This window comes from Mustela erminea, chromosome 7 (assembly GCF_009829155.1).
Source record: "Mustela erminea isolate mMusErm1 chromosome 7, mMusErm1.Pri, whole genome shotgun sequence".
Lineage (NCBI taxonomy): Eukaryota > Metazoa > Chordata > Mammalia > Carnivora > Mustelidae > Mustela > Mustela erminea.
Genome location: NC_045620.1, coordinates 5,218,193 through 5,286,677, shown reverse-complemented (window position 1 = coordinate 5,286,677; position 68,485 = coordinate 5,218,193). Strand labels below are relative to the sequence as shown.

At 54.1% G+C, this 68,485-nt stretch overlaps 3 protein-coding genes across 8 annotated transcripts in view; all 3 read left to right on the top strand.

Annotated features, from left to right (window-relative positions):
• SPO11 (SPO11 initiator of meiotic double stranded breaks) overlaps positions 1–3,434 on the top strand; it is a 12,216-nt gene extending 8,782 nt beyond the window's left edge. For both annotated transcript variants that reach the window (XM_032350259.1, XM_032350258.1), the window contains exons 11-13: positions 120–196; positions 2,657–2,768; positions 3,267–3,434. In XM_032350259.1, coding sequence (XP_032206150.1) covers positions 120–196; positions 2,657–2,768; positions 3,267–3,386 — 309 coding nt within the window. In that variant the 3' untranslated portion in view covers positions 3,387–3,434. The remainder of the gene's footprint in view (positions 1–119; positions 197–2,656; positions 2,769–3,266) is intronic.
• Positions 3,435–10,326: 6,892 nt separating this feature from the next.
• RAE1 (ribonucleic acid export 1) lies at positions 10,327–31,066 on the top strand. 4 transcript variants are annotated; one of them, XM_032350263.1, is made up of 12 exons: positions 10,327–10,525; positions 13,086–13,182; positions 13,741–13,845; positions 16,090–16,182; positions 20,765–20,851; positions 21,766–21,852; positions 21,978–22,049; positions 23,659–23,766; positions 26,847–26,953; positions 27,036–27,111; positions 27,654–27,848; positions 30,611–31,066. In XM_032350263.1, the coding sequence occupies exons 2-12, from the start codon at positions 13,093–13,095 to the stop codon at positions 30,695–30,697; spliced, it is 1,107 nt and encodes a 368-aa protein (XP_032206154.1). In that variant the 5' UTR covers positions 10,327–10,525; positions 13,086–13,092; the 3' UTR covers positions 30,698–31,066. The 4 variants fall into 4 exon arrangements, with proteins under 4 accessions (XP_032206154.1, XP_032206152.1, XP_032206153.1 ...); XM_032350261.1 differs by lacking the exon at positions 10,327–10,525 and adding an exon at positions 10,594–11,099; XM_032350262.1 differs by lacking the exon at positions 10,327–10,525 and adding an exon at positions 10,594–11,144.
• A 12,284-nt stretch (positions 31,067–43,350) lies between these two features.
• On the top strand, positions 43,351–66,646 carry RBM38 (RNA binding motif protein 38). Of its 2 annotated transcripts, none has more exons than XM_032350265.1 (4): positions 43,351–43,771; positions 44,567–44,690; positions 45,184–45,238; positions 66,467–66,646. In XM_032350265.1, the coding sequence occupies exons 1-4, from the start codon at positions 43,535–43,537 to the stop codon at positions 66,564–66,566; spliced, it is 516 nt and encodes a 171-aa protein (XP_032206156.1). In that variant the 5' UTR covers positions 43,351–43,534; the 3' UTR covers positions 66,567–66,646. The 2 variants fall into 2 exon arrangements, with proteins under 2 accessions (XP_032206156.1, XP_032206155.1); XM_032350264.1 differs by lacking the exon at positions 66,467–66,646 and adding an exon at positions 57,564–58,440 and having other exon boundaries at positions 43,353–43,771.
• Positions 66,647–68,485: the final 1,839 nt, after the last annotated feature.

Genomic DNA, 68,485 nt, shown 5'->3' with positions numbered 1-68,485 from the left:
GGAGTATGTAGTCTTTCATATTTATCCTTCTTAATAAGTGAAACATGGGGCTGCAGAAATAGGTCTGCCGGTTTTCTGCAGACTAGCCTCACCTAATGTGCATTTGCTCTTTATTTTAGGCGATGTCTTTTGAGGCCCATAATCTCACAGTTCCAGCTATTAGGTGGCTTGGTCTCCTCCCTTCTGATATTAAACGGTGAGATTAATTTTAGTCTTAGTAAAACTAAGATATTTAAAATGATGACTCATCATAATATGTAACAATGAGCTGAAAAAGTGACTGCACAGGAAAGCTATTAATGTTTTTTGTTTATATTGTCACAATGACACAGGATTATAGAATTATGAATTAAATGCATTGATGTTTGTTTCAATTACAAAAATCCTTGAACGAATTTGGTTAACTGAACTTTCAGCTAGAAAATATTTTTTGTTTTACCTTATGGTTAAAAGATTTTGTAATATTTAATTTTATTTTTAATTTTTTTAAAGATTTTGTAATATTTTTATAGTCATAAAGTATAAGACATTGGCTCTAGTGAAATGGTAATTGTTGACAACATCATTTGCTATATGAATCAAATTTACTGTAGATCTAAAATTTTAATTTCATTTAAAAAATCTCATTTTAAGATTACTTAACATTTGGGAACCTAAATTTTGGCAAGTTTAGCATATATGTTCATAATAGAAAAAAATATCATTATGTAACAAGATAAAAATCACCTACTGATGAACACCTTTACCCATGCAAATTATTATTACTCTCTGCCTGTAGCCTTAACTTGTTCACAAAAATGGAATCATGCTTTGTTACTTTGTAGTCTGCTTCTCTCACACAACACAATGAAATCACTTTTCCGTATCCATGACCTCATTCTAGTGTCTTCTGTTACTGAGTTCCAATTCTGGATGTACCAGTGTTTATTCAGCCAGTGCCTAGTAGTCAGACATTTGGGTGGTTTCCAGACCTCTGATAAATAGTGCTTTGATGGGCCCCTCCTGTAACTAAATCTGTGCCTGCATCTTTAATTAGTCCCTTAGTCCCAAAGGCTGAATTCCCAGAATTGTTGGGTCAAAGGGTAGGCACATTTTTAAGATTTTGACTGCCCTCCAGATAGGTTAATTATTTTTTTTCTCCTGGAGAGTGAGAGCCCACCTGTCCCTCAGCACAGGATATGATCCCTTTTATTCATCTCTGCTAATGTGATACTTTAAAATATTTCATTGTTTTAATTGGCCAGTGTGAATGAACTTAAACGTGTTTATTGGATTTCTTTAAGCAATGAGCAAACCTTGCTACCTGGTCCTTGTTGCCTAAATTTGGAACGTGAACAGGTTTTGGGTGATTGCCACTTCTTACAAAATGAGGGCATAAAGAAAACATTTAGTTTTTGGTTTTTGAATATTTGCACTCTTTTGAATGGAAGTTTGTTCCGTTTGGTGTATGTGTCCTGGTCAAGATCCCTTGGGGGTGATCTGTTTGTATGAAAAGCTTTCCTAACACAAAGTCAGGACAAATGATCTGATAATTATTAAGGTGGAGGGCTTGGAGAAACCTCTAGCTGCATCTCATGAATTCTACCAGTGCCCTCGAAGCCACTCCAAGTAAATGGACAATGAAATTTTTACAGAGTGTGATGGCTCCACAAACATAGCTTCATGGGAAATCCTCTAGGCCTTACCCCCAATTTTAATCAAATTGTCACACTGTCTGGTAGCTGCCACTGGTAAATTATCATAATTGTGGGGACACATTGAAAAAGACTATTTGAAACTAGAGTTCTCCTGGGAAATCCAGGATTTGTGACTTCAAAAAGTAGTCTGTACCATAAATCCTGGACCTCTGCTTTCTATTTGTAAAACACACACCAAGAAAAAATTACAATCCACCTTTTTTTAAAAAATGTAAAACTAGATAGGGGTGTGTGTATTTGTGTGTGTACACACATGCACTTAAGTGAAATAAATTAGTAATAGACTAAATTCCTTGACCCAGAAAGTTCTCATGAATTAAAAAAAATGAAGAGCTCCATGGAGCCTGAGATCCCACTGTGACTCTCACTGCTGGCCACGCATTTTCTCTAGGCCACTGCTTCGAGGCCGTGGCGCTCTGAGAGCGCGGGGTGTCCACACACTTGATGGTAGTGCCATTGGCTTTGTGTTTATCACCAGTGTCTGTGGTGTTCTTGTCATTGTCCTGTGCATCTGGAAGGAAAACAACAATTTACAATGGACGTCCACTATGAATTTGAACCCTTGCTGGTCTAGGACATGTCAGATCCCCCACATTCTGGCTTTTTTTTTTTTTTAAAGATTTTATTTATTTATTTGGCAGACAGAGATCAGAAGTAGGCAGAGAAGCAGGCAGAGAGAGAGAGAGGAGGAAGGAGGCTCCCTGCTAAGCAGAGAGCCCGATGTGGGGCTCGATCCCAGGACCCTGGGATCATGACCTGAACTGAAGGCAGAGGCTTTTACCCACTGAGCCATCCAGGTGCCCTCAAATTCTGGCTTTTAAAGGAAGGACCTGTAATAATTTGCTTATCTGTTATGTCTGAGTTTCTTGAAATGGTATAATAAATTAAAATACATATATGACCTTTAAGTTATAAGAGCACTGTTTTTGCTGATTTTTTTTTATTTTTATTTTTTCTAGGTTAAATATACCTAGAGATACTTTAATTCCGCTGACAAAACAGGACCAGATGAAACTTGAAAGTGTCCTGAAAAGACCTTATGTTACTTGCCAACCATTTTGGAGAAAAGAAGTATGTTTCTTTCTAAAATTCAAGTGTCGTATGTTTTATTGCCTTTAACTTTCATAGTGGTTATTCACATAATATTTTGCAAGTATCCTCTCTGAAATTTTATATAACCAACAACTAATGTGAGTGGTGTTTGGCAGTAAATGGTTGTTGAAAGACTGAAATGCCAACACTAACAGATAAGATCAGATAGACGGAGCTGACCTATTTTTATCCTCATCATAGTTCTATACCCATCGTCTATGGCTCTATCATAGTTTACGCGGGGAGGAAAGAAAAGAGAGAAATCACATAAAGATACCAGAGCATTCCTAGTTATCAAGACATCCATACTGGGTATTCTTCTGACATTTTTTTCTAGAACACCTCTGGAATGTTCTGGCCAAGCTAAAACCTATTGCCCATGGCTTTGGGAATGGGGCAAGTCTAGATTTCCTAGTTTGAGTCGACAGAACTGCGGCGCAGGACTTGGTCACAGCTGTGCTTTACTTCTATTGACAGATGGAGATAATGGCAGACTCTAAACTGAAGGCAGAAATTCAAGCTTTGACCTTCCTATCATCAGATTATCTTTCCAGAGTGTACCTACCCAACAAATTAAAATTTGGAGGATGGATATAAAAATATATCAGAAAATGAAAGAAGATGGAATTGGGAGGGAGACAAACTATAAAAGACTCAATCTCAAAAAACAGACTGAGGGTTGCTGGGGGGAGGGGGGACGGGAGAGGGTGGTGGGGATATGGACATTGGGGAGGGTATGTGCTATGATGAGTGCTGTGAAATGTGCAAACCTGGCAATTCACGGATCTGTACCCCTGGGGATAAAAATACATTATATGTTTACTAAAATAAATAAATAAATAAATAATTTTTTTTTAAATTACCAAAAAAATATATCACAATATATCTTGTGATTGTAAGAGGTTTTTCATTCGTTTTATTTTTGGTAGTAGATACCATCTTGGAAAGAATATATATTCTTAATCCTGTAGAGGTAAAATAATTTTCCACTAGTTATATTTTTTGTCAAAACAATTTTATTTGGAAGACTTTATCCTTCTCTGTAGAACCTGAGTTCTATCCTATACTCTAAAGTAACTTATAAAAGAGTACATATTATTTTGACTTCTAAATTTTATTTGAAAAAATACTGTACAAATACCATCACGGTCTACAGAAATATTTAATTCCTGCAATATAACTAATGTTAAGGCATGAAGCATCTTTTTAGTACCAAAACTAATAATAACCTAAATTTGAGAAGTTGAAAATGAATTAGAGTATCTAACATTTCTTTTTTTGCCTTCATGGTGTAGGAGTCACCTCCCATTCGTCCACTCATGAAAGTAGTAAAATTTATCATGAATAAATATTTGGGTGGATGCAGTCTGAAGCACTAAATTTTGTTTCTGAGTATGCTTTTTATTTTTAATAATTTATCTGAAAATTTCCCCAGGGTTTTATCCATTCTCACCCCAAATCAAGTCCCTTGACTTCCCCTCTAGTCCATGTTTATAAAACATGTTCAAGATTTACAGAAGCCTCAACTTTTAATAAGGTCCTTCTGTAAGAGTAAGGAATTGATCAACTCCCCTCAAAACCCTATCTGAATGTTTCCAGAGTTAAAAATAAAGTTTAATGACTTTATTCTATACTTTCAGCAAACGTTTAACTGCATTGAGGTTACCTGTAATTGTAAGCAAGAATATGTATTTAGAGGAGAACAGAATTGTTGGTGAGTTATTTTAGTAAGATAGATGCTAGTAATAGTGGGTCCCATTTCTAAGAACTTACCTATGCCAGTCACGGCTTACCACTATCTTAACTTTCACAAGGGCCCTGGCAGGTCTGTAACTACGTCTGTAGTTTACAGGTGAGAACACAGACGTTGTTGCATGTCCAAGGCCACGTTGCAGGAACGGGGCAGGGTGTGGACAGTAACGGAGCGGGACCAGCTACTGAATATGTGGGGCCAGGGCAAAATGTAAGTGTAGGGTCCTCCTTCAAAAGTTATTAAGAATCTCAAGACATGAGCAGAGAATTAAAGCACACACTGGGGGCTCTTCTTAGCATGGGGCCTGGCATGACTGCATCCATAAAGCTGGCCCTACTCCAGAGGTTCTGGGAAACATTAAATAAGGTCATATAATAAGAAAATAAAATACTTGTAGAACACATATTACATGCTATGTATTTTTCTGGGTGCTTTTGATTATCAACTAGTTTCATCTTCACAGAAACTCTGTGAGCTAGGTACCTTTCTTATCATCCCCACGTCACAGATACGACAACAAAGGTACAGAGCTGCTCAGAAACTTGACCCAAGGTCACATAAGTACTAGGCAGTGGAGCTGGGACTCACCCCCAGAGCCTGGCTCCACGCCTCGTGCTTTAGCCAGGACACTGGTACTTGAGAAGTGTGTTACATGTGGCCAAGGCGGCACACTGCTCCAGAACGGTCTACAGATCTTACTGCTGGCTAGCAGTCAAATCAGGTCCTCCTGATGCCAAGCCTGCAACGTCAACAGTGCTGTTACTTCCCCTGGTCACGTCAAAACCAAGTATTTCATTTTGAGAATATTCTGTGAGACTCTCAAATTGACGTGTGAGATTATTCCAAATTGTAAAGACATTTTTATAAATCAAAAGTGTTTCTTTTTTTTTTCTTTTTTAAAAAGATTTTTATTGGTTTATTTGACAGAGATCACAAGTGGGCAGAGAGGCAGGCAGAGAGAGAGGAAGCAGGCTCCCTGCTGAGCAGAGAGCCCAATGCTGGGCTCGATCCCAGGACCCTGGGATCATGACCTGAGCCAAAGACAGAGGCTTAACCCACTAAGCCACCCAGGTGCCCCCCACAAGTGTTTCTTTAAATTTATACCTTCCTTAACATCTAATATCACTGAACTTTGACAAGTGAAGGAAAATATCACTAACCCAGAAATACATGGCCAAGCTGCAAGGTGTCTGGATGAGGACATCCTGTCAAAATGGAAAGCAATGAAAAATCTACAGTAGTCACTAAGTTTTGAAAATAAATCAAAAATTTTTTGAAAGAAAATTTGAAAGGGGCTTGCAGATACATTCAATTTAGATAATTACATTCATTTCAAGTTTATGATGGAAACTTAAAATGATTTTCATTTATTTGGGAAAAGGAAATCGGAGAGCAAAATGTACTGTATTTTGGCTTTGCTGCCTATCTTTGATGCAGATGAAAACCTAACATTAGTAGCTATTGGGAACCATATATAATTCTAATTCTCAAGAGTTCTTTCTAAAAAGGATTACTGTAAAATAGATGGCCGTTTAACATGGTAACTGACAACAGATATCCCCTCGGCCATCATCTACTGTGTTTATTTTTCATATTTCATAATTTCAATTAAGCAAGAACATTGGTATTGGAATTTGGAATTTTATAATGAAAGTGAATAAAAACTAGTACAACAAAAAGATGGTCAGAGAATCTTATTTTTTCCTTAAGAGCTCTTGTAGTATCCCTAGGTTTCTGTCATCACTGATGGTGCTGAGTGACTTGAGACGTCATGATTTCATGGGGAAAAAAAAAAACATTGCAGTTTCTACACAAAAAAGGCAAAAACATCCCAGGCTTGCCATCTATGACTTCTTTAACTGGAGCATCTTGGTTGAACTGTTTGACAGAGGTACCTGTTTATTGATACTCAAAAGAATGGATGGATGCTAAGATAGACTCTGTCAAAGCTAAACCACACGCACATGTGCACAAAAAAATATTGGCAGCAGAGTGTTTTTGTAGCAAAGTGTTGAGAAACATTACTTCTGTTTGGACTTGGGTTTACCCTTATAACCCAAGGAAACGAATCTTGTAAACGCGAGCCAAAGGCGCCCTCTGCTGGCAAAAGCTCTATTGGTCTCCCAAATCTTCCCACTATTGGGAGGGATTTCTCTCTCTCTCTCTCCCTCTCTCTTAAGATTTATTTATTTATTTATTTATTTATTTATTTATTTATATGCATATTTATTTGTAGGGCAGGGGTAGGGGCAGAAGGAGAGAGGGAGCCCTGAAGCAGACTCCCTGCTGAGCGTGGAGCTGGACGTGGGGCTTGATCCCAGAGCCCCAGGTCACGACCTGAGCAGAAATCAAGAGTCGGACACTTAACTGATTGAGCCACCAAGGTCCCTGGGTGGATATTTCTTTAAAATATTTTCAAGTCATTGCTTTTAGGAATGGGATAGAAGAGTCTGAGACATAGAAAAAGTAGTTGGGTAAAACCATGAGGATTCCTGCGTGGAGCTGAGTATTACTTCTGGACAAAAATCCATTCCTTATCATCAGCTTTGGATTCGCCCAAGCCCTCGTAAAGCTGCACTTCGTGTATGCTTCTTGGCAACCAAGCTCTTTACAAAACCTTAACATAGTAGGACTTTTTAATTAAAACTTCAAAATTAAAAATCACTTTAAATGAAAGATGTATACTAAGCTTACAAGCGTATTTAGTTTCTATTCACCTAGAAATGGAATATAAATATTGCAGAAGTGTTTGCCAATGCGAATGACAGATATATCCGAATTTTAGTTATTTTTTATTTTATATTTTTTAAGATTTTATTTGAGAGAGAGAGCACAAGCAAGAGACCAGAAGCAGAAGGAGAGGGAGAAGCAGGCTCCCCCCTAAGCAGGGAGCTAGATGCAGGGATCAATCCCAGGATCCTGACCCAGGCTAAAGGCAGTGGCTCGACAGACTGAGCCACCCAGGCACCCCTAATTATTTTTTATTTTTGCTAATTTTTTGCCTATACTTTTATGGCTTGATAATTCTACCCATGCATACAGATGATTTTTTTTTTAAGATTTTATTATTTATTTGACAGACAGAGATCACAAGTAGGCAGAGAGGCAGGCAGAGAGAGAGAGAGAGAGAGAGAGAGAGAGGGAAGCATGCCTCCTGCGGAGCAGAGAGCCCGATGCGGGGCTCGATCCCAGGACCCTGAGATCATGACCCGAGCGGAAGGCAGCAGCCCAAACCACTGAGCCACCCAGGCGCCCCGATACAGATGATTTTGATTCTGTCTTCTTGTTTCTAGAGGGAAGAAGTGGGGGTACTTGCTGCAGCCTGCCATCTGTGGGTGTGGAGTCAGATTGCGGGGGGTGGCTACATGCATCGAGTTCCCCTCTACTCACTGACTCTGTGAGTGGGACAAGTTACGACCTGGCCTCGGTTTTGTCCACTGTAAGATGGAAATAACAATAATAATGCCCCCATAGTGTCGTTGTGAGGATTAGATGAGATAATCCATGGAAGTGTTTGACTAACTCTGTTCAGGAAAAGTCAAGGAGTGTTAGTTTTTGTTATATATGGCTGCCCATGCTGCTGCTCTCCTTCCCCTGATGGCAAATGCAAAAGGAGCTTGTCCATTACATGTCCCTCGACGGCAGAAAGATTATTCTAAAGTATGCTGGATAACCAGTATTATATGAGAATCTGTATCATAATAGAGGTTTCTGGAATATTCCTCAGGCATGGAAAATATAACTCAACAAATACTGATCTAACAGCATATATGTGTAAGAGACACTGTGCTTGGTGCTGCAAAGGGTATGCATAGGAGTAAGACATAATGTCTAGGAAGCTAGACAAGGCAAATACTTGCACTGTTTTATGAGACAGAATATGATAAGCACTGAGGGGGCTTTGAGAGGTTAAAGAAGAGATCATATGAGATCGTCCATCTGGGAAAGAATGAGGAAAGGTGTCCGTGAGGAGGGAGTACTTGTCGGAGAGGATTCCAAGATTATGCTGGTGGAGATAGGTACCAGATGGACTTCTCTGGCTCTGCGATTTAACAATTAACAGCTAAATCTGCGATTTAACTGACAGGTATGTTATCTGCAATTTAACTGACAGGTATGTTATCTCTCTCCACTGTGTTTTCCTTCCTATAAAATGGAGATGACAGGGGTGCCTGAGTGGCTCAGTGGGTTAAGCCTCTGCCTTCAGCTCAGGTCATGATCTGGGGGTCCTGGGATCGATTCCCGCATCGGGCTCTCTGCTGGGTGGGGCGCCTGCTTACTCTCTCTCTCTCTCTCTCTCTGCCTGCCTCTCTGCCTATTTGTGATCTCTCTCTGTCAAATAAAGAATTGGCCAGCTTCATAAAATAATTTTTTAAAAAATGGAGATGACAGTACCTACTTGATAGGGCTGCCCTGGCTATGACAGGAGGTGGAACATCTAGTGCTCAAGAGAGCTAATATGGGGTGCCTGGGTGGCTCAGTGGGTTAAAGCCTCTGCCTTCAGCTCAGGTCATGATCCTGGCGTCCTGGGATCGAGCCCCCTGGTGGAGCTCTCTGCTCAGCGCCCTCTCTGCCTGCCTCTGTGCCTACTTGTGATCTCTGTCAAATAAATAAATAAATAAAATCTTAAAAAAAAAAAAAAAAAAAAAAAGAGAGAGAGAGAGCCATTATTACTATCACGACCTGGACTAGAGGTTCTCAGTCTCGTCTACATCTTAGGAGCACTTGGGGGAGCTTATCAAAAACGACTCATTCCCTCTGTTCCTCCGCAAGACCGACCAGATCAGAAATCTTCCCTGATCCCAGGCAACAGGGCTTTAAGGAAGTTCCCCCAAATGGTTCCAAATACCTCTAGATTCTTGGGTGTTCAGCTGCCCGGCATGGCAAAGCAAGCTCAGTTGGGAATCTGCTAGAAATGTGGATTCTCGGCCCTTCCCCCGACCTTCTGAATCTGCATTTTTTTTAATTTTTAAATTTTATTTATTTGACAGAGATCACAAGTAGGCAGAGAGGGACGCGGGGGGGGTGGGCAGGATCTCAATCCGAGGACCCTGGGATCATGACCTGAGCCACCCACGTGCCCCTGAATCAGCATTTTACACCAAGGTCCTGCGGGTCTGAAAGCTCCCTGCGGATGCCAAGACTCCCGGTTCGCAGACCACAGCGACTAGCCAAGAAGATTCAGCGGACCCCTGCCTCTTTTTTTCCTTCAGAAATCCAGCCACCAGCTGAAATATTTGGAGCGGGCACGTGTGTCTGTGTCTGAACAGCCCCTTCCCAGTCTTACGGACTTGGACTTCGCGAAGTCTTTCGCGTATGTGGCTTCACTTGAACCTAACTAAGAAGTCCCCTCGAAGTCAGGCACCATGAAGCCAATTTCACGAGGGAAACCGGGGCCCAGGGAGCCCCGGATGGCTTAGGACGCCTCAATCTGCAAACACGAGGTCGGGGTGGGGGCCGGGACCCAGGCTGGCCGACTTCTCCGCCGACCGAGCCAGCGTTCCGTCGGCTTCTCCGAGGATGGCTCCGGACTTAGGTTGGCGGGAATCAGAAATACGCTAGACTTTTCATTCTCAAGAGAAAATACTAACGACCCTCCCTCGGCTAGCTGAGAATGTATCAAAACGGTTGCTTGGCAACAAGGAGGCGGCCCCACCAACTTTCGACCAATCGGCAAATTGCTGGCTCGGGGACTCCTTCTCGGCGTCACTGGTGCTTCTGCGCATGTGCTGTCGCCTCGTGGGCGGAGGAAGCCGCGTTCTTACCTGCCTTCCGGGCGACACAGGAAGTGGCTCCGAGGCGCCTGCGCGGTGCTTCCGCGGTAATTGGGGGAGTTTCCTCCACCGGCGTGAGGGTATTTCGGCCCTTCGGGTTTCTGTGCCCAGCACCTCGCCTTCTCCTCCTCGGTTCTCGAGCGGTTTCGCAGGCTCCCGAGTCCTCCCCGCTGCCCGTCACCGGCTCTCCACCGCGGCGTGACTCCCAGGTAGGCCCCGCGCCGCCTTCCTCGCTCCCCGCAGCCATGGCGCTTCCAACGCCGCCCGCCCCCCCTCGGGGGAGTGGGCCGCGCGGCGAGGCACCTGGGCGCGAGCCGGCCGGTTAGCGAGCTTCCTTACTGGCCCCTGGGAGGGGCTCTGGGGTCACCCCGGCTCTAACCCCCTCGTCCTTCTCTTGGGGAAACTGAGGCACCGGGAGGGTCACAGTTGATGGCAGCGTCTGTCGTCTGCGCTCTTCCCCGTTAACACGTCTGTCTTATCAGACGCACGCTCCCACCTCCTCGGAGAAGCCTCCCTTGACCGGTCTTGCAGAAAGGCGTCCGTCCCCTTCGGTCTCCCGCGCTAATCTTCGTTGCACTTTCCTCTGAAACCGTTCTGTTGCTTTGTTTCTGCCCTCCTCCGCCAAGTACTGCCCCCCGCCGCCCCCGTCCGGTGTCTGTTAAATACCAGTCGCCTTGGCCCAGGCGCCTGCCGAGGGCCGGGCGTATCTTAGGAGTCCAGACCGCCCTCTGTTCCTGGAGCTGACGTTTTCCCGGGGAAGAGGTTGATGGCACACAATTCCAGGTCGTGACCGGCGCTACGAAGAAAACAGGGTGGTGGTATGGCAGGGTGGGTATGTTAAATCAGGAAGGCAGGGGAGCCTCTGAGCAGGTGACCTTTTGGAAAAGGTAGGTCTAACAGCTTTATTCACATACAGCTTACCTGCTGTCACCCACTTAAAACTGGGCCTTTTGATGTGTTTGGGAAGTTGAATACAGTTACGTGAACATCACCCCCAGAGTTTGAGAACATCTCCATCCCCGCCCCCATCCCCCCAGCGTTCTCAGGAGACAACTTTTTTTTGTTGTTGTTGTTGTTAAAGATTTTACTCATTTGACAGACAGAGATCACAAGCAGGCAGAGAGGCAGGCAGAGAGAGAGGGGGAAGCAGGCTCCCCGCTGAGCAGAGAGCCCTATGCGGGGCTTGATCCCAGGACTCTCGGACCATGACCTGAGCCGAAGGCAGAGGCTTAACCACTGAGCCACCCAGGCGCCCCAGGAGACAACTTCTGAATTGGGATCTGAAGATTCCAACAGAGTCAGCTGGAGGTTTGGGGGAGGGCGAATCATCCAAAGTCATAGGAACAGATAATAGGAATCTTGCAGGGCAGGGCTGAGTTTGCTGTGGTCACAGGCGGAAAGGGTGCCCCCAGAGCAGTAGGGCTGGAATGCAGCAAGCGGGGCAGGCGAGGAGATTGCTTGGAGATGTCCTCTGAACTTCTTGAGGGTTCCCCATGCCCTGTATAGTGTGTGGTCCACATAGGCTGACTAACACTTGAATGACCCTTGCTCTTTCCCTAAATTCATCCCCAAAAGGGACAGAAGAAAGAATTTTCGGGCACCGGGTGTGCGACTGATCTCACTTGGTTTTCATGATTCCTTGAACCGGATGTCAGAGACTCTTTTTGTGGATGAGAAAATCAAGGCTAAATAACCTTCCCAAAGCCACATAGCTAGTTCCTAGACTCTGACTGCCCAAGCCCTGTTATTCCTCTGTTCACTCATGCAGTTAACCAGTGCTTCAAGTGCAAGTTCACATTTGAGGCACAAGTAGCTGGCACATACCACTTCCTCCCACAGAGTTGCTTTCCAAGATACTAACATGCTCAGAGCTGTTGCTTTGGCCAGGATATCAGCACTTATTTTGTTCCTGAAGTTGGAAATCCCAAGTGCATTTCCAAAATCCCTAGCAATTTCCCCATTCTGTGTTGCCCAGAACGTAATACCAGACCTTTTGGTACCCAGTCACACCATAGTGGATTACTTCTTAAAACTCCTCCTACAGAGAAATCGCTGAATCTTTGCCAGGACCGATTGCTTTTCTTAGTAACATCGTGCAGAGATATTGGCCTAAGCCAGAGTATAGAAATTATTAAGAAGAACGTGAACTCTCACTGAGCGGAGACCTGGAGGAGTGGGGCCTTCTGTGGTTTATTGTTACATTCCTGGTGCAAAGCTCAGTGTCTCAAATTATGTAAGAAAGGGGTGAATTTATCTTCTAGCTGGTGATTGAAAAGTACTTTGCTGTAATGTATTGGTTTACTAATGGTGACAAATGTAAAAAGAAAATAAGGAAACGGTATGGGGGTGTATGGGAACTCTATCTGTACAATTTTCTATATGTCAAAAACTCTTCTAAAAGAGTACATATTTAAAAAGCACTTTCTGCTTTTCTTTTAAAGATTTTATTAGTTTTTCGAAATAGAGGGAGATGGCATAAGTACGCAGCTGCAGGGAGAGGGAGAAGCAAGCTCCCCAGTGAGCAGAGAGCTTCATGTGGGATTCGCTCCCAGGGTCCTGACCTGAGCTGAAGGCGAATGTTTAACCGACTGAGCCACCCAGGTGCTCTGGTGATCATTATTTAGATCACTTTGGAAGAGAAAAACCTGACATCAAGTCATTTAGAGTCTTTTTTTTCCCTTCTGTGACCTAATTGGCTTTATATTAGCTCTCAGTGATATTGATTATGGAAGAAAAGACCTATCCTTAACATTTTCTATTATTTTTTAGGGCCAAAATGAGTCTGTTTGGGACAACCTCGGGTTTTGGAACTAGTGGGACCAGCATGTTTGGCAGCACAAGCACAGATAACCACAACCCTATGAAGGTACTGCATGAAGCTTCATGGGACTTGTATGAAATTACAGGCCAGGGTTTCCCACAATGAGAGAGATCCAGATAGCTTGGGAGCCTTCTTTGGGGCAAAAGCTCTGAATCTTTGTGTAGCCCACTTTCTCAAACTTGGAGCACAGAAACAGTGTCTCTTGTGCTAGTGTCCTGTCCCCCCGACTTTCTTCACCACTTAAGTTAGCAGGGTGCTTATTAAAATTGTGGATTCCCAGGGCCCGGCCCACAACTGTTGAATGAGAATTTCCTCTGGGGTGGGGTCAGGCCATGACTGATTGAGCACTTTAGGGCCAGAGTGAACCAGTGGGCCAGCACGTGGAAATCATCCTGGCCATTCATTGAGAGTGCGGCTTCCGGTCCCAGCAGTGCTAGCCCTTCCACTAGCTTCTTTATTACTCCTATTTTGGATCAAAGCAAGAGAGGTCTAACTCATTTAGTTCTTAGCACAAGGAAAATCCGCCATGAGTGTTCAGTGAGAAGGAAAACAATTTTGAATGAAATCGATGCATACCTTGTAACGTTGACTTTTCCCCCCCAGGATATTGAAGTAACATCCTCTCCTGATGACAGCATTGGTTGTCTGTCTTTTAGCCCACCAACCTTGCCTGGGAACTTCCTTATCGCAGGATCATGGGCTAACGATGTAAGTCTTCCTTACACGCATGTTCTAGAAGACTTATTTCTTTGTATGGGTGAAGTTAGCTTTCCATTTGGCTCCATTCTTTCCCAAGTGAATGAAGCAAAGGTAAAGCTTATTCACGGCCATTCTAAAGAAATCAGTTAGAGGGAGTGGCCCTTCTGAGCAGGTGACGTTGCCTGTCACACTGACGTCTGTTATGAAAGCGTGGTCATATGGTCATAGGCCTCACTCAGAACTCCTGCCCTAGTTCAGTGACTTGGCATGGATTTCCAAGTCACATGTAGTGGCATTGAGAATGACTTTTTTCCATGGTGCTATACATAAACTTCGAGGTATCCTGCAAATGTTCTTTGCAACTTTGGATATGGCACAAATCCTGCAAAGAGGTTACACTTAACCTACTGTGTACAAAAAAGGACAAGAAATCACAGTGCACAGAAGGAAAGATAAAAACTCTGGTAGGGGAAAAAAAAAAAATCCCTGGTGGGAAAGTCAGCAGACATGAAGAGGCACTTCGCAGGAGTGCAGGTGGCCTGTTAGCGTGAACTTGAACCATTCAGCCACACTCATAAGCAGGTAAACTCAGACTTCTGTGATGGACTCTACCAAGTTAACAAAATGAAAAGTTAAAAAAAATAACACTTGGTCCCAGCAAAGAAAAGCTGAGACCTTCCATGTACCGCTGGTAGGTGTGGAAGCACAGCTCTTCTGAAGGTCAGTTGGCAGTATCGATCAGAAATCCTTAAGTTTATACCCTGCGTCTGAGTGCTTCTCCTCTGAGGCAGTATTGTACCGCTCTGGGGTGAAGTATTGTACTTCACGTGCATAACTGAATTAATCTCTTGACAGCGAAAGCACTGTGATCCTGTTGTCCTGTCTTCTGATGCGGAATGGGGAGCTTAGGGTTGTAGAGTAGCTGGCCCAGCTCCTGCATCTGAGGGACTGGCCGTCAGGCTGCGGACCTGGCAGTGTGGGCCCAGATCTGTATTCCTAGCCACTGTCTGCTACTGCTTCATTGTATTGCATTGTCTTTCTATTTTATTTAAAAGATTTTATTTATTTGTCAGCGCACACAAGCAAGGGCAGCGGCAGGCAGAGGGAGAAGCAGGCTTCCTGCCCCCACTGAGCAAGAGTCCAATGCGGGACTTGATTCCAAGACTCTGGGGTCATGACCCGAGCTGAAGGCTGATGCTTTACTGACTGAGCCACCTGGGTGTCACCTCATTTTAAAAAGTCTTCATGCTAGTGGAAGTTTTGAAAGTTATAATATCAAATAATGTATTTTATGGTATGTTTGTGTGCTGGACTAGCATTTTTAAAATTTGGGGAGATTTTTCTGCAACAGAGGGGCAGTGAGGGATTGAGGAAAGAACAGCAGGAGAGGAAGGTAGTCATGGTTGAGCAGGTTTGGCTTCTACATGTAGTTCTGGAAAGACTCCACGTGATTTATTGCTGAAAAACATGAATTGTTTATTGGCAATTCATAATGCAAGGGAGGAAAGTTTCAGTTAAAAGAGTGAAGGTACTCTGTAATCTAGGTTTTTGATGAAAATATGTGTGCATGGAAACACTGAAAGCGCAACAAACTATTAACTATAGTCTGGTGGGATTAAGGTGATTTTTTAATTTTCTTGTCATATTTACAAAATCTCTTAAGTAAAATGCGTTATGTTTATAATCAGGAAAAACTGTAAAAAACCAGTGTATTCAGAGAAGAAAGGTAAGTTTCCCCTTTGGTCTTGATTCTCTGAATGGTAATGGATGACATTCTCCTTTAGAAGACAAATATATCTCATAAATGTGATAAATTTATCTGCAGTTTTAGGTGTAAGCAAAAGAATTTGTATATTTTGATGGCTTGGAAATACAGGAAAATAGCCACTTGAGTAGACTGTTCAGTTGCTTCATTATTATTATTTTTTTAAGTTTATTTACTTTAGAGAGGGAGCATGAGCAGGAGGGGCAGAGGGAAGGAGTCTCAAGCAGACTCCGAGATGACGGCGGAGCCCAGCGCAGGGCTGGGTCCCACGATCCTGAGATCATGACCGGAGCCGAAACCATGAGGCGGACGGTTGATTGACTGTGCCACCCAGGCGGCCCTCAGTAGCTTTATTCTTCAAGTTAGATAATTAGGTTGATACGAGAAGTTTGTGTATATTTAAGTCGCACCCATTAGTTATTAGGTGTTCTGTGCATGTAAGAGGTCACGAGGTGCTGTGTTTGCATTAATTTTTCATGTCACTCTAGGTTCGCTGCTGGGAAGTTCAAGATAGTGGACAGACTATTCCAAAAGCCCAGCAGATGCACACAGGGCCTGTCTTAGATGTCTGCTGGAGCGATGTAAGTGTCATCCCATTTTTCATATTTTCTACAACATAAAATCGCATGTTATCTGGGAGTATGTACATATTTCTACTTTAATATAACCTGAACCACGAATTTTGTGTATTTATACACATTGTTGGAATTCTAAGTTTCTGATTTTCAGTATAATAATGTATTGATATTCGTGATACAGTCAGTTCATGTTAGCATTGGTTTTTTTGAAAGTTCTTCTTGCATAAAAAGTTCATTGTTTTATTGACACATATCTTAAGTGAATAATTGAATAATTTCTGGAAGCCATTCCTACCTTTCTGCCGTGAATTTATGTCATTTTAAAATGAAAAGTTTAGTATCCCCAAAAATAAATCCCAGAGGAAAAAAGAATCATTTTCTGTTAATAGGCATTTGAAGTCTTTTGGGTTTTTGGGATTCTCTTTTTCCTCCCAAATCCTGAGCATCAGTAATGTAAACAAATATGTTCAAGTTTATCTGGCTCTGAGCTTTTGTCGTTGATTGGGGAGACTGTAATGAAGGGACCGTTCACAAGGGGGCAGCAGCAGGGAAGGTAAGTGGGGAGCCCCAGCAGGAGGCTGTAAAGGGGCCCATCGCCTTCCTAAAGGAGGAGCCGGCACGGGGACAACCCAGCCTTCCTCCTTCTGCCACTGCGGCCCAGCGGCTGAGCCCAGCAGAGGCAAGAAAACGGGCAGACAGATGGACGCTCGTGCTGAGGAAGCTAAGCCTCCAGGCCCCTGTCAGGCCTTCTGTGTCATTTTAGTCAGGTTCATTAGATAAGAATTGCAGACAATAAAATTGAACCTTTTTAGTGCATAATTCTGTCATTTTGAAGAAACGCAGAGAGTTGTCCCAATACAGAACACCAGCCGCGGATTCCTTCCTGCCATTCTGTCACATGCTCCTCATTCTAGCCGCTGGAAACCACCGATGTGTTTTCTGTCCCTGTGGTTATGCCTGTCCCAGAGTGTCACGTGAACAGTACTGCATCCCCTTGGCGTCTGGCTTCTTGCGCTCTGCACAGCACGCCTGGGACCCACGCAGGTCATTCTGTCAGTCAGTAGTTTGTCCTTCATGCTGAGCGGTGGCCCGTGGTGTGGCTGTGTCACCGTTTGTTCGCCCAGCCACCAGGAGAAGGACATTGGGACTGATTCCCATTTTGGTCATTACGAATAACGCTGTTATAAACCGTTGTGTGCTGGGTTTTCTGTGAACAAAAGTTTTCATTTCTCTTGGGTGAATATCTCCTAGAGAGATTGCTGTGTCCTATGTCGATTTTATGTATAACTTTGTGAGAAATTGCCAGACTCCTCTTAGTTTATGTTGTTATTTTCAGATGACACCATTCATTTATGTGATCTTATTTAATTTATAATTAAGAAATTATTTTCCTGTTTATGTTTTGAGGTGGTTTAGGAGCCAGAATTGGTTCCTGTTTTTTTGTTTTGTTTTGTTTAGAATTTATTTGACAGACAGAGCTCACAAGTTGATAGAGAGGCAGACAGAGGGGGGAAGCAGGCTCCCTGCCGAGCAGAGAGCCCGAAGCGGGGCTTGATCCCAGGACCCTGAGATCACGACCCGAGCTGAAGGCAGACACTTAACCCACTGAGCCACCCAGGCGCCCCTAGAATTGGCTCCTGTTTTCATCATGAGCTGTGATAGGCTTCTCCGAGCATTTTTGTCATCTGAAAAATGTTTGCTTGACCTATCGGATTGGGTTATTATGAGACTAATAATAGATCTGTGAAAACAGTTTGAAAAGTGATGCATTTATTGCAGATACAACTTGAGCTCCTGGGTTGAAGCCTCTGCCTTTGGCTCAGGTCATGATCCCAGGGTCCTGGGATCAAGCCCACATCGGGCTCTCTGCTCAGTGGGGAGCCTGCTTCCTCCTCTCTCTGCCTGCCTCTCTGCCTACTTGGGATCTCTGTCTGTCAAATAAATAAATAAAAATCTTAAAAAAAGAAGAAGAAGAAGGCCGTGTACCTGTAACTCTTCGGGCTTTGTGTCATCCAGCCCAGGCCCACGTTCGGATTGGGGCTCCAGCTTCCTGGCATTTTGACTTTGTCAGGTTACTTAATCTCCCTGTATTTGTTTCCTCCTTTGTAAATGAAGGTAATAATAATTACAGCAGATGGTATTTAATTATGGAAGTAATTATCAGGCTCTTCTAGGGCACTAAAGCCCTGGGGATATAGTGAAAAGGGAAGTTGGCAAGGTGGGCATATACCACATTCATGGAACTCCTGGTCTGTCAGGACAGACAGACAGAACTGCAGATGGTAGAACTCTGTGGCAGCGAGACTGCATCTACATAAAGTGACTGGCACAGGCTTAGTTGACAGACTTGTCGGAGGGAGCGTGGTGAATCGCTGAGTCTAGGCCCAGACCCAGACCTTCCTGGCTCCAGAGCCCAGGTGCTGGACCGCCTCCCTCAGAGGCTTCCAGGAAAGGGAGTGAGCCGGCGTGGGAGGTGGGAAGAGCGGTCGGGAGAGGAAGCTACACCTGTGACAATAGCACAGAAGCACAGAAGAGCCAGATACCTTTGAGGCATAAAACCCAAACTTGGTGGAGATGATTTCTTGGGCGCTGTATGGACATGGCTTGCTGTGTAGCCATAGCAAAGGGGCGGGGAGCAGCTGGCTGGAGAGCGCTTGCAAGTACCGTTTCTCTGCCCTGGCCCTTTGACAGATGAGCCTCGGTGTCTGCACCGCCGCGGATCAGGCACGCTGCTGCTCCGTAGTGCCCACTGCGGCTGGTAGGATGGGCATTTTATAATGACATCGAGAGCCAGTGTGTCGCTCAGTCTCAGGGTAGACCACGACGTACATGGGTATCCTAAGCATTTATGGAGTCAACCCTTACAACTCCCCTGATCAAAAAGCAGATTTTGGGTGCCTGGATGGCTCAGTGGGTTAAGCCGCTGCCTTCGGCTCAGGTCATGATCTCAGGGTCCTGGGATGGAGTCCCACATCGGGCTCTCTGCTCAGCAGGGAGCCTGCTTTCCCCCCTCTCTCTCTGCCTGCCTCTCTGTCTACTTGTGATCTCTCTCTGTCAAATAAACAAATAAAATCTTAAAAAAAAAAAAACAGATTTTAGCTTTTCTTTTAGTTGGAGAACTGGTGAGTTTTATGGGAAGACATTTTTGCTAAGGAAGGATGGCAGTAAATCTTTAAACTTTGAAAGCAGAGATGAGATAATTTAGGTCACTGGTCAGCAGACTATGGCCCATGGGTCAGATATGGCCCATTGTGTATTTTTGTAAATCAAATTTTATTGGCACACAGCCACGCTCCTTCATGTAAGTAACATGTGTGGCTGCTTTCAAGCTGTTATGATAGTTATGGAGTTGCAGCAGAGACCTGTAAAGACTAAATACTCAATAGATGTGCCCTTTCTGAAGAAATTTGCTAACTACTGCCCTAGACTTCCATTTAGTTTTTTCTCTTTCTAAAAATGTATGACCAGTTTATGAGTTTTATATTTAAATATTTTTAAGACCACTACACAATGATTGCTAATTTGTTAAGCTGTTCTATAGTTTCCGTAGGACCAGTGACTATTGAAAATTAGTGTAGTTTTATGGTGTGCACTTCAGAAAGCTATTAGAGACCTAGCCAGACAAGCGCATGCTGATAGCAGATGCACGTGCGTGTGCAGAGAGCGCAACACACTAACTGTGGCAGAGTGTTCACCACCGATGATTCTGGGTGCAAGGTTTATAGCTGGTCGTTGTTTCATTCTTGCAACTTATGGTCAAACAAAGGCTTGAAATTGGGGTGCCTGGGTGACTCGGTTAAGCTTCTGCCTTTGGCTTGGGTCAGGGTCCAGGGTCCTGGCATCAAGCATCAGGTTGGGCTTTCTTCTCGGCGGAGGGCCGGCCTCTCCCTTTTCCTCCGCCTACTGCTTTGCCTGCTGGTGTGCTTGTTCCTCCTCTGTTGAGTAAGGAAAAATCTTTAAAAAAAAAAAAAAAAAGGCTTGGGATGCCTGGGTGGCTCAGTTGGTTGGGCAGCTGCCTTCAGCTTGGGTCGTGATCCCGGCGTCCTGGGATCGAGTCCCATATTGGACTCCTTGCTCAGCAGGGAGCCTGCTTCTCCCTCTGCCTCTGCCTGCCACTCTGTCTGCCTGTCTCTCTCTGACAAATAAGTAAATAAAATCTTTAAAAAGGGGGGGGGGGCTTGGAATTAACCAGAACAAGAAAAAATTGTGTAGGTGGCCCCCGGTACTATATGGGATGCAGGATTTGCAAAAACTAGTCTTGGAAGGAAGTCAGTGGCCCTTGAGAACGGAGTGGGTCAGGGACAGGAGTCTTCATTTTCCCTCTGTAACTTCCCATGCTGTTTGATTTTTTTCTTTATCCTGTTAATTTGGTATCTCTTAGAAAAATTAATCAGTAATAAAGAAATAGGGCAAAAAATGTGTTTGTATATGACAGTGGAGTTTATAATACACCGGCCCCCAAATAACTAGAAAAATAAAAATTGCAAAACAAAGCCTGCCTCAAGATGATCAACCTAACAGACAAATAGAAATTGTATATATATTTTTTTTCTTGAATGACAGATTTTCTTGATTTTTCTTTTAGGATGGGAGCAAAGTATTTACAGCATCATGTGATAAAACTGCCAAAATGTGGGACCTCAACAGCAATCAGGCAATACAGATTGCACAGGTAATAAACACTGAATCCAGAAAGGCTGGTGCCTGGGGTGGTGATGAATTTTAAATTCTAATTCTCTAGTATAGAAAACTGCAGTTGACTCTACCAAATCAGTTAGACTTAAGCTTTCCAGAAACCTCTTTAGCATCAGAGTAACACGAAGGTAATAACCATTCTTACTCCTGCTGGCATTTCACAGGCGGTCTGTCATGGATCTTCCGTATGTGTGTAGGTGAGGGGGGCGTCCTAAGGAGTTAGTGCCGTCAACACCTGTAAAAGACAGATGTTCCAGATGGGCCTCAACATTCCTGTGTTTGACGTTCTGACAGCCATGTGTGGCTTGCCTTTTACCAGCTGCATTTGGACACTGGTCCACTGGACGAGTATTGAACGCCTGCTCCGTGCCAGGCACTGCCAGTAGGGGTGCACGCCCCCGGAGCTTTTAGTCTACCAGGAGCAGCGGGCACGAAGGGCAGAAGTAATGAAACTCAGAGAAGCAAGACCCAGAGGGTCCGACCTGGTTGGGAAGGGCCTCTTGACCCAAAACCATTTTCAGAAAGACCTTGCTTACTCTGGGCTCCCAGTAAGTGTGACTGGCTGCCAGAAGCACCTCTTTGATCTCTTCATTCGTGCCGCCTGAGTCAATAGATAAAACTGTACTAGTTATTTCTGAGTATTTCCCTGGGGAGGGACTTACTTTGACTCTCATTATAGGTAAAATGAACGTTTGTCAGGATGGAACGTAGCTATACGTTCTTAGGTGAAATTGAGTGTCAGCGGTCTTTAGGAAGGGCTTGGATGTCCTTTGGTGTTTGGTAGGACCTCAGTATTTCAGTGTGTGCCTTCTCTTTGAGTTTCTAGAACTAAAGGTGCTTAGCACGTAGTTACATTTATCTTAACCTGTTTTGATTTTGTCTTCTTGCAAGCACGATGCCCCCGTGAAGACCGTACACTGGATCAAAGCGCCCAACTACAGCTGCGTGATGACCGGGAGTTGGGATAAGACTCTGAAGGTTTGATACACCAGTGAGGGGGGCTGCATGGCCTGGCCGGGAGCGACGTGAATTCTTCCACCGTTGGGATGATAGCTCTGAAATGGTCACTTACGGGGTGTTTTTTTTTATTTCCTAAATTTTAGTTTTGGGATACACGATCATCAAATCCTATGATGGTTCTGCAGCTCCCTGAAAGATGTTACTGTGCCGATGTGGTAAGGAATTTCTAACTTCATATCTGTCCTCTTAAGAGAAATACAGATTTCTTACCTTGTGACATCTTGCAGTTAGCGGGTGATCTAAAAATCCCTCTAACTTGAATAATGAACACACAGAGGATGTAGTTCCAATTTCCTCAGTTAACTTAAATCGGGACATTTTTGTGCTGCATTTGTCCCCAAATACTAAATCAAGTTTTTTTTGTCATGTGTTATTTGAAGATGTTTGGGAGCCGCGTACCATGTGTATATAACAGTTACTTTACATAGGAAAGTGGGTACCGACTGTGTGGTGTGGTGTTGGATCTTTGGGGACTGAGTGGAAGAGAAACTGAAGAACTTTTACTCTCCGTTTGATTATAAGTCTTTTTTTTTTTTTTTTGAAGATTTTATTTATTTAAGAGTCAGAGATCACAAGTAGGCAGAGAGGCAGGCAGAAAGAGAGGAGGAAGCAGGCTTCCTGCTGAGCAGAGAGCCCGATGCGGGGCTGGATCCCAGGACCCTAGAGTCATGACCTGAGCTGAAGGCAGAGGCTTAACCCACTGAGCCACCCAGGCGCCCCATAAGTCTTTTTTTTTTTTTTTTTTTTAAGATTTTATCCATTCATTTGACAGGGAGAGAGATAGTGAGAGAGGGCACACAAGCAAGGGGAGCAGCAGTCGGAGAGGGAGAAGCAGGCTCCCCACTGAGCAGGGAGCCCATTGCGGGGCTCGATTCCAGGACCCTGGGATCACGACCGTAGCCGAAGGCAGACGCCTAGCCCTCTGAGCCACCTGGGTGCCCCAGTTTGGTTTTAAGTCTTAGTTTTGTGCTAACAGCCAGTAATTCCACTTTTAGGAATTTATCATGAGAAAAATATAGACGCAGATGGTCTTGGTTCTGTATGATGTAATGAAAGCTTGGATGTGGCCTGATGAGCCCACAAGACCAGTGCGGGTAAATGAGCTCATTTGAGGGGATGTTGGACAGCAGCTACTGGTATTCTTGGACAACACACCTCGCATGAGGGTATAAAGTACACAGGAGCAGACGTGCGCACATACGCATGCGTGACGTTCACACGAGCCCCAGAGGGGAACGCAGCATGTTAATGGCAGTCAGCCTTTGGGAGGGTGGTGTAGGTGCTCTTCTTTTCTTCTCTATTCCTCTGTAATTTTTTTTTTTTAAAGATTTTATTTTTATTTATTTGACAGAGATCACAAGTAGGCAGAGAGTCAAGCAGAGAGGGGGGTGGAGAAGCAGGATTCCTGCTGAGCAGAGAGCCCGATGCGGGGCTCGATCCCAGGACCCTGGGATCATGACCTGAGCTGAAGGCAGAGGCTTTAACCCACTGAGCCACCCAGGCGCCCCATATTCCTCCATGTTTTTTAAAAATAATCCTGTGTTTTATAGTTTTAAAAAATTATGCTTTTAAAAATGCATGTTCTACTTTGAAATAATTATTGCCCTAGGTTTTCATGAAGAGTATTGTGGTATCATTGGATTTTTAAACTTAAGAAAATTCAGACTTATTTTTTTGAGTCTAAAAACAAGGATCTGATATTTTGGTATTAAAATAACACTTTCCTTCATTTTAAGCATGTCTTTGCTTTCCTCTGTTCCCTAGATCTACCCTATGGCTGTGGTGGCCACTGCAGAGAGAGGACTGATTGTCTACCAGTTAGAGAACCAACCATCTGAGTTCAGGAGGATAGAGTCTCCACTGAAGCATCAGGCAAGTCACCTGTCCGGTTAGGAAGCACGTGCTTACTGGGTGTCGTACGCAGTTCAGGGCCCGTGTGGGCAGTACTGATGTGCTTTCAGACACCGAGAAGTATTTTCAAAGGGGTCAGTTTAAGGATACAAGTGCACGTATTTTGTGAGCGGATACTGGCCAGCCTTGGAGGAGCCTGACTTCTCTGTCATCTTGCTGCTGTATACAGCTGTGGGCTCCGCGACGGGCTCTGTTGGGTCCTAGCGCCCAGCCTCAGCTCTGCCTCTGCGGGGCCCACACGCCACCAGGCTTCTCCCGGCAGTCTCCCGGCTGCCACAGACTTTTCGATTTTCTTCAGTCTCTTCTCACTCCTGGGCTCTCCCTCCTCTGGCCTTTGTCTCAGCAGATCAGCTCAGCTCCTCCTCAGAGAACATCGTGGTGGGGAACTGCTTATCTTCTTCCTGGGGAATCTAGGAGTCTGCCTGCACCTGTGTCTTTCCCTGCCTTACTCCTGCCAGTTAGGTGAGGTCTGTGCTCTGTGAAGGCCCGTGTTGTGCTGGGCCTCTGTGGTTGACCTCCCCCCCCACCCCCCGGTGTCTGGACACTTGCCGCACCCCCCCAGCCCTACTAGCACGGGCTCGTGCTCCGGTCTCATTCTCGAAAACAAACTCTTGCCCTACACCCTCCGATGCCACCTGGACCCTTTTCCTTTGCAGTGAAGCATCTCACGTGAGCTTTCTTGGTTTCCTTACCTCCCACTCATTTCTCACCCGATTCTGATGAGGCTTCTGCCCCATGACTCCACTGACATTGTTTTTGCCTTGGCCACCGATGGCTTCCTTATCCATAATTCCAGTGGACGCTGAGCAGCCCTCGTCGTAGCTTAGCAGAGCAGCCTTCATGACTGTTCTTATCTCTTCTTAAACACCCTGTTCCTGGCCTCTGTGCTGCCCACCTCTTACCCCCTGCCTCTCCGGTGGCTGCTTTGTCTTCCTTGCCCGTTCTCGCTGCAGTTGGGGTTCCCCAGGCCTCTGCCCTCGCCTGCCGCCTTCTCTGCTGAAGCAGAATCTCATCCCTGTCCTCGCCATCATGTAGGCCTACCTTGTGGGCGGGGGACCCAGATCCCCAAAAGACCTCGCCTCTGGGATCCCTAGAGGGACACCCACAGTCTGACAGCTCCTTTGCATGTCTCCCAGCATCTCAGCCCAGCAGTATCTCACACCAAACCTGGGACTACTTCCTGCAGGTCTTGAGATGTTACCTCTTGTCAGGCTTCTCCCTGGTTGCTTTCCCCGAGACTCTGTGTGTGTGTGTGTTTGTGCGTGTGTGTGTGTGTGTGTGTGTGTGTGTGTGTGTATGTCTTAACAGAGCTGCGCATACATGTTTCATATATCCTGTCTCGTGTTGCCCGCTGGAATGTAAATCCAGGGGAGGCGGGGATTTCTCTTTGTTTCCTCCTCATCCCCAGCACCTGGGACCAGATCTGATGCATGGACGTTTTCTGCAAATGTTTGCTGAGTGAACAAACAGCCTTAACCTGCTCCTGCCTGCCGCCCTCAGCAGCCTCTTCTCCATGTGCTCCGCATCTCAGGAGACAGGACCCCCCGGCTCTGGTCTGAGCCGGAAATCTGGAGGTCGTCCTTGTCTGAGCCGGAAATCTGGAGGTTGTCCTTGATCTGCTGCCCTCCTTTTCTCCCGTCTCACTGGTCTCCAGGTTCCCTTCCGCTCTGCAGGCGTTCTGGAATCTGTTCGTTTCTCTCCTTCCCTCCTGCTCATCTAATCCGAGTCCCTGGTGTGACTAAGAGCTTAGATCTTGGCCCTCCTTTGGTCCACTCCTCATGCGTGGGTCCGGGAGCTCTTACAATGGCAAATCTGACCTTCCCACAGCTGTGCTTAAAAACCCAGCACGGACTCCCCATTTCCCTTTGGGTAAATCCCAGATTCCTTGACAAAACTGAGTGACTGCCTTCACTTCCTGCTGTCTGCGCCAGGCATCCTGGCCTTTCATTTGCCGAGGCAGGGCCTCAGCATTTGCATAGGGCCACTGTGTGACTGTGTTCTTGGAAACCGTGCCCCCAGGGCAGTGCAGTTCCCTGGTCTCTGTGCTGAGCATGGGAGGCACAGTCATGGTTCCTGGTGACTTACAGGCTTTTGCCTCTTTTCATTAATGTTTTTTCCACTCAAAAAAGTAACGGGCTTGTTGTTCAAAAAAAGGCAAATGGCATAGAAATAGAGCTAGCATATATTTTTCCATTTCCTTAGGAAATTTGTGAGCTTTAGCAAGCGTCGCAATAACAGAAACTGCTCTCTATCTCCATCTTCTGTGGCTTCGTCCCCAGGCTCTGACCTTGCCCCCATGCTTCCTGAACTCCTCACGGAAGATAAGACCTCAGTTTGGGTAGGGTGGGTGGTCCTCTGGAGGAGGCCAGGTCATCACACTGGAAGGTGGGAGTGAGCACCCAGGCCCTGGCCTCTGCCCCGGCAGCTGGGTCACGGGCTCTTTTATGGGACCCTCTGTAGAGTTCAGTAGAACCCTCGTTTGGGTCCCGAGACTCAGTGTTAGGTCAGGTGCAGCGTGTTGCTTCTGCATACTGTGGTCCCAGTTTAGAAGGTCCTGGCCACGTCCACTGTCCCATGTGACCTTTGTTTCCCTGTGATCACCAGGCAGATGCTGTTTCCTTTCTCCGTGAGGGGAAGCAGAGGCCCAGAAACATCGGGCGAGTTGCTGCAGGGTGTCCATCTGGTTAGTGGTGGGCTGTGAATTGGGCCAGCGCCGGAATAGGACCTGGCAGGGTTCCGGGGGGCATGTGCACTGCTGGGCGGACAGCAGGGCCCTTGCAGGGACAAAGGCCAAGCAGGGGCAGACACAGCGCGTGCTCTGGATTTTGTTCGTAAAGTCTCGGGGCTGAGTACAGGTAGTTTCTCAAAAGGTAGAAAATATTGCTTGGTAGGGAACTAGAAATAACATGTTGCATTTGTATGTGTTTCTGGTTCTTCTGAAACCCAAAAATGAGGTGGTTATGTACCTTCACTTGGTTATGAAGTCTTGTATCTTACTTTGTGATAACATACTGTGTTGGTTTTTTTCTTTTAAATCATAGCATCGATGTGTGGCTATTTTTAAAGACAAACAGAACAAGCCGACTGGTTTCGCCCTGGGAAGCATCGAGGGGAGGGTTGCTATTCACTACATCAACCCCCCAAATCCGTAAGTGGGCTCGGTTCACTTGGCGAATTTCCACTTGAGACTTTTTCAGAGTGGAAAACTCATTTGAGCCTTTGCTTTTCAGTGCCAAAGATAACTTTACCTTCAAATGTCACCGCTCAAACGGAACCAATACCTCAGCTCCTCAGGACATCTATGCGGTATGTTTTTAGAAACTTCAACTTTGAGATTTAGAAACTAGACTTGGAGGTGGTTGGCTGAGTCATTACGGGCCAGGAAAGCTCCCTCTGTCATCGTGCATGTTCGCGGGCAGAGACCGGTGGCTTATACTGTAGATGCTGGTTTTCTGTTTTTGTGACACATTGGCCGTCTTTGCTGTCTGTGTGCTGCTGCTGAGTGCAAGCGGACGGCTCCCTCAGGAGGGCCTTCCCTCTCCTCCTGAGCGCTGCCCGGCCGCTCAGACGCTCAGCCGAAACTGAAAAAGAAACGGCGCTTTCCTGAGGTCCACTGCTTGGCGTCCTGGCTGGCTGCGTACTTGTTAACTTCTGCTGCCTTGTGTTCGTAACAAGGGACGCGATTCGGTTCTGGGCTGCCAGGGGATTCCGGGAGCACGGCTGGTTCCTCCGCGCTCCGCGGGCAGTCGGCCCGTTCAGTTTCCGGAGCGGAGCAGGAGGCGCGTCGGTGCGAACCTGGTTTCTCCTCCCTCCTCCGCCGCTCATCGTGCGCGTGTGAATCCTTGCAGGTAAATGGGATCGCGTTCCATCCTGTCCACGGCACGCTTGCCACGGTGGGGTCGGATGGCAGATTCAGCTTTTGGGACAAAGACGCCAGGACGAAACTAAAAACTTCCGAACAGCTGGACCAGCCGATAGCGGCTTGCTGCTTCAATCACAACGGAAACATATTCGCCTACGCCTCCAGCTACGACTGGTCAAAGGTGAGCGTCCGCGGGCCTGCCGGGCGCACTGAGGCAGCGGCGCCGGCTCTGCAGTCGGAAGGCCTGGGCTTGAGGTGTGACTCTTCTCTGGACCTGGCAAGGTCTCCGTCCCATCCCTGCACAGGAACATAGCCGGTCTTCCTCACAAGGTGTGGGGACTCGGTCATACCTGTGGAGCCTTTTCCCTGGGAACTGCCCCCGGGAAGGGTCTGGTCATTGCGAGGCGAGAAGCAGAGAGACTCCAGGGGGCTCCGAGTCCATCGGGGAGGCCCAGGGCAGCGGTCAGAGAGTGAGGGGGTGCGGTGGGGCCAGGTGTTGAGGCTTTCGCTGGAGAAATTGCTTCTTTTTTTATTATCTGGGAGAGGGGTTGGGGCCGACAGGGTCGTGGCTGCATTTTGGGGGCCTCCCGGCGTGGTGGTAAGGGGAGCAGACTCGGGACTGGGGCTCCAGGCCGCTGGCCGACAGCCCCCGCGTTAGCTTCTCAGCAGCTGCGTCTCCTGGATCGTTTGTTCATTTTTCTCGGGCTACCACCAGCCCCCTCTCTGCAGCAGCCTTCCAGACTTTTCCCTGCTCTGCCCTTGCTGCCCAGGTTCCTGACTGGTGAGGTCGCCGGCCTCAGCCAGAAAGGCTTTGCCCTCCTCAGTGTCTCCCTTCCATCCGCACACGAGCCCATCTGCCCTGCCATCTCCTTCCGCCCGCCCCCCGCCCCAGACTCCCCGGCGCCCCTCCCTTCTCTCCTCCTGCGAGCACCTTCTCTGCCTGCCCACCAGACGGACGCTGGACGCTGTCTGTAAGACACACTGACGCCTGCAGCCATGCCAGGGCTGTAGCTGAGAACCCTTGTTGTCCCTGACCGACAACCACGGCAGCGGGCTTGGCACCTGCCAGCTTCCGTTCGTTTGGCTGCCTCCTGGGGGCCGCCCTTCCCCGTCAGCTCTGAGCTGGCTGGTGCGTCTTGGGGTTCTCCCAGCGCAAACCAGTGACCCTTCATTATCTGACTTGGTTCCTGAGCTCGCCCTCCACTTCCCTCCCAGCATCCCGCCTCGGCTGTGTGAACGCGCGGCCTGCCCGGAGCGCCTTCCCTTAGGAGGTGGAAGGCCGGTGACTCCGCCGCGCGTGCTCTGGCCTCCGGGCTTGCTGCCTCTCCTGGGTCTGCCTTTGAGTCTGTCACTGTCCGCTCGCTGGGGGTCTCGGCGTCACCTTTGGTTCTTTCTCAGAAGCACAGGGCAGCCGGCCCTGTCTGGTGGCTTTAGCGGCAGTACCCCGGCCTGCTCTGCCTTCCCACCTGAGCCCCTTCCCGCCAGATGCGGGCCGGGCAGCGGAGCAGTGTCTCTGGAAGCCGCTTTGCCGAGGTGCCCCGGGGGAGCAGTGCTCGTGCCTGGTGGGTGTGTTCGGTGTCTGTCTGTACCCAGCAGACCATTGCCACAGCCCAGATAACCTCCTTGTTTAAGATCACAGTTTTAGCTCCCACAGAAGTTTCCATGCGTGTTGCCGCCATCCTGCCCCCAAAACACACACGACCCTCAACCTGCTTCCTGTCATTGTAGACAAGCTTGCGTCTTCTAGAACTCTCTGTCAGAGGAGTCCTGCACTACGTGCTCTCTGTGGCGTGGCTGCTTTCACCCTGTGTAAGGATTGTGGCGTCCGCCCCGGCGTTGAGTGGCTCTGCTGCCGGGCGGTCCGTGGGGCCGGTGTGCCACGTGTGTGTCCGCCCGCCTGTGGCAGCCACATGTGCAGTTTTTGCAAAGGACGCCTGGTCCGGTCCTGCCGAGCTGGGGCTGGAGCAGGCTGTGGCCGGGACCTTGGCTCTCCACACAGGGCCTGCCCTAGTCCACGTGCCCAGGCCCCGGCTGCCTGGAGCTGCACCGCCCACCCCCTTCCCTGCCTCCCGTCCGGTGCCGCTCAGGGCGCTGCGTGGTGTGGGCGCTGGTGAATGGAGTGGGCTGGGAGAGGGGAGAAGGCGCGTTGCTGTGCGCGCCGCTCAGGACGAAGCCGTCCGACCGGTTCATGTCCGCTTACACTAGAGTTACTCGGAGTTACTTACATCGTGATGTTTTTCACTTGAAAAGAGTTGCTTTGTGAATTTCACACTGTTCCTGGTTTAAGGACAGTTCTCTTGGGCATAAAATCGCGATCACAGGGGATGAAAGGTCTGAGGTGCTGCGACAGTCCTCCGACACCTGAGGTGCCCGCTGCTCTGCCGTGCCAACTGCCCCCTCTGCTGTCCTGTCCCTGTGGATGCCCCTTAGAGCCGCTGAGGCCGCTGTTGCTCTTCCCTGGGGGATGATGTTTGAAGGCCTCGGTTCGCCCTTCATGGAACTTCTTAGTCCATCCTGGTCCCGATTTCCAGGCTCCCCGAGACTCGCACGGCTCCCCTCCCGCCTCCCCTGGAGGGCAGACCCACTGACCCCCCACTGACCCACTGCACTTCTCTCTGGGTCCGTGTGGGCCGGCTTGCTCCTGCAGCGGTCATGTCGGCATCGAAGTGAGGGGTTAACGAGGCCTTAGCTCTGAAAAATATGTAAAAGATCATGCCTCTGCGTGGGTCACCGAAGACAGATTGCCACCAAGTCCTTAACCTTTCCTCTGAAACCAAAGTTTAAATTTGTTGGCTTTTCTGTCCCTCCATAAACCTGTTTGTTCTCCCAGATACGTTATTTTGTGTACATAGCACAGGACTTGGCATATACAAAGTGCCCATAAAATGCTGATTTTTACACTTTAACGCTAAGATTGTTGTGTGTGTTTTTCTCGCCCCTTAGGGACACGAATTTTATAATCCCCAAAAGAAAAATTACATTTTCCTGCGTAATGCAGCCGAAGAGCTAAAACCCAGGAATAAGAAATAGTGGCCGGAGACTTCTGGGTTGTCCAGAGTTGTTTCCTCTCCACTCTGCCTCGTCTTTATACGGATTCGGGCCCCAGTGTTTGGTAGGTTGTCAGCCCTGGACGTGGACTCAAGCCCTGGAGAAAATGTCCTCGATCAGCAGTCAGGAGCCCTGCCGGCCACGATGACTGTCTGTCTGTCCATTCCACTGCCTGTTACAGATTTCTTCTGTAACTCCACGGGGACTGAAATGATTCTAGAAGTTAGATTCCTGTGGGCGACTGCCACGTATTTTGCCGTGCTTCATTCAGCCGTGTATGTGTTCGAGAACTTTGGGAAACATCCTATGAGCGCTGTACTGTATTTTGTAATAAAATATTTTGAAGATTCCCTGCTAAGCTCCCTTTGTGTGTGTCTCCCCCTGCCTGCCCCCTAAGCTCTGAAGTGGTCATCCTGTCCCACAGCGTCCTGGGTTTTGATTTGTGATTGGAGCCGCCCTTGGGGACATGCAGTAGCCGTGCCCTTTGAGAGGGCATCCTGAGCTGTGCCTGCCGCATGGAGCGCCTAGTGGTAGCGGCGAGCACAGGCTGGCAGAGGCTGGATGTGTTTCTCTTGCTTCTGTCGTGCCATCTTTAACCTCCCCAGTGGTGTTTGGCTCTGCTGGGCAGAGGTCCCCGTGGCCGGAGTGGGGCCTGCCCCATGTGCTGAGGGGCAGGCGTTTGTGAACAAGCCCGAGTGGGTGATGTTTGTGTGGCCTCCAGGTTAGGACCTGAGCCCCCTGTCCCCAGTGTTGTTAGTCGTGCCCCAGTACTGGTAGCTATTTTTATTCCGTGTCATTGAGAATTCTTGATTGGTAAGTATCCGAAGTGAAATTCAGCTTAACCTTTGACTTTGGAGTCTGTTGTGTTTTTTACCCCATGATCCCAAATGCTGCTTAACGCTTGACTCTTCGGGGCTGGTACGGAAACGTAACTTGCTGAGCTTGGAAATCTGCCTTTGACCCTGTTGTAAGTTGTGTTTGCCTTCTCATGAAAAGCAATGAAAATAAAATTTTCTACTGGAAGAGATTGCCTGCACTGAATGGTTTAAATTCTTCGGTAGTCCGGTCACAAGTAAAATCAGACTCATTAACTCTTCCGTTCTGTCTTTTCAGATGAAAATGTATTTTTTGAGAGAGAAAGGCGAGTGCACTGGTGAAAAAAAAAAAAGCCTGAATTTTCAAGTTACTTACTTAGACTTCACTCCATGAATCAGCCCTGTGCTTGTGGGGAAGGGAGCGCAAGCGGGACCACTGTTCTGCGAGTCGGGCGCAGGTACCCCAGTAGCCAGCTTTGCTGGAACGGAGGCAGCGTCTGTGCGCACTGGTTTAGCGGGGGTTTCGTAATGCTCTTTACAAGCTAGTGATGTGATGCTCAAAAAGAGACCTCGAAATCACGAGTCTAAACCAGGAGCTTTGCAGTGTTCTTTTCCAAGACTGGGCCTCCACATCACCAAGGCGATAGGTAGTTTGTGCCATTGGCTAATTTAAAACATTTGCCAGAGTCCATTTACCAAAGTTACCCGTGTTGGGGTACCGGAAACCAGGAGTGAGGGAGCTCCTTGGTGCCCACAGGGATGTGAACCCTGATAGATAGGGCCAAGGCTCATTTCTCCAGCTGTCCAGAACCTAGAGCATAAAAGCCTGCTATGGGTTTACTCGCAATGAACCAGGAAATATTTGTTGAAATTGCTGAACTTCTTAAGATAATTATTTTCGTGTTTTCTAAAATGTGAAGTCTGAGGAGCTCTCCATCTTAAAGACCACCCCTGCAGGAACCCATACTACACGCTGCTTGTGGATTTGCCAGCATCTTCTGGTTCAGAAAGATACAAGTGTAATATTGACGGCCTTAATAAAAGAGAAGTCACTGTGCCATTAAAGATGGACACCCATGGAGCGCCTGCGTGGCTCAGTTGGTTAAGGGTCTGCCTTGGGTTCAGGTCATGATGTCCGGGTCCTGGGACCTAGTACCATATTGGCTTCTCTGCTCACGGGAAGTCTGCTTCTCCCTTTGACTCTCTCTCTCTGCACGTGCTCCCTCGCTCGCTCACTCACTCTCTCAAATAAAAGCTTAAAAAAGATTTACACCCGGTTAAAACCAGAGGTCCCGCTCTCCTGGAAAGAAGGGTACATAAGCTTCGTGGAGAAGACAGGCTGTCTTGTTCACTCAGGTTTTCCAACATTTTATCACGAAAATTACCGAACGTGTCGGGGAGTGTCTCCAGCTTCACAGTGAACATGTACCCACCAGCCAGATTCTGAAGTTAACCGGTTGCTTTCGCGTGATGCCTCCACTTGGTTTTCCTAGGCCTTTGCTCTGCTCTGCTCGCGACGCCACACTTGGCAGTAACCGTGGACGCAGCCTGGCAGCGAGAACTCGCAAGAAAGGAGGCAGAGCTCAGAGACGGGGCCGAGCAGGTGGGAGCCGTGGGCAGCAAGGCCCATCTCTGTTCCTGCCGTGTTTGGTCTCACCGCGTGTTCTGGGAGACAGACCCCAAAATGGCCTGAGAACGTGGTGCTCCTTGTGTGGGTCTGCGAGCTTCTCCAGAGTCCCCTGCCGTCAGAGGGGCCTCCCGAACCCTGCCTGGCCGACCCATGGGAGGGGCGGCTTGGTCCGTCCTGGGCCTGGATGCGAGGCTGCCACGGGCGGGACCTGGTAGAGCAGGGTGGGCGGCCGGCTCGTGCCCTCGCTCTTCCGCGGGGCGGGGTTCTGTCGCGCGAGGAGCTGCTCAGGCGCCTGCTGGGGTGTTTCAGGGCCGGTTCCCATGCAGCTCCCCGAGCATTCATTTGGTCACCATTTTCATCGTGGTTTCCTCATTTTTCTTTAAGTCAATCCACTTCTTTTTTTTTTAAGATTTTATTTATTTACTTGACAGAGATCACAAGCAGGCAGAGAGAGAGAGGAGGAAGCAGGCTCCCTGCCAAGCAGAGAGCCCGATGTGGGGCTCGATCCCAGGACCCTGAGATCATGACCTGAGCCAAAGGCAGAGGCTTTAACCCACTGAGCCACCCAGGCGCCCCAAGTCAATGCACTCTTTTTTTTTTTTTTCATTCAACTGAAATGTGATTTTCCTTTGAAGGAGAGGCTCTATGAGAAATTACCAAACACATTAGGAACCCAGAAGTCAGCATTTTCCGGACTAATTCATGATCATGGTTGTGAAATGACTGTAGTTGTTGCTACTAGTGTTTTTTTAATGGAGCTTCAGGACTGCATTAAAATATACACGTTTCCCCACCTCACACAGTGATGGTAAGCATCACTGTTTGCTCAACGGGCTACCATTCTGTGTGTCTGTGTGGGTCTACACGTGTATGTGTTACAGACGTTAATCATGTCCTGGACTGAGGCTTTCCCCCGTCACATCTTACGTGGCTGAGGACGGTAACACTGCCACGTGTAAGGGTCATGACTGCTTCCTTGCACTTCCCCCCCAGACGGGAGAAGGACTGTCTACGGACTGTAATAGGACCTTTGAAATACCCGTATAGCATTGTACGGAGTTAGGACGTGGACTGCCTGCCTTGCAGTCCTGCCCCGGGACCGTGAGCATGTGATTTCTACTTCTCTGAGCCCCAGGGACCTCATCTGTAGGACCGGAGACATTAAATACATTCGCAAAAGGTGGGTGAGAGTGTTCAGGGTTCAAACCTGCAAAGTGCTTCTGTAGCTGGTCCATAGTAAGAGCTCAAATTCTAGCTGCTACTGCTGTGACTTCCAGGTGGGGTGACGTCCACGGAAGTTCCTCTCCCAAAGGACCAAATTATCCCCAAATGTCCACAAAGTCCTTCGGGAGGAGGCCTCGGGCAGTCCCAGGCCCTGTTTCCAGGCCGCCAGCAGATGGCGACCACGACCCCTGGGCCGGGCTGCAGGGAGCGTTTGCGGATTCTCCTGCTGGGACTTGGGCTTGTTGGAAGAAGTGAGTGCCGGCTCCCCACGTGGTGGTGTTACCAAGCTTGTAAGATAATTGGGAAGTGGGGATGAGGAATTATTTATGCTGTTAGAAAAATATCCTTTAAAATTATACACTTTTACCTTTACAAGGATTGATGGCCTCCTTAGAAAATACGAAATTCGGTAATTTTTCAGAGGTCAGATTCCTGATTTTCCTACTTAAGGTTTAATGCCCCCCCCCCACCACTGCCCGGTTTCCTTGTGGAACACGGAAGTTCTGTTGCCTGTGGTGTGGACGACTCTGTCCCCACTCACCATCGGTATTAACCCATCCTGCTTTGGGACAGAAAGAGAAGGAAATGCCAGCCTCATCCCGGATGGGTGCTGGTGGCCAACAGGGCCACTTTGAGGCAAATTTTAGTAACTCTGAACACTCTAGACGCATATGTGCTGGTCGGGGGACGTCCGTCCTGGCTGCAGGAGCATCCCACTCTTGTGACAGGGGCTGGGCTGGCGCCTGCAGACGACAAGCGTTTCCCAGCTCAGCGGCCGGATAGCCTGTGAAGTGCGGTGCCCTGATTTCAGAACTCCAGCTGCACGAGGCGGAGGAGGCAGGAGAACCGCGTGGCTGCCGTGCTAAGAGGTGTGTGTGTGTGTGTGTGTGTGTGTGTGTGTGACAACAGGTGTGTGTCACCGCAGCAGCAGACGAAACCATGGGCTAGCCTGCTGTGAGTCTGTTGTGAATTTGCATCGATAAACGGAGAAATACGGAGATGAGGGCTGTTGCCAAAGCAAATAAAAGCCTGTTGCAAACTTGCTGAAAACGTGAGGCAGGCCCTAGAGAGACCCGGCAGGCGAGCTCATCCTTGGAGTCTCCTCCTGGGCAGGGGCGGGCAGGGGCGGGCAGGGACGGGGTGGACCAAAGGGCTAGAAGCAGCTCAACCACCAGCACCCGGGGTGCCCTAGCCCACGCTGGCCCCCGGGTCGCTGGGGCACCGGCCATGCTGCCTCCTGCTCCCGATTCTTCTCCAAGAGGGGGATGGCTCAGAAGCAGGAGGCCCTTCCTCTGCTTTGGAGCCCTGACACTGGTAGCGCGAAGGGCAGTGTCACCGTGACTCCAGGGGCTGGAAGGGCTGCCTTTGACTCTCTGTGCTCCGGGGCCTTCCTCAGCAGGCTGAGCGCCTCCTCCTGACCTTGGGCCTGAGGCACCACGGAAATCTGCATTTCTACTCCGCATCTTTCTGACTCTGGGCTTGACCTTTATTTATTTTTTTAAGATTTTACTTATTTGAGAGAGAGAGAGAGAGAAGAAGACCCCCTGCTGAGCAGGGAGCCGGACGTGGGACTCCATCCCAGGAGTCTGTGAATCGGCCTGAACGGCCCGAGACAGACGCTTAACCAACTGAGCCACCCAGGAGTCCTGGGCTTGACCTTTAAAGCAAAAAGTGCAACGGAGGCTGAGTTTTGCTCAGGGAATTCTTTAAGGCTTGGGGTTCCCCACTCTCTATAGGTGTGTGGCATGTCCCCTGGTGCCAGGGGCCACTTCCTCTCTTGAGACCTCCTGTAACATGACCCCAGTCCTTGGCTGCCTCACTGGGACTTTGCAGGAGGGGCCCCGTGGTGACCCACACAGGAGGCCCCAAGCGCAATTCTGTCATTTGTCTGCCAAAGCAGAGTAAGTAGATGTTATGGAATAAATTGTGTCCCCCCAAAATCCCTGTGGTTAGTCCCAACCCCCAGTGCGCCAGAATGTGACAACATTGAGGGACAGGGTCTTTACAGACTTGATTAAATTACACGAGGTCATCAGAATGGGCCCTAATCCAGTGTGGCTGGTGTCCTTCTAGGAAGAGATTAGGACACAGACACACAGGAGAGACCATGTGAGGACACGGGGAGACAGTCGGCTGCAAGCCAAGGACAGGGGCTTCACAAAGAACCAACCCTGCCAACACCTCGATCGTGGTCTTCTGCCTCCAAAACTGTGCGGAAATAAACTTCTGTCGTTTAAGCGCACCCCCCCCCCCGAGTCTGTGGTCTTTTGCCACAGCAGCCTGAGCTCCCTAGGACAGCGTTCCCAGTAGCTGTTCCTCTTTCAACCGTGTACCATGGTGCCCCCTGCCCCCACCGTGGGGCCGGAACAGACCCATGTCCACGAGGTACCTGCAGGCACCGTCACCAACACACTCCCGGGCTCCTGGGGGAAGTGTCTCTTGCACCTGCTGGGGCAGGCTCCCAGCCCGGCCGTCCCCAGAAGCAGGCCAGCTCCCTCATTCCCACTGCGGGGACAGGCTCAGCCTCTCTCCAGCCTCGGCCCTCACAGAGGTCTCAAAGCTCAGGGATGAGCCACACACCACACCCGCTAACCTGTAGAGTGGCAGAAGGTGTGCAGCCTTCAGAGTAGGAACTGTCGTGCTTATAATCCATGTTTTTAAATCAGCACTGGCCACTTTCCTAAGGGTGACCGAGGCAGTGGCCCACGCTTCCCGCTGACGAAACACCCCCACTAGCCCCGAGATGGCCCCTGCTTTCCATGCTACCTCATATGGCAAAGGGACTTTGCGGATGTGACTGAGGCTCTGGACCTTGAGACGGGGAGATGATCCTTATTATGGGGAGATCATCTTTCAGGTAGCGGTGGGAGTAGAGGCAGAGGGAGACAGTGTCCCCTTCCTGCTGCGTGGGACAGACCACCGAGCAGCAACAGGCTCTGAGGGCGGGGGCTGCAGGCCAAGGAACCCAGTAGCTGAGAAAGGTCAAGGGAACCAGCCCTGCCTACACCTTGACTTTGGTCCAGGGAGACCCCTGCGGGGCTCTGACCTCCAGAACAAGGAGGAAGGGAGAGGTCTGCGTTGCTTTAAGCCGTAAAGGGTGGGTCGCGGGAGCAGTAATGCAAAGGAGTTCTTAGCCCGGCCTCGGACCCACCCAGCCCAGGGGCGGAATGCAGGGTCGTGAACTTGATGCGGAAAGAGTCTTCTTCACAGAGGCGGACACCGGCAGTGAGTGCTCTCGCGGCAGCCGCTGTGACCCTGAATCCTGGGGCTCCGTGGCACGCAGGGGACGGTGCTGCCGGACATTTTGCTCATTGCTCCTTCACAAGCACCGTTAAAACCACCACTCGCTCCTGTGACTTATCGTGTCAGCAAAAGGGCACACACATGCCTGTATCACACACTTATTTTAAAAAAAATTTTTTTTAAGATTTTTGAAAAAAAAAATCTTTATTTGACAGAGATCACAAGTAGGCAGAAAGGCAGGCAGAGAGAGGAGGAAGCAGGCTTCCCACCGAGCAGAGAGCCCGATGTTGGGCTCGATTCCAGGACCCCGAGATCATGACCTGAGCTGAAGGCAGGGGCTTTAACCCACTGAGCCACCCAGGTGCCCCTTAAAAAATGTTTTAATAGCTGTATTTTAAGGTGATTCTTCTCCTTCGCATGGCTAACCATCTTACTGTTTGAAACCATCCGTCTGAGGAAGGGAGTAAGGTCTCGGCAGACTGCCGGGGATCCCGGGCCCACAAAGAGTTGGGGGCCGCTGGGAGGGCACATTGCTGGGGCAGGCTGGGCCTTTCCACACCGGCTGGGAGTTGGGAAAGCATCTCCAATAGAGGGGTTCAGGACTCTGCCCCACAAGCAGTGGGAACCCCCGAAGGAGCCTGTGTGGGAGGGCTGGCGACGTCCCCCCTCCCCACCGGGCCACAGGTGGCTGTGTAGGCTGCAGACAGAGGCGTGTTGGTAAAACAAAACCCCCAAATCGCAGGAGGTGGCATTTACCAAGCTCCCAGCATAGGGATGACCTCAGCACTTTCTGTTTTCCTCCTGCGGCTCACAAGGGCATCTATGAGGAAGCTGCTACCATGATGCCCATTTCAGAGCTGAGGAAACTGAGGCCCAGGGGGCTTGTCGCTGGCCGATGTGTGATGCATGCAGAACAGGAGCGTGGCACTGTCTGGGCTCCGCCTGCCCTCTGCTCCCCACCCCCCACCGGTGCCCACAAAGAGAGCTGAGTGGCTTTCACCACGCGCGCGGAGGGGGAGCAGGGAGGCGCCCCGCCAAGCCTTTTGCCGGCTAGTCAGACCCAGCCGGCCCGAGAAAGTCTGCAAGGCTGAAGTCTCCTGTGCTTCCTCCTTTGTCGCCCTCATGTTTTATTTCAAGGTTCCCTGAGCCTCCAGTTTGGGGGGCGGGAAGGGGGGTGGTGGGCGCAGGGGGTCTGCACGCTGCCCTCCCAACCCCCAGCCTGGCTTTGAGGTGAATCCAGCCCGAAGCCACAGAAATCCTGAGTTCTTTGGGGCTCCACGAAGATGCCTGCACACCCCCACTCCCAGTCTTCTGGAATGGGCTCCTATGTGTGCTCGCTCCCTCACTCAGCACACACGGACAGAGTGCTTTCCCTGTGCCAGGCCCTGGGGTCACAGCAGCCTGTCCTCTTGGAGCTGGCCTCTGGCAGGGAGACAGTCAGTCCCTAGAGAAGCAAATGGAGGTGGGGGGGGGGCTGGGCAAGGACACTAGCTTTTGAGGGATGTTAGAGACCAGACAGTGCCTCTGAGATGCAGGTAGGGATGGTGGGGTCCTAGCCTGGCTGCTCGCCGAGGGGAAGAGACCAGGGACCGCCGGGAGGGGCGCAGGGAAGGCAGGTGCCGGTGGGGCTTGGGTGGGGAGGAGGAGGTTGGCGTAAGTGGAAGAACCCTTACTTGGATCACCCCATCCCGGCTGAGCAGCTGAAGCCCAGAGCGGTACAGGATTGCCACCCATGCCCGGGTCCGGGAATGACACCCGGGAGTCCCAGGACCCTCGGCGGGCTCTGAGGGCTGTTCCCAGACCCAAGAGGGACAGGCTGTGGCTGTGGGATTTCATCTACTCAGAGCTCTGTCCTCCTCAGGACCTCCAACTGCGTGAGTCTCCTAGGGCTGCTGCAGCCGACGACAACAGAGTGGGTGGCTTAAAATGACAGAAATGTATTCGCACGTGGTTCTGGAGGTCTGAAGTCCATAGTCAAGGTGTCAGGAGGGCTGCACTCCCTCTGAACGCGTGAAGGAGGGAGAGTCTGTTCCATGCGTGCCTTTCTCTCAGCTTCCGGTGCCACCAGCAAGCGTGGTCGGCTTGTAGATGTCTCTCTTCAGCCTCTGCTGTCACGTGTGTGCCCATCTTCTCATGGGCTTCTTGTAAGGACCACAGTTATTTTTTTTTTTTTAAGATTTTATTTATTTATTTGACAGAGAGAGAGATCACAAGTAGGCAGAGAGGCAGGCAAAGGAGAAGGAAGCAGGCTCCCTGTTGAGCAGAGAGCACGATGCGGGACTTGACCCCAGGACCCTGAGATCATGACCTGAGCCGAAGGCAGCGGCTCAACCCACTGAGGCACCCAGGCGCCCAGGACCACAGTTATTGTATTAAGCCCCATATTAATCCAATATCACCTTCTATTAAATTGATTATATTATAAAAACCCCTACCTCCAAATAAGGTCACATTCACGGGTCCAGGGGTTAGGACCCGAACATATTCCGGGGGGAGACGCAATTCAACCCACATGTGGCCACACCCGGGCACGGTCTCACGCAAGGACCCACGTTTCCCCCCAAGACTTCTGCTTCGCTTAACCTCTCTGTGGTCCCACCCTCAAAGTGGGGAGACAACTCTTCCTTAAAAGCTATGGGGAGGGGTCCCTGGGTGGCTCAGTCCTTAAGTGTCTGCCTTTGGCTCAGATCATGATCCCCCAGGGCCTGGAATCAGTCCCACATAGGGCTCCCTGTTCTGTGGGAAGCCTGTTGTCCCTCTCCCATTCCCCCTGCTTGTGTTCCCTCCCTTGCTGTGTTTCTGTCAAATTAAAAAAAAAAAAAAAAAAAAAGCTATGGGGAGAATAAATGAGACCATGGATTGGCCATCATTTACAGCCCTCCGTGGCCTTGGGGAAGCCCCCTGGAGCCTCGGTGGCCTCCTCGGTGGCTGTTTTGAGTTAGATCATCTAATATACGTCAGGTCACCTAGTCAAGGAGCTGACCCCAAACAAACAATGAACTTTATCATTATTAGTGGTGTGTGCGAGGACTGACCAGGTAAAAGCGCCCAGTACTCAAAAATTGTTGGATCGACGTTGGTGGCCCCGCGCCTCTGCATTCTGTTCTCGCTGCTGTTCCCTGTCCTTGAGTGTGGCTCTGGCTCTCCCCGGTTCCCACAGGCCTCTGACTCTGAAGAACACCTATTGCTGTCTTCTCACCGCCCTAGACCCCTAGACCTAACAGTCGCCATTCATTCATGTCTCTCCACTCCTGAAATGCAAGCCCTCGGGGTGGTGGCGGCCGTGGAGGCTTGTTTTTCCTACCAGCAGCGTCCCGGGGCCTGACTCTGATGAGCCATTCATAAGGATCCGAAGGGGGAAGAGCGGATTCCCAAGTGGAGATGGGGGCACGTGGGGAAGCGGCGCCACCCGACCGGAGCGGTCAGGAATGCAGAAACTCAGGGGGCCACAGTGAACGAGTGAAGGAACCCGTACCTAAGCACTGGCGCGTGAGGGCACACACGGCCCCCCGCCCGGGGGGGAAGGAGGGGTCCCCTTCCCTTCCCAGGGCCAAGGAGCGCGAGGTGCACGCAGCCAGCCCGCCGTGGACAAACGCCCCGCTCGAGCCCCGCGCTTTCCGCTTTCCCGAGCCTGTGTCCCCGCCCTGGGCGGCCGCCCCTGGCTGGGGAACCCCAGAACCCCGCGGCGCCAGCACGTGCTCCGCAGACGCCCGCCGCCCGCGTGCAGCCGCGCTCCACGCCGGCGCTCCTCCCGCGCCAGGTTTTCGCCGGGAGGGGCTCGGGGCGCGGGGCGGGCGGGGCCGCCGCGGGGTGGGCGGGGCCGGGCGCAGGGGGCTCTGGGACTTGTAGGCGAGAGCCTCGGCTGCCGGCGCCCGCCGCAAAAGCGCCGCCCAACCAGCTCAAGTGCGTCCTGGCCAGCGCTGGGGCAGCCTCCGAGAGGCCCCGTCTGCGACGGAAGGGGAAATTGAGGCCGGGCCGAAGGGACTCCGCTTACCCAAGATCACGCGGCCGAGTGACGGCCGCCTTCCCAGGCCTCTAGGAAACTCGTTTAGGCCACACTTTAATCAAAGTTTCCAAAGGGCGCTCTGAGGGCCCCTTGTCTGGGGGGGGAGCTCTCCTCACCTCCGTTTCATCGTGCATTCACTCAACAAACATTTGCCGAGGGCCCTCTGCATGCCAGGCCTTCGGCTTGAGCAAGACCGAGATCTCACCTAGCATAAGAGGGAGAGCCCCACGCGCACAAGTGGGCGGGGTCTGGAAACCCGAGGACTTCGAAGGAAATAAAGCAGCAGGATAACGGAGGCAGGAGTGTGGCCGGGGTGTTGGAGGGACATGAGCCATAGGACTGAGGGAGGAATGAGGTGGGACAGAGGACTGTGTCCTAGGAGGACTGATAAAGATGGGGGCTCCCCTCCCCGAGTCGGGGGGAGGCTCAGGCACAGGTTTGAGGAAGGGAGGGCGAGCAGGGCCAGGGGACCTCGGACTCGAGACAGTCTCCGTCTGGAGTCGAACACAGCCTAGACAGAGAAGGTGCGGGATGAACACCTGAAACACCAGGGCACAAGGCAGGCCGTGCCACTCCCAGTCCGGCAGACCCGGGCCTGTGTTCCACTGTCCCCAAGGCGACAGGCTCCGCCCAAAGTGACCTCACTTAGAGCTGCAGTTCTCGGCGGCGCTAGTGTGTGCACAGCTGCCCCTGGCCATGCGGAGGGTTGGAGGCCCGGAGCAGCCCCCTGCTCTGCCCGAAGTTGTGACCCGCCAGCGGGGAGCGCTGATGCCGGGGCCAGCTTCAACGCCCCGAACTCAGCATCGGTTTATTGCTCTGCTGTTCGATGTGAAATTGCTGATGAGTTTGAACGAGTTCTGTAGCCAGTCCTGCCTGGTGTGGAGCTCACAGAGGCCCTGGCATGGCCTGTTTCTGTGGCTGGGACAGGGACAGAGGGACCGGACCACCCTGAGCTTGCATTTCCCCCAGGGTCGCACATATAGAGGGAGGAATCCGTGATATCAGCTGCGGATGGACTTTTGACGAGGCCAGAACAACTCCCCCTGCCTAGACACCCTCCGGGGGTCTCTGCGATCACTCTAGACCCTCCTGGATGGCAGATGCCAGGTTTCTGTCCCTCCCGGTTGTACACTGTATTTTTGACGTTGACCTGACTTATTCATAGAACTCCGTGGGGCTAGAGTGTATGTTCCATGCACCCATGCGGCCCCATCCTGGGGTGCCTGTTGCATGAGGGGCCCTGAAAAGGATTCGTCGAAGGAATCGTATTTGCACATAAACACAAATCATTTCACTTTCTAATACATGTTGCCGTATCTTACCTCGCCCTCAGATAAATGTTGGCTCAATAAACATGTTACCCATCATCGCTCCCCTCTAGTTCACGGCACGAGGGCAGTGCTGGGAATCCGGCGGGTATGCGGACCGCCCCTCTTGCGGAGGGACAGTGGAGTCGGCCCGCCGCTCCCCCGCCCCGCCCCGCCCCGCCCCGCCCCGCCCGGCCCCGCCCCGCCCCGCCCGGCCCCGCCCCAGGGTTTCCAGGGCCCGCGGGGCGAGGCGAGGCGAGGCGAGGCGAGGCGGGGCGGGGCGGGGCCGGGACTACGCTTCCCGGCGGCCCCTGCGCGCCCGTGGCGGGGCGGGGCCGCGGCTTGGGGGCGGGGCCTCGGCTGGCTGGGGGCGGGGCGCTTACAAAGCCCGGGGGCGGGCGCCGGGGCGCAGAGTGCCCGCAGCGCCGGCCAGAGCGCAGCGCAGCGCAGCGAGGCGCACACGGCGCGAGCGGCCCGCGAGTGGACGGGCCCGGCGGCTGGACCGGCGCCGGTGCTGCCCTGCTCGCTCCCCGCCGCCGCCCATGAGCCCAGCGCCGCGCGGCCCGGGTCTGTAGGCGGCGGGGCGCCCCCCCCATGCTGCTGCAGCCCGCGCCGTGCGCTCCGAGCGCGGGCTTCCCGCGGCCCCCGGCCGCCCCCGGCGCCATGCACGGCTCGCAGAAGGACACCACGTTCACCAAGATCTTCGTGGGCGGCCTGCCCTACCACACCACCGACTCCTCGCTCAGGAAGTACTTCGAGGGCTTCGGGGACATCGAGGAGGCCGTGGTCATCACCGACCGTCAGACGGGCAAGTCCCGCGGCTACGGCTTCGTAAGTGGCCCCGCGGCCGGGCACGCACTCCGTCCCGCACTTACCGCGCCGGGGGGCGCTGAGTCAACCGGCGGGCGCACGCCCAGCCGCCCCGGCACCTGCCGCCCCCTCCTGGGCTCGGGGGCGGAGGTTCACGCTCCAGCCGGTCGCGCCGCCGCTACCTGGCTCCGGCTCCCTCCACCACCCCGCTCCCGGTTTAAAAGGCAGAGCCGCTGAGTTCAGTTAGTACTTCTGAGTTTACGGAGAGGTTTTGGGGACAGTTGGCTGCTGCCAGGATCTCCTGGAGCAACAAGCAAGCAGGAGCCGAGGCTTCTCCTCAGGGCGCTTTGGAGGCCTTTAGTACCCCCTCTCCAGTATTTAACCGCCCCCAAAGAAACATCAGTTTAAGTAAAAAAGGGCCTGAAGAATTGTCTCCTCCTTCCCTTCTAAGTAGCAGCCCCCAACCTCTCCCATGAGGACGCTCGCACCCCCCCCACGGGCAGGCGGGCAGAAAGGGCTCCCGCCGCTGCCTTCCCTGGGGCGGGGGAGGGTGCCCTGTTTCCCCTGGGCATCCTTTCTGTCCTTGAAGGCTGGGTTTCCCAGCGCGTGAACTTGGAGGGAGGAGCTGGAATCCAGGGGCGCCTCAGTGGGAGGGCCCCAGGGTGGGAGGCCAGTGGGGATGGGGCCAGAGGTTCTGGGTCACTGTCCCCCACCCCCACCCCCGCAGAGGGGGAAGTGAGGGCCTCTTTGGGGAGCAGAACCCTTCGCTCCTCCCGCCCAGTAAGGGAAGCCCCTGAACCCTCTGTGCTCCTCCAGGTGACCATGGCGGACCGGGCAGCAGCTGAGAGAGCTTGCAAAGACCCTAATCCCAACATTGACGGCCGCAAGGCCAACGTGAACCTGGCCTATCTGGGTGCCAAGCCGAGGAGCCTCCAGACGGGTGAGAGAGCCTGTGTTTTCCTTCCCCGGCTCGCCTTGACTGCTATATTCAGTGTTGGTATCTGTGGGGTGGAAACGGCCCCCCCTTCGCGGCCCTGCCCCAGGAGTGGCTGTCTGCTATCATGTGCTTGCAGAACCGTCACGAGGCCGTCCTCCCCCAGCTTGGGAGCTGGACACCTTGGTCTAGGGGCATGGGAGGCACCCTAGGCGTGGGGCAGGGTGAGGAGGGCACGTCACCCAGTCCTCAGCTGTCTTGGAGGACGGGAGGAAGTTGGTTCCCGGGGCTGGAGAGTGGGAGGACCGACTGCCAGAGGCTGCTGCCACCCTGTCTGGCTTGGGCAGGGCGCTTTGGGCTTGGTGGGATGGTGGCCTGGGAGTGTAGAGGAAGCCCATTATGGGTCCCTTTTGTTGGGGCTGGGGGCAGGGAGTACAGCTGTGTGCTCCTGCTCCCTGGGCTGAGGCCGAGCCCCTGACTGCTGTCTCATTTTATTTAGGCTTTGCCATTGGTGTACAGCAGCTTCACCCCACCTTGATCCAGCGGACTTATGGGTGAGTGGATGTGGCTGCTGGGGGCAGGGTTGGCAGACCACCCGGAGTAGGCCACGGGCGCCCCTTGGTCCAAGGGTGTTTTTTCTCCCCGGGGCTGGTGGCCCCACAGCGTTGATTGTGCTGTTCGCCTCCACACTTTCTCTGATTCCCAGAAACGGGATTGTGTTCTGAGGGCGGGCAGGGCGTGGTAGGCTGGGAGAACTAAGAGAAGGCAGACAGTGCTTCTCCACTCCCTGACGGAGGCCACAGTGCGTGGGCACAGGAGCCTGTCAGCCTAGTCTCCAGTCCTGGCTTCCCCCTTGCTAGGTGTGTGGCCTCTAGTGGCTTATGCAGCCATCTGTGCCTCAGTTTCCTCCCTGGGAAACGGACGGTAGCGGCATCTCTGAGTCCTGTGGGTGGAGAGCTTCTGGCTGGGCCCGGCGGGGGCACAGGAGCACTCCGGAAACATGGCCCACGTTCTGTGGGGCTGGCGACTGGGCTCTCCTCAGGGGGCCTGGTGACCTGCTCTGGTGCCTGACAGATGGTGGCAGCAGGTCTCTGCCTCCCAGGGTCTGGTGCCTAGGAGAGCTGCAGCAGGTGAGACAGGCCCCAGGCCAGATGTCCAGCCCAAGGGGGCCGGGCCTGTGGACCTTTTGTCCGCCGTGCTTTGGTGTGGCCCATCCCACTCGCTCCTCACTTTTTTTTTTTTTTTTTTTTTGAACTTCTACTGAGTCTCGGCAGCTGCTTTCGGAAGGGCACATGCACTACAGGGCCACAAAGGAGCCTGCCCTGTGGTGTGACTTCCCAGCCCCGTGATTGATGTCGGCCGTGTGCCCCAGGGCCAGGAGCAGGTTGATGAGGGTGGCGAGGTCCGTTACCAGACAGTTGGCCCATTGTAGGGTGTCAGCACTTCCTAAGCTCTCAGAGACCAGATTCTGGCCTTGGGTTTTGTGCTTCACATTGTGTGAGTGTGTGTCTGCGTCTGCCCTAGGAAGGCCAAGCTCAGGGGTGGCCTGGCTCCCGGGCAAGGGTGGGAGCTGGGCTCGGGTGGACTGCGCGGGTCAGACAGATGGCCGAGGACTTGCTCTGTCACCTCCCTTCGGGGGCGACTTGGGGGTGCTTGCCCAGACAGGCAGCATCTGTGTCTGCGTGGTGGCCTTGACGTGGATTGGCGTGTGTGGGAGCTCGGCTCTTGGTCTGTTCTCCGGGAGGGAGCCCGGGGGCGGCCGGGAGCAGGTGGTTCTGGGTTTCCTTCTTGCCCTGGGATCTGCTTCATCAGCGCCTGGAGCCGTCTTGGAAGGTATCTGGGGACACCTGCCATCAACCTAGTCCATCCTCTTTGGGATTCAGGTCACACGGGGAGGGCGTTCTTCAATTTCCATAGCCTTGGCTCTGTTCCCCAGGTCCATCCCACGCGGCTGGGACTGGAGCCGGAGGGGACAGCCGGGTGCACGAAGCTCAGGGCACAGGCCGGGAGCACCTGCGGCTCCGTCCTGCTTCAGATGAAGCAGTGCCTTCCCCTCTCAAGTTCAAGCTCTTTTCTGATCCATTACAGCTGCTCTAAGATTCCAATAACCATCAAGACTCAGCCTCTGGAGCCTACGGAGTTCCAGTCTCGGCTCCGACACGGTCCAGCCGGGCCACTCGGCCGGTGATGGTGCCTCATCCGTTGTTTCCCGGATGGAAATGATAAGCCCTCCCCGCAGTGCCAGCCCCTGGGGCTGGGTGCTCCGTGCCCCTGGCCCCCACTCCCTCCTGTCCTCACGACAGCCCTCTGAGGTCGGAACCGATGTTATCCTCACTTCTCGATGAGGAAACTGAGGCAGAGGTTCATGGTCTGCCAGGGTGACCTGAGTGACACGATCTGAAACCAGGCTGGCTGGCTCCGAACCCACAGTCTGCCCCGCCACTCTCTGGGGCAGGCGGCTGGGAAGGGTGCCCCAGCCTTTCCCCTCAGGGCCCCTTGCATGCCATGCACACGAGGGTAGTGGGGGTCAGCATGGATCTTACTGCTGTGCGTTCCTGACTTCAGGTGACAGTGTTTGGTAACTGAATCTCTGGCTGGCATCTGACACCCGTGACATGAGGAGGCCGTCAGCTCTATTTGCCGGTTGCCAGGGGGCGGAGACCCAAACAGGGACAAGGGGTCAGAGGGACCGTCCAGCTCTTCGTTTCCAGCGGCTGGTGGACCGAAGCCTCTCAGGGTCACGCCGCCCTCCCACCAGGCCCTGCTGGGCTCGGGTGGTGGGAGGGGCCCCTAGGGGTGCTGTCCCCAGAGAGGTGGGGCGGGGCTTCCCGGGGTCAGCTGTCCCCCCTACCCCCCACAGTGCCCCTCAGTCCGGAGAGTTGGGCCGTCAGCGTCCCTTTTGTCTTTTGTCTTTGCGAACGAGAACAATCGGGCGGGAGCGCGGCAGGCCTGACTCAGCAGTGGGCGCCGGGCGCTGGGGCTGGCAGGGAGGCCTGGCCTGCCGCTGGCCCAGGACACGGTGGGAGCCGGAGCCGGGCAGCTCGGGCTTTTGAAAGCAGTTAACCCCTCTCCTGCCTGGCTGAACTTCCCGCAGGCTTCCTGGCTCCGAGCCTGCGGCGTAGACAGTTACAGAGATTCCACAGCTCCGCTTTCGGGCAAGGCTGCGGCACGAGGCTTTTGGCCTGTTGGGTCCTAAATGTCAGCTCTGAAGATCGCCCCGAGAACTTCTTACGTGTTAAGCTTTTTCCCCCGCCCTGTGTTTTTTAAAGCAGATTGGAGTCTTTCAGGACCTTCCTGGCACTCCGTGTCCTGTAACTGAGGGGTCAAGGTCTGAGGTTGGGAGGGTCTTTTCTTGGCAGGTGACAAGTGACTTCATCACGGGAGGACATGACTGAGGCCACAGGCCACCCAGCTGAGCGTCTCTTCGCTGCCCGGGTGGGACAGTCCACAACCCACAGGCAGGAAAGTTCGGAGCTGTTTGAAGAGGGCACGTGTTGGGGGCAGTTTTGGGTCTGTCCTGGAAGGGACCTCCTGGTGTCAAAGGGTATGTGTCCGGGCCTGGGCCCGAGGCCTGCCAGGATCTGAGATTTGTCCCGGGCCTGGCTGCACTTGGAGCCTCTCCTTGGGCTATGTTTGAAGAGCCAGCTGCTTTTCTGGGACGGCCCCCACCCCTTTTGTTAAGGGGGCCTTGCTGTGGCCTTCCTGCCCCTTCACCACAAGTCCCGCTCCGTGCCAGGGGATTGTGGGGGCAGCCAGGCCCCGGGTCCCAGATAGCTGGGTCGCTGTGTGCTGGAGCAGGGATCCCAGGGTGTGCTCGAGCTCATACTGGGGCCCAGGATGCAGGTACCACGCAGTAAGATTTGGGATTTTTCAGGGACCCATCTCGCGGCAGCGCCCTGACAAGGCCTGCTGACCTAGCTGCCTGTGGAGGCTCTGGGTGAGCTGGGCGGGGAGAAACTTGCCTGAGCTCCGCTGTGTGCGGCTGGGAGGCTCTAGCACCCTCCTTCCTTCCATGAGGCCCCTACGCCTCCGTCTGGGCCGCTCTTGGACAAACCAGAACCAGACACCCCAGGACTGACGAGCGTCACGGAATCCTCTTCAGACGGGGTGTGCCCTGACTTTGAGAGTGTCCAGTCCCCCTGGGAGGCCCCCACTGCCGTCGCCATCACTAGGCCACAGGCGTGTGTGCGCTGAGGGGTCTGTGCCCAGTCCCCAGGTCACCAGGGTGGGAGGGGGCGTGGGGATGGACAGGAAGATGGCCGTGTCCTCAGAAGCGTGGCGCACACAGGGCTCAGAGTCCGTCCGTCCTTCGTCAGGCCTTCAGTGTGCTGGACGTCAGGCCCTGGGCCCGGGATACTTGACAGAAGACAGACACAGTCGGTTCCCCGCCTCAGGATGCTCGCCTTCCTTTGGGGACGCGAGACCATTAAGGACTCTTCCTTGCCCGTGAGGGTCCAGCAGTGGTGTTGGGGGGAGCGACCCTGGGTTGGGGGGAGGTCCTCGTGGGGGGTGGTTCTGCCTGGTGCTTGTCACGGTGGGCGGGCCATCTGGGCCGGTGACGGAGTGTCCCGGACAGACATGCCAAAAAGGGCTGACATCTGACCAGGGCCTCCTGCTTAGCTAAGAGCCGCCAGCCGGCATCAGGCTCTTGGTGTTGGTAACACGTTGGGTGGTGGTAGCTGTCACCCCTGGGGGACACCGGAGGAGGGCCCACAGGACCTCCCTGACTGTTGTTGCAGCTTCTTGGGGTTCTACCATTGTTTCACATCCAAAGTAAATAAAGGTGCGTCGGGTGGTGGGGGAGTGAGTGGCAGAGCCTTGCGGGGTGGGGGGTGGTTACCATCTTGGGGGTCACGGCAGGAAGTGAGGTCAGAGCCGGAGGCCGTGGGGCCTGGGAGGAAGCTGGTGCCTGCTGTGGCGTCACCCAGCTTGTTTTTACTTTCAGGGTGCCTGGGGTGGCCCTGCTCCCCACACTGTAAGCTTCCTGTTTGGCACCCACTGGAGCGAGGCGTGGGCCGGCGTGTGGCCCTCCCCTGTGGGCCGCCTGTGCACACCTGTTGTTTGTCCCCGGCGGCGGTGGCTGTAACAGAAACCAGCCTCCGGGCGGCCCTGGGGTTCCGCGGGAGGAGGAGCTCCTCGCTCCGGCCCACTGCCCCGGCTGGGAGGGCCTTCTGCCGGCCACGGCGTGGGTGTGCCCTGGGGCGGGTGAGGGGGGACCGGGAGTGTTCCCAGGCTCCCTGCTGCGGAGACCCGAGCCCCAGCCCAGGAGGCTGGAGGTCCTTTCACGACTCCTGTGTGCCTCGCCTTGGGCCATGACTGCTCCTCAGCTTCCCCGTCTCCATGTGGGCAGGATGAGGGCTCTGCGGGGTCGTGGGGGGACGTCTGCCATCAGGCTCCCACTGCCTCCTGTGTCGGGGGAGGAGGAGGCCGGAGGGCTTTCACTCAGCCGGGTCGGTCCGCAGGTGCCTGCTTCCTTTGCTGCAGGCCAGGGCTGGGGACGAGGGGGAGCCGTGCCCCGTGAGGGGTGCAGAGGGGCGTGCGCAGGGAGCCCAGGTGGCAGGAGGCACCGTGTGGGGAGAGCAGCTGGGCTGGGGTGCCAGCAGGAGCAGCAGGAGGAAGTGGGGAGTGGGGGGCCCAGGGGCGCGTTTAGATTTTATTCTGACTGACGTGGGATGGAGGTGAGCCAGGAGGATGAGGGCCTCGTGTCTTGAGAGCATCCCTTGGCTGCTGGGCGGGCCCTCACTGCCGAGGCCAGCAGGGAGACTCTGGCCATCCCCACGGCAATCCCCATGGCAGTCCCCGTGCAAGGCCATAGTGGCTGCTGGCTCCGACGCCAGGGTGAGCAGCTGCGGGATTCTGGGTACATTTTAAAGAATGTGTGAAAGGAGCCCGGGATGATTCCAGAGCTTTGCGCTGAACAAGCGGAGGTTGGATCGACCTTAGGGAAGGGGAGGCAGGTGTGGGGGACGGTTTGGGGGAACAGTGGGAATTCAGGTTCGGACATGTTGGGATGGAGATGCCGCGCCCAGGCCTGGTGCTGTCCCACGAGTGTACATCTTACCTGCCTTGTGCCCACTACCCCCACCCCTTGCCTGCTGGCGGGTGGTCCCGGGAGCCTTCACGTCCCCCTACGGGGATTCCCGGGTGCAGGGCCTGTTTCCTGCCAGTGCTGGCGCCCGGCTCGAGGCCCCTCCCTGCGTCTCCAGAGCCTTGCACCGCACCCCCAGCGGCTGCCTTGGTGTCCCAATACAGCAGGCCAAAACCTCTAGGGAGCGGAAAAAAGTGAAATGGGCTCATTTGCCTGTTTTATTTTGGGGGTGGCTTTGCATTCAGAAATGGAAGCCTCTAGGGTTGCAGCGATTCCTTCTGGCTGAGTTTTGCTCTGAGTGTGCGAAGAGTGTGGCCGGTTGTCTGGGCCCTGGGTGCTGGCTGCCCTTGGCCGTGTCAGCACCCCGTCTATCTGGGAGCTCGCCGGCCCTGCGGCTCAGAGCCCCGAGACCTCTGCCTTCTTAAGGGACCTCCAGGGACCCACTGGGTGCTCTGGGGCTCAGTGGCCCTCTTGGCTGACAGAAGGGGAAACAGATCCAGAGTCTGGGTTCTCACGTCTGGACCCCTGGGCTTCCACTGGGCCAAGTCAGTGGGGGTGCTGTGTGGTTAACATGGGCACCTTGGGTCCTGGCTAACATCACGGCTCCCCGGTGGCCTGCACTGGGGCCGCGAGAGTCCAGTCCCACAGGTCATCATGGTACCTGGCAGGAGGAACCCTGCTGCTGCCTGGACCGGTTCCCCCTCTAGGGCTCTAAGGCTGCTCTCCTGGGGCTGGGCCGGGGCGGCTGGGACACAGAGATCTTCTGTGTGCCTTGGCTGGCTTGGGGGCTCTTCCTTGCCCTCCCTCAAGCCCGGGGAGGGGGTGGGTCTCTGGTGCTGCCAGGCTTTCCGGGTTGCACAGAGCATCGAAGCCTCAGGGCGGTCCCATCCCCACAGAGGCAGTGCTGGGGCTGCCAGGCACCTGGCAAACACCAAAGCCAGCCTTGAATTGAGCCAGCAGGTTCAGCCTCCCCGGGGCCCCCCCACCTGTGACTTGCTGAGCAGAGCTGCTGCAGGCTGGGCTGCTTCTAGAGCCTTCAGAGGAGCTTCAACTGCTGGCCCAGGAAACCGTTGGCAACCTTGGGGGAGGCTTCTCTGCCACCTGGGTGCCAGCCATCCTGGGGCCTGCGTGGGGCCCTCAGCCCTTGACAGATGATGTGCTGTGTGCTTGGAACCCAGCAGTCAGCCCAAGCGCCTTCCCTCATAGGGCTTCGGTTTTGTTTTTGTGGAGGAAACAGGAGAACAGAAAGAAAATGACCAGGAGGTTTCAGGTCATGAGAAGGAAATAAAACTGGTGGTGGGTGGGGTGTGCTGGCATTGGCCTTGGGGGTTGGTTAGGGAAGGCCTCTGAGGAGATGAGGTTTTAGCTGTGGGAAGATGTCTGCAAGCAGAGGCAGTAGCAGGTGCGAAGGTCCTGTGGTAGAGGCGCTCCTTGAGTCTGGTGGGAGTGGGGACAGTGAGTGGAGATAAGTTGGGGAAAGTTGAGGCCTGGTTGTGTGGGGAGCTGTGGGGGAGCAGTTTGGTTCTGGGTGGTGTGGAGGTCACAGGAGAGGTCTGGTCCTGGGGGTGACCTGGTGGTCTCTTGGATTTTTTTTTTTTTTTAAGATTTTATTTATTTATTTGACAGTGAGAAAGAGATCACAAGTAGGCAGAGAGGCAGGCAGAGAGAGAGGGGGGAAGCAGGCTCCCTGCTGAGCAGAGAGCCCGATGCGGGGCTCGATGCCAGGACCCTGAGATCATGACCTGAGCCGAAGGCAGCGGCTTAATGCACTGAGCCTCCCAGGCGCCCTCTTGGATGTTTTTAAGATGATCCTCTGGCCACCAGATTGGGGTGGGGACTGCGTTGTGTTGTGGTGGATGGAGGCTCGACCTGGAGAGATGTGGGTGGGTGGGGGGGTGCGCTAGCGTGGAGAATAGGGAGGATTCGGGGACCGGGGCTGGGAGTGAGGAGGCTGGGTGGATGCGGTGGAACAGGGCTGTGGCGGAGGGAGAGTGGGCAGGCCCGGCGACCAGCCTCGGTCAGCACGGAGTGTTGTGAGGGCCGTGCCCTTTTCAGAGGTCTGCAGACCAGGAATGTGGAGGCCGGCGGCGTCCTGATCTCTCTGGGGAATAGTGGGAGCAGCAAGGAACCTGCTGGGCACATCCACCCTGTCCCCAGTGCCCTGGGGCCACGGCCTGCCCCTGCTGCCGCGTGGCCCGGGGAGGGTGTGGGGCTGTCCTCAGACAGGTGGTTTGGCTGGGTGTTCTCTCTCACCCGAGAGCCCGGGGGTCCCCTGTGTGCGTGTATGCCGCTCGCTCGCCCGTGCGAGGGCGCACCCCTCCAGCTCTGCCCATGCCCACCTGGCCTCCTTCCCAGCCCCGGGCGAGGGCATCTGGTTGTGAAAGCACCGAAGAGCCTCGTATCTGCCCTTGGCTTTGTAGTTCGTCTGGCAGGCTCTTTCCACGTGGGAGGAGCTGTGATGCCAGAGGATTCTCTGAGCTGGGCTGTCCTGTCTGGTGGGGAGCCGGTGGCCTCCTTGGGCTCCACCCATCTGAGGGACCACAGAAATGTTCTGGGTATGGCCTGGTGTCCCTCGAGGGACAGAGTCGCCTGGGCTGAGATCCGGTGTTCTGGTGGAGGGTCCCGGCTCTCACCGCGGGCCCTGAGGCCAACCTCTGTTAAGTCCCCAGAGGCAGAGCTGTGGGGGCCATCGTGCAGGAGGGAGACGGCGTGGGGCCCGTTCCCTGCCTGGGAGGGGGGTGGGGGTGACTCTGCGGCCCCTTCTGCTCGACTCACCCGCGCCATCATCTTTCCTGGCCTCACTGTGCAGCAGGACCTGCCGCCATTCCTTCTTTTCCTTTGGATCTGAGTCTGGGGTGCACACACTGTCCAGGGTCCAGTCTCTGGATACACTGAGCTCCTCAGCAGGGACAGAGTCACCGGGGGCTGCCGGGTCGTGGACTGGGGTTGCTCTGCCATCTGCCATCTGGGTGGCTTCGTGGAGACCTGGGCTGGCCCCCGAGGTGAGCCCAGGGTCACAGGCTCCAGCCAGCGCCCATCCTTGCGGGCACAGGTCTCAGGCAGTGTATGGACAAGGAGGCCAACCCCACTGCCGCTCCCTGGCCATGTGACGGTGCCATCCAGGCCTCTCTGAGCCTCACCGTCCGTCTCTGGGAATGGGGTGACGCTCCTGCTTTGTAAGTTATCTCAGGCTTGTCGCAGAGGGCTGGGGGGTGCGGCACCGCAGGGAGGAGGTGAGTGCTGCAGAGGTGCGTTCTCCCGACGTGTCCTCAAACGCTGCAGAGGTGCGGTCTCCCGACGTGTCCGCAGACGCTGCAGAGGTGCGGTCTCCCGACGTGTCCGCAGACGCTGCAGAGGTGCGGTCTCCCGACGTGTCCGCAAACGGGGCTCTCTTCCTCCCCGACCTAAAACATACTGGCTCACACTACGTCGGTGTGTCCCCGGGGTGGCCAGGACAGAGGTCGGGTCCTGGCAGGGGAGAGTGTAGAACCTCATTAAGTGTGGCCACTGCCTCCGCTGGCTGGCCCCGGGGGTAGGGGCTGGGATATGGGCACAAACCTGTCATTTTTAGAGCCCTGCGTCCTGCTGTGGACAGCACAGCCCGGGTCTAGGCAGTGTGTCTGGCGTGTGGTTGTGTATCTGAATCCTTGGGGGGCCTGTCCAGTGCAGATTCCCAGACCCTATCTGACTTCTCGGTCTGCAGGGGATCCATGTTTTTATCAAACATTTGGGTGTGTTATCAGTGTTTGATTAAACATTTGGGTGTCTCAGGCAGGGGCATCCCTGCCCATGTTTGGAGAAGTTCTGGGCTTCATGCTTCCGTAGCTGCCAGTTCAGGAATGTTCCTGAGGCTCCTGAAGCTGGATGGGGGCACCGATGGGGCCAGGGACGTTCCAGTGGGCGCTGCACCAAGACACGCTTCCTCATGTCTGCAGTTGGCCCCTTTCCTGAGAGGCGTCCCGACCGGAGAGCCCCTCGTGTTTCTCAGCGGGGACGCTGGTCCCACAGGTCGTTCGAGCAGCACGGGTGCCCGGTACTCTCCGGAGCTAGGCGCCGGGACAGAACCCTCCCCGTGGCTCAGCTGAGATGCAGGGTAGGTGAGGGAATGAGGCCAGCCTCGGGGGGGGCAGAGGACACCCCTGGGATGAGGGCTCCCGGGGAGGCAGTGGCAGGTACGGGCCCAGGTAGGGATGGCCTTGAACATTGACGACACCACAGGGCGCGTGCAGCTGGGGCGGGGCGGGGCGTGGAGGGCCGAGGGGTTTGGGGATCTGGTCTCAAGCGGACAGACAGCCTGCCGCCCTTGTCCTGGTCCTCCAGTTCACTTACTTCTTTTTCCTTTCTGTTCCTTTTGCCTGGAAAGCTCTTCCCCGCGGCTAGCTCTGTCTTGTCCTCTGGGCTCAGTGCAGTTGCTGCCTCCTCCGGGAGGCCTTCCCTGCCCACTCCCCGCAGTCCTGCTCCAGTTCATGGGTTGGATTGTTGGTGTGTCTGTCCCCGTCCTGGAATCCAAGCTCTAGGGGTCCGGGGGCTGTGCGCTCTGCTTACCGCCGTATCCCTGTCCCGAGCAGACACGGGAGAAAGCCGTTGTGCTACTTGGGATGCCGAGTGGGATTTGAACCTTAGCCTGGCTCTGTTCAAGCCTCTTGTTTATGTGGGGGAGGACGGAGGCGGTTGGCAGAGGCTCCTGGGGCAGGGGCAGTGGGCGCTTTGGTCCTGAGCAAGAGTGTGGGGTTCCTGGGGGAAGCTGCCCAGGGCTCCTTGGGAACACTCCAGCAACTGGGGTGTGGGGGGGTGGGGACAGCCTGTAACCAGCAGGGGCATGTTGCTGTGGTGACCACCGCAGGTCTGGCAGGGCAAATGGCAGCAGTAAGGGTGCTGAGGTTGGAGCTGGGGACCCCTCCGGCCCAGGCAGGTGTGGCCAGATGCTCTCTCCTTCCCAGATCCCCTGTGCCCTGCCCGCCCCCTGGTCCTCGTCCCAGCCCTGGCCGCACTGGGCCCAGCCGGCTCTCTGCCCTCGCCGGTGGCTCACCCTCCTGCAGGGTTTGTCCCTCTGGGAGCCGCGCTGTGCTGGTGAGGACGGGTCCCCGAACAGCTCCCCTCTTCAGGCGAGAAAGCATTCACAGACGTGTGCTGCGGCCGCCCTGTCTAACTCAGAGCTTTGTCTTCGGCCCTCAGTGGCCATCCCAGCCCCCTTGTGAAGCCCCTGGCGGTTTGACCACGTTCCCCCCTGGGTTTTGCTCGTAAGCAGGTAGTCTGTCAGTGGGACCCTACCATGTGTGTCTCACGGCTTTCCCTCAGCAAGCGTTCAGGGGTCATCCACACCGGCGTGTGTCCAACGTGGCTTGTTGTGGCGTGGACAGACCACGTTGGTCTCTGTCCTTGGGGGGCTGAGCCGAAGCCCCTGGTCTCGCGGCCGCCACGTGTGGCGTGCTCTGGAGGGACATTGACTGCTGCTCTTTCCCCTGCAGGGAACACTCGGGCTCCTCTGGTTTGTCACCTGTCCTGTAGATGCTGCTGTGGTCCACTCAGCTGTGGGGCCCTGGGCAGGTCACTGAAGCCCTGAGCTCCGTTCTCTGTTGTGAAACAAGACGATGCCATGAAGGGCAGCCTGAGGGCCCGTGTGACTGTCACCGTGTGAGGGCGTGGGCACTGGGGCCTCGTTCCCAGGGCCTCTCCTTGGCCTCTTCATCTTCATCGATGTCCTTACTGCATCGCTCACAGAGTGGCTCAGCACATGTTTGCTGAGCTGCTCTGGGCCGGGCCCTGGGCTGCCAGTGACAGAGTGGGGGAGAGCCCGTACTGCATGCAGGATGTCACTTGGCGGATCGCAGATGTTGGGAAGATGAGCGGGGAGATGGAGGGGTGGGGTGTGACCTGGGCAGTCACGCAGTGACCTGTGCTGGGGTGTGACCTGGGCAGTCTCGCAGTGACCTGTGCTGGGGTGTGGCCTGGGCAGTCTCGCAGTGACCTGTGCTGGGGTGTGACCTGGGCAGTCTCGCAGTGACCTGTGCTGGGGTGTGACCTGGGCAGTCTCGCAGTGACCTGTGCTGGGGTGTGACCTGGGCAGTCTCACAGTGACCTGTGCTGGGGTGTGGCCTGGGCAGTCTCGCAGTGACCTGTGCTGGGGTGTGGCCTGGGCAGTCTCGCAGTGACCTGTGCTGGGGTGTGACCTGGGCAGTCTCGCAGTGACCTGTGCTGGGGTGTGACCTGGGCAGTCTTGCAGTGACCTGTGCTGGGGTGTGACCTGGGCAGTCTCGCAGTGACCTGTGCTGGGGTGTGGCCTGGGCAGTCTCGCAGTGACCTGTGCTGGGGTGTGACCTGGGCAGTCTCACAGTGACCTGTGCTGGGGTGTGACCTGGGCAGTCACGCAGTGACCTGTGCTCAGAAGGCCCACACCGGGTTTGATGCTCTGCTGTCACTGTCTGAAAACTGTCAATCCTTTTTAAGTCTGCCCACCACCCCCCCACTCATAGCTGGCCCTACGGGGGATAGCAGGAGTGAGGAGCATAGGGTTGGGCTGGGGGTGCCTGGGAAGGGCTCGCGGAGCAGGGGGAGCTCTGCGGATAGCTGCGGGAAGTGCGTTGCAGGCAGTGGACCAGCCCGGCAGTGGAAACAGCCAGTGCAAAGGCCCTGGGATAGGAGCCCATCTGGTGTGTTCAGAGAAGGTGGGTTATGGCCGCACCCGTTTCACAAACGAGAAATAGACCAGGGTCGGGGAACACAGCCTCCCCCCGCAGCCGCTCTCCCCAGCCCTGCCTCCTCGCCCTGACCCTCTCTGTTTGGCCCCACAGGCTGACCCCCCACTACATCTATCCGCAAGCCATTGTGCAGCCCAGTGTGGTGATCCCGGCCGCCCCCGTCCCGTCGCTGTCCTCGCCCTACATCGAGTACACGCCAGCCAGCCCGGCCTATGCCCAGTACCCGCCGGCCACCTTCGACCAGTACCCGTACGCCGCCTCACCTGCCACGGCCGCCAGCTTCGTGGGCTACGGCTACCCGGCCGCCCTGCCTCAGGCGCTGTCGGCCGCAGCCCCCGCCGCCGCCTTCGTGCAGTACCAGCCGCCGCAGCTGCAGCCCGACCGGATGCAGTGAGGGGGGCCGCGGACCCGCACCCCCACGCCGGCCAGCGGCTCCGGGGCGCAGCCCCGCACGGGGCCTCCGGAGACCCTTTGGGACGCCCGCCTGAGCCCAGCCGGACTGGAGGCCGCGTCTCCTTCGATCCAGGCCCCGCGGCGTCTTGGGGGAGAACCTTGGGGGACGAGGCTGACCGAACGCTGTCCGGAGATGCACCCGGGACCCATCTCCCCGGACCTCGCCCCACCGCCGCCCTTCCTCCCGTGTCTCGCGCCCCTCCCCGCCCCCCAGCACCACCAGGACCTGCCCCCTCTGCGGACCAGCTGCCCGGCAGGCTGTGCAGACTCTGTCCCGCTCCAGATGCCTTAGTCCAGCGCCGCCCAAGGGCGTGGGGGCGGGGGTGTGCTGCAGGTGCATCCATGGGGCCCTGAGCTGCAGGGGCGGGGGGCACCTGCCTCCGGAATTCACACCTTCTAGAGCACGGCCTGCCCCCTGCCCAGGCTCCCAGCCGCAGCAGGGCCGCTGGCAGTGTCCCTTTTTGTCGAAGCTGCAACTCTTTTTCTTACCGTCGATGTTTTGCTACTAAGATGATTTCAGAATGTCCGTCTATTTTTTCAACCGGAACTCCCACCACCAAGAATCCAGATCCTATTTTTGACTCTGAGAGACTCACTTGGGTCACCAGCCCCGCCCGAGGACACAGTGACAGTACTTCCATGTGATAAGGCGTCTGCCAGCTGGAGGGCATGGAGCCCCTTGGAGGGTGGGCGTCTCCAGGCTGGTCTCACTAGGCGACAGCAAATTGTCTCAGCGCGTGTCCCCGTCCTCGGCCTCAGAGAGTGGGAGAGAGTGGGGCCCGAGGTGATGCTGGCCAAGGGGGGGTTTGAGTGGCAAGAGCCTCCGAATGCAGAACCCCACGGCCTTGCCCATCCACCCTCCCCTGTGCTATCACCTGCTGTGTACCAGCCTGGGCGGCGGGATTGAGCCGAGACACATCCCACCTTCCTTGGGGGCACAGTTCAGGGTGGGGGGGAGCTTCCAACAGGCCATTGGGGAGTTCCCGGGTGGGATACCTGGGCTGTGTGGTGGCCCGTGGCTCAGAGAGGGAGAAGAGGGGAGTGAGCCAAGAGGCAGCCTGGCAGAGGAGATGGGCAGAGGCATCTGGGGAGGGCGGGCCGCAGAGTCGGGGGCACTGGGGGCATTCCTTCCGACTACCTCAGGGAAGTGGGAGGCCTCCGGGGGCTGACCGACGTGGGCAAGCACTTCGCGGCACGCCTGGTACAGAGCCAAGGCCCAGAAAATGCAGGTAGCTAATATTATAATAATATTTTTATTAGAACGTTCTGATTATAAAAATAAAACTTGTTTTCTTTAAAGAAAAAGTGGGTCTGTGATTTCTCTCTCGAAGTGGGGGCCTTCGACACCACCCCCAACCCCTGCCACAGTAGTCGTGGGCCAGTTGCTCTCAGGTCAGCCCATGTCAGGGCTGGGGAGCCGGCGGCTGTAATTGGCTGTTTCTTGAGCTCCTGCCCTGCACCAGCCTAGGGGCATCCAGAGTGATGGGGCACCCACGGCCCACCTCATCGCCACCCACCTTCCCACTGATGTAGGGAAGGAGCAGACGCTCCCCAACGACCCTGGGTGCCTGCTTCCCCACAGTCTGCTTCAAGTGCAGGGGAGGGCTGACGGGCTGAGCATCAGTGACATGCTCTGGGCTGCGTCCTGCGACCGATGGCTGGGACCGATGGCTGGGGCCGGGGGCAGGCATAGTGTGATTGGTGGCTCCCAGTATCCCATGGAATGGGGGGCACTTCCCCAAGACAAGGGCCAGAGTTTCTAGAAGAGCCTGAGTAATGGCTGCCGAGGGGACAGCACAGGTGTCTGCCAGCTGCCCAACAGGTGCTGGTAGGCAGGGTGCAAGGTCACAGGAAGAGAAGTCTCGGTGTGCGGCTGAGGGGGCCCAGGCCAGAGGTAGTCCTGGCATTTCACAGAACTCCGCTAGAGCCACAGCTCCATGCTGGAGAAATCATGGGGGACTCACGGAGGAGGTGTTAAGGCTGGAGAGGAGATTAACTCACTCATTCATTCAATTTAAGAAATGTACCTGTTATAGAAGCAAAGCACTAGGGAGAGTCATAAACCAAGCAGACGTGATGCTACCCATTGGGGTTTATAATCCAGTGGGGGAGACCTAACAAACATATGTATGGGGTCATTTTAGATACTGATTGGCATTATGAAGGAGGTATCGCAGGGTGTTGGAGAATGACAGTTCTAGGAAGATGGCAGCAAGTGCAAAGGCCCTGGGGTAGGTGCTTGGAGCAAGGAGGCCAGTGTGGCTGTGGAGAAGGGGTAGTGAGGAGAAAGTGGCAGGTGATGGGTTTAGAGAAGTGATGGAACTGGAAGCTGGGGGACCCAGGGATGGTCCTGCTGTGGTGTGCAGTCTGTGGAGGGATAGTGGTGCACAGACGGCCCAGCAAACTTAGCACAGTGTGGTCTGATTGATGCTGTCAATGGGGAGGCCTCTGAGCCTGGAGGGGATGGGGTGGGGGGAGACACCCCAGCTGGGCTGCACAGAATGGAGGGACTCCTGGAGATTTAGGGGCAAATGGAATGGGTGCCCCTGGTGAGGGGGCCAGTTGGAGCAAAGGCTTGGAAGTCGTGGTTTTGGCCTACTTGGGGCCAGGTGTATGCGAGGCACCAGGCTTATCATCCCCTGACCCCGCAGAGCAGAGCTGGGCCCCATAACCTGCAATCTGTCCCCATCTCCTTCTGTCACCTCCCTCTCTGACTGAGCCAGAGAATCCAGGTCCTTTCAACTCTCTCCCTCACCTTTACATCTAACTTGTCTCCATGTCCAGAAGTTTCTGCCAGCTAAACTGCCCCCCAACCCAGGTACCACACTCTTTCCTGGATCCTCCCCATGGCCCCTTTGCTGCTTCTGTCCTTGTCTTCCTATAGTCCATGCTCCATGTGCAACCAGGATTTAGGATTATGATATGTTGATCAGAATTCAGCGTAAGTGAGACCGCGTTTCCCAGCTCAGAGCCCTCTGTGGCTCCTGGTGGTCCTAGAGGGAAAAGCCAATGCTATCACTGTAAACTATGAGACCCAGACTAGCCTCCTCCCTGTCGGCTGGACACACCAATTACAGCCCACCACAGGCCCTTTGCACTGCTATGGAGTCTTCTAGCTTCTACCAGCTGAGTCCGACCTTCGGCTCTCAGCCCAGAAGTTTGAGTTCCGGGAACCTGGAGCCTGCAAGCATTCTGAATCTGATTCAGCTGATGATAAGCAAGGATCAGAGACCTCTGGCAGGGGTTTTGGGACCATCCATTCAGGGTGGAGCATGCAGGGCAGACTTGAGCGGGGGGAGGCTGGGCCAGAGGAATAGAGGGCGGGACAGAGACCAGTGACTGCAGTGTCCACGTGGACTGGGGCAGAAGGAAGTATGGTGAGCCGAGCGCCTGCACAGAGCTGGATCTGACCCCAGGACACACTCGCTACTCCACGTGGTCGGCCCTGGGCTTTGAAGTGAGATGGGGTCGCCCTGATGTGGGGAGGGGGCTTGGGGTGGACTCGGGGCTGCCTTCTCTGCACCTTCCCTGGGGGTCCCCAAGGGATCTCCTTGGACCTTTTCCAGTGACTTTGACTTGGAGATTTACAAATCCCCTTTTTCTGTGGCCCAGGACCGCTGGCCTCTGGTCGAGGAAGGGTCAGGGTTCCCAGGGTGAAGCTGGGTGAGATCCTGCCAGACGTGTTGGCTTTTCTTACCAGGGACCCGGACCTATCCCCCCGCCTCCTGGCCTGCTGGGTCTTAGTTTGCAAACACTGGCAAGGGGTCAGGGAGGTCAGCGTGGGGCTCCCAGTTCAGGGGAGACATTTGCTGCAGCTGATAAGGGCTTAGGGGCCCGGCAGGGGCTTGCGGGTGCTGTCAGGGTTATCTGGAGGGCCACTTGCTGCCAGCCCATTTCCTGTCACTATCGGCTTGTGGCAGCCTCTGGGACAGGCCTCTGGGCCTTGAAAACACCCTCTGGGTCCCAGGCGCAAGGGCTCTGGATGGTGGCAAACCAGAGAGAGAGTTTCCAAAGTCACCGGCGCCGAGTGGAAGGCAGGTCAGGCTGCTGTGGAGCCTGGGTGGCTGTGACCATGGCCGCCAGCCACGGCCACAGGGACTGTAAATAATGACCATCCCCCAGCTGCTAACCTCCACTGCGCTGCCCCAGGTCAGGCCCAGCGCCGACCACCGTTCACCAGTGGTCTCAGTCACCCTGGGGGTGGACATTCTGGAAGGGGTCTGCCCTGGAGGGGAGGGGCCCTGGCCCCACCCAGCCCAGCGGAGAGAGTGTGGCTTGCCTCCACCTCCCTCTGCCTCTTCGAGAAAGGGGCGGCAACCACCCTCCAAGGGTAGGTCTCTCTGTCCCCTTAGCCTGTGTCCCTAACAGCCAGCCTAGGGGGCGTGGGCTCAAGGAGGGGGTCCAGGGTCCCCAGCTCCTTCCTCATCTGCATCTGTCCCATCATCCCTGGTCCCACACACCCAGAGGGCCAGGCACGCACACACACGAGTGCTTATGCACGCATACACACACTTTCTCCTTTTCTCCCCGATCCCTACAGACACGCATCTAGACACACACCGACACAGACATGCACACTCATAGATGTGCACACATAGATAAGCACTGCACAAGTCACACACCCACACACACACGTCTATATGCTACACACGGACACACACACACCCATGTATATACAGGCAAGCACACTCCCCTGTGCCCATGTATACAGGCACACATTCACTCACACATGCGCACCCACAAGCCCAGAGCCGCTGCCGGGGTCTGGGGTCCACGTTAAGTGTGTCAGCAACATCCAGGGTTTGGAAGGACTCACAGGTCGGACCCAGCTGGGAGGAGGGACGTGGGCGGTGAGCCAGGCCTCGTGGCTCACAGGGTGCCGGTGGGAGGGTGGGGGGTGGGCTGACTGAGGTCCGGAAGAAGGGAGTGAAGGTTTGCCCTGGAGGCAGAAAGGGAAGGGCGGGGAAGTGTCCGGGGCTGCGGCTGCAGACGGGACGTCACCGACCCTCCACATACTCCTGGCTCACCAGAAGGCTGCTGACTGCCCCCGCTAGCCCCCTGCTCTTGTCCTCTGGCCTTGGGGAGTTGAGCCTCTGGGAGTGGCCCCAAACACAGCTGGGTGGGGGTTGGGCAAGCACCCCCTTCCTCACCCTTGGGGGTGGGGAATAACTTGGGGTGCGTGTTCCCCTGTGGGATGCAGCTCCAGTGGCCCACAGCGACGATCGACTCCATGAGACCCCCGGCCCGTCCCCTCCCAGCACATGACTGCTCTGTGCTGAGCTTCCTGGGGTCGTGTCCCTAGCAAACTGTGGCTTGCAGGGCACCTGCCCAGCCAGCCAAGCGTGATCACAGACCCCGCAATGGGGATCAATGCACCCTGTGCCCAGGCCTGGGCAGTGCTGAAAATCTGTCGGCTCCCTGTTCCCCATGGGCCCTTCGGGCAGGTCCTGTTTCCCCCCTTTCCACAGGTGGAGGCAGGTGCACAGAGGGTCCCCCTATCCCCCGCCAGTTTGTGGGTAGGTGTCTGAGCCGGCAGGGACACGAGGCCAGGGCAGGATGCTGTAGTGGGGAGAGGCCCCCTGGACTAGGGACTGTGGCTGCCACGGGAGCTGGGTGGGGTTCCAGCCGCGGGGGTGGGAGGCATTTCCTTTACTTGTTGGAGCCTCATTATCCCACTTTCCAGTTGAGCAAACTGAGGGCCAAAGAGGAGAGAAGGAGAAAAGGGTTTCTCTGAGACTGCTGGGTTGTTGCTCCTGCTCCGGTGTTATGATCCCGAAGGGACAGGCTGGGTATGGGGCCACACGTCACCTCCATGCTACTCTGCAGTGGGGGCGGGGCTCACCTGGCCCCTGGCCTGTCTGCTCCTCAGTTGCTTGCACAGATGAGATGATCCCTAGGGACATCTGCAGGTGCCACCCCCTTCCTCAGCAAACATGCTCTGGTTTTTCCTTAGAGGAGCTGGCCACCCCCGCCCCCAGCTCAGCTCCATAGCTCAGACCATCAGCATGTTCTACTTCCCTGGCCCCAGTGATTGGCTCCTAGGGATAGGCATGTGACGAAGTTTGGGTCAATGAGAGTCGGTCCTGGACTTCTACGAGAACGTCTGGGGAAGGAAGCTCTTTCTGCTGGGAAGCCAAGCTGGGAGCAGATAAGTCAGGAGCTGCTGGGAGGGAGGGGGTGATAGGGAGGGATGATTTGAGCTTATGGAGACACTTCCTGAGAAGGAAGCCAGGACAAGGGCAAGTAGAGGTGAGGAGTTAAGAAGAAATAGGGTCTTAGTGATACCATTGGGAACCCCTTGATCCAGCTATGCCTGCAGCTAGATCCTGGGCTTTTCTCTTATAAGAGCTAATAAATTCCCCCTTTTCCATAAGCCTATTTCATTTTGTTCTTCTGTCTCTTGCAACCAAGACTCTGGACATACATAGTCTCAATGGGCCTGCATTACTTAGAATTAGATTGAGTGACATACATGGAAAACACAAAATAACAGTGCTTCTTAGTTAGCTACAAGTTGTTTTCCCCATGTTTAAAAAAAAGTAGGCAGTCCAGAGTTTCAATGACAACTTCACAGTCATCAGGAACTCATGCTCCTTCTAACTTCCCATTATACTATTTCAGTGCATGGCTTCCTTTCTCAAGACTGTCTCGTGGTACAGAATTGCTGTGGTAGCTCCAGCCCTCATTTCCAAGTCCCAAGCAGCAAAAGGAAGAAGAGGAATGTGAAAAGTGTACCTCAAGCTGAGACTTCCCTCAGAGACTTCCCAGAAGTTGCACAGCATGTTCCTCTGTTCAGAACTTAGTCACTTGAGCATCCCTAGTTGCGAGGGAGGCTAGGTGTTCGGCTGGGTGTAGAGCTACCTCGATACAGGAAGCCTTCTGTTATTAAGGAAGAAAACAGAATGTCCCTTAGGTAGTAGACAACTCGTAGTTTGTGTCGGGCTCTTCCAGCAATAACGCTGGACGTCCAGGAAATAACGGTCACGTGGGGATTTGTGAAGACTGTCACCGACTCAGCCTGTTTCCTCTCTCCACCTTCACGCCAGCCCGCGGAGCTAAGTCTACTATCATTTTGTGCCCATTTCACACATGTGGAAACTGAGGCTGGGAATGCTCACAGAACTTCGTCCCCTGACTCCTGGGGGTGGCTCAGGGGTGACAGCTGAACTTCTTCCTCTCTGATGTGTTCAAGTTTGGTGAACAGTCCTCCTAGGACATGTCAGGCTCAAGTGAGACTTGAGACCCGAAGTGCTTTCACATGGGTAGCCCTCGAGTGGGGTTCTCGGTCTAGCACTCCCTGGAGGTATGGTTTGATATTCTCCCGTGTGCTGGCTCGTTTCCTCATTGCCAGAACCCTCCCCCCAAGGAGTGGGTTACTAGTCCCATTTTACAGAAGGGAAGACTGAGGCTCGGAGGGGCAAGGTGACGTGGTTGGAAATGGCTGCTCCAGGCTCAGGTTGGTGTGCCTGGCCCCAGGGCCGTGTTGCTGGCCTGTGGCCTCTAGGAGCTTACAGTGGAACGTCTTGGCCAGGCCTCCCACTGTTCCCCCTGCCCCGCACCCCTCCTCCCAGGGCCATTATCACGCAGCACAAAGGGCCAGCTGCTTGGGGCTTCCCCATCTCTGCTGCTGCCTTACCACTGCCTGTCCTGGGGTGAAGGCTGGGTCACGGTTATATCACCTGCATGTGGGGTAATCACCGTGGCCACCCTGCCCGGGCCATGGCAAGGATGAAAGACCACGCGCTGCAGGCGTGGCAGGGGGTAGGCAAAGCGTGCGGGGGACACTCGTGGAACCCCCAGCCCCCACGCCCGCAGGGAGGCTAGGCGAGCTGTGGAGTCTGGAGGGGAGAAGACCACCCTAATTCCTATAAACCCCGCCCCCTGCCTCTCAGCATCCTGCCTGTGGACATGGACCCGTGTTGGCAGTCCCGTGAGACAGCCACCCCCAGGCGGGGAATGGGGGTCGTCCTTGGAGCCCCAGGACTGATGAGAACTGACAGGGGTTGAACACTTCCTATGGCTTTGTGTCTCTCCTTTCCCTGAACCCTCCCAGCTGCCTGGGGGAGCTTGACTGCGCCCTGTTCACAGATGGGAAAACCAAGGCCGGGAAGGCGGGTGCACGCCGCCTCTTGCCCAGGCAGGAAAGCTGGTGCATGGCAGAGGCAGGATTCCAGCCCAAGAATCCTGCCTCTGGAGGCCACATACTGCCCTGCCCGAGGTCCCCGCCCCATTCTTTCACGTCCTCACCCCACAGCCAGCTTGGGCGTGTGACCCTCCGCAGTCCCTGCCCTGGTGGCTGAGTCCACTTGTGTTTGTGCCCCAGAGATGGAAACACCAAACTGGGAGCCCCTGGGCCGGGACCATCCAAACACAGCCAGAATGGCAGGGGCAGCTGCCCAGAGTGCCCTGGGGCTGGGTGTCTGCGCAGGGCACGGCGTGGAGTGGGCACCTGGCCCTCCAGATACCTCCCGGGCCTCCTGCAGGGGCCGATAAGTGCCCGGCTCCGCTTATCAGCCCCGTTCCCCTGCCCACTCTCCCCGCAGCCTGGAGTACGCGTCGGGGTGCGCAGCGGCCTGGCCGTCGATGATGGGGAGAACCTCCCCAAGCCCGGCCCCCAGAGCTCGGAGCGTCAGAGACAAGTGAGTTGTTGTCTCCCACTGCTTCCGGGTGCCGCCTGCTGGCTTCCCCGCTCCCGTGATGGGGGCATTTTTGGAGAAATTAAAAATAAAGTTTTTTTTTTTTCTAAATTATGAAATGAACATGGTTGGGGGGGTTTCTAAAATAAACGTATTAAGATACTCTGCCGACAGGCGTGCGCCCGGGAGCAAGGACACGGAGCTGATGTGAGTGGCAGCCGGACCGCAGGCAGTCTTACTCGAGCTCTGCGCTCCTCCCGGCTGAGTCATAAAAATCAGAAAACGAAGTGTGAGCGCACGGACTCCGGATACTAACGGGGAGGGGTTCTTTCCGCGGCTGTCGGCTTGCTCCCACTGACCCGGGTGCCCCCGACCAGCCCGAGCCAGTGGGGGTCCAGCAGCTGCTCTTACCCTCTCCTGTCTCTTTTCTATGACAACCCCCTTGATTTTCTAAGCAGGTAACTCACAGAATGGCTTAGAGCCCTCTCTGGCTCCCTACTGCCCTGGAATGAAATCCCAGCTCCTGGTCTCAGCCTCCCTGGCTGGTGTGAGCCGGCCCTGGCCGCTCTCAGGCGCCACTCTCAGGAGCCACTCTCCCGCCAGATGTCCTGCTGGGCTCCTTCTTGCCCCTTAGTCCTAGTTCCAAAGTCACCGGGTGTCCGCTGAGATGTCACCCCTGCTCCCCAGCCCCCAGATAGCTTCCCGGGTCTCCTTGTCTAAGCTTCCCCACCCCTATCCCTGTTTTCTCTCATTTTTCTTTTCTTTTCTTTACTTTTTTTTTTCTTTTTTTCTGAGCAGCTGTTTCTTTTACTGTCGCCAGCATCAGGGCCAAGGGCCTGAGCGCGGCCTCCGCACGTCCTAGGAGTGAATCTGGGCAACCTGTTGCTCCTCCTGGGAGCTGACTGAGGTTTCTGGGCTGCGTTCCCTCAATGTAGCCACTCTCAGAGGGTAGGCCTCGCCCCTGCCCGACCCTACGGCTCCCACTGCCCAGGAGCCCCACCCCCACGCCAGCGGGACCTAGTCGCTGACCAGCGGACATCCTGAACTCCGCTGGGCCAAGGCAGAGGAAAACATTGCAGGAGGCTGCTTGGCTCCTGCGAGCCGAGGCTGAGGTGATGGCTTGTGAAAAAGGCCACCGTCCTGAATCTCAAGCCGAGGTTTAAGAGACGCCTCCGGGGTGACGAGGGGTGTGGGGCAGCTGTGCTCCTCCTCCTGGGCCAGGCAGGTCAGAGACGCCGGCCCTGACGGAGCATCTAGCTTGTGCCAGGTCCTGCGCCTGCCGCTCCACGGTATCAGCTCGTTGAATCCCACACCGCTCTGCAAGATGCGTGTACACTGTCCCCATTTTGCAGACGCAGAAACTGAGGTTCAAGGTAGCTAGGGAGCTTGCCAGAGGCCACATAGCCAGTAGCTGGCAGACCCCAAAGCCAGCCCCTTAACCTGCGGCTAGGCTCTCCACTGGAGGGAGCAGGGGTGTGAAGTAGGATGCAGCCCCGATGAGCCATGAGGCGCGCGGGTGTATTTCCTGCCGCGGAGAGATGCTCTCAGGGCTCTGGGGAAGGGAAGGGCAGCCGCCAACCGGAGCTTCTCTGGCAGCCCTGGGCCCGCCTGCCCCTGCAGCAATGATGAAACACGCGCTCCAGTGTACTACCGTCCCCGGCCGGCCTTACTGGGCCTCTCACCAAGCTCTGGGGAGGCATTTTAGTTTGTTGGTAGGAGCCATGGGCGAGAGTCAAGTGGAGACCATGGCAGGGGCCACATCAGGCACACAGACGTTTTCCCGGCCCGATGTCTAACTAGAGGACATTCAGGCAGTTTAAGCCCTGAGCGGGCGGAGAGAGGGGCAGCTGCGTGGATGGAAGAAAGGACAGAGTCGGGGAAGGAGGGACGGGTTCAGAGGTCGAGCGATGGGAGGACGGACAGACG

Excerpts from the sequence above, each read along its gene's own strand:
- RAE1 (XM_032350260.1), top strand. The coding sequence starts at position 11,151 with ATGTTAAATCAGGAAGGCAGGGGAGCCTCTGAGCAGGTGACCTTTTGG. Across the intron at positions 21,853-21,977 it reads GTTGGGATAAGACTCTGAAG|TTTTGGGATACACGATCATC; the intron begins GTTTGATACACC and ends CCTAAATTTTAG. Across the intron at positions 23,767-26,846 it reads AGTCTCCACTGAAGCATCAG|CATCGATGTGTGGCTATTTT; the intron begins GCAAGTCACCTG and ends TTTAAATCATAG.
- RBM38 (XM_032350264.1), top strand. The coding sequence starts at position 43,535 with ATGCTGCTGCAGCCCGCGCCGTGCGCTCCGAGCGCGGGCTTCCCGCGG. Across the intron at positions 43,772-44,566 it reads AGTCCCGCGGCTACGGCTTC|GTGACCATGGCGGACCGGGC; the intron begins GTAAGTGGCCCC and ends GTGCTCCTCCAG. Across the intron at positions 44,691-45,183 it reads GCCGAGGAGCCTCCAGACGG|GCTTTGCCATTGGTGTACAG; the intron begins GTGAGAGAGCCT and ends CATTTTATTTAG.